General features: G+C 41.8%; 1 protein-coding gene across 3 annotated transcripts; it reads right to left on the bottom strand.

Annotated features, from left to right (window-relative positions):
* Positions 1 to 7,798: 7,798 nt before the first annotated feature.
* galnt13 (polypeptide N-acetylgalactosaminyltransferase 13) lies at positions 7,799 to 46,365 on the bottom strand (the record flags this gene model as incomplete). Of its 3 annotated transcripts, XM_080457230.1 has the most annotated exons (12): positions 14,651 to 14,836; positions 18,029 to 18,058; positions 19,488 to 19,622; positions 20,123 to 20,221; positions 21,500 to 21,639; positions 26,311 to 26,491; positions 26,805 to 26,922; positions 28,565 to 28,735; positions 30,932 to 31,139; positions 32,534 to 32,700; positions 36,064 to 36,232; positions 46,224 to 46,365. In XM_080457230.1, the coding sequence occupies 12 exons, from the start codon at positions 46,363 to 46,365 to the stop codon at positions 14,651 to 14,653; spliced, it is 1,746 nt and encodes a 581-aa protein (XP_080313356.1). The 3 variants fall into 3 exon arrangements, with proteins under 3 accessions (XP_080313358.1, XP_080313356.1, XP_080313357.1); XM_080457232.1 differs by lacking the exons at positions 14,651 to 14,836; positions 18,029 to 18,058 and adding an exon at positions 7,799 to 7,939; XM_080457231.1 differs by lacking the exon at positions 18,029 to 18,058.
* Positions 46,366 to 52,921: the final 6,556 nt, after the last annotated feature.

Raw genomic sequence — 52,921 nt, 5'->3', positions numbered from 1 at the left:
GTGAGCTCCCAGATTGGCTATTTTTGGTGCGTGACACCGTTACTATGACAAAGGGCTTGAGTCTGACATAGCCTACTGTACAAATACACATCTAAAAACAGAGCAGAAGGTATTGGCAAACTTGTAACCGTTTCCACGATGGTTGCATAACAGTGCAGGTCTGTGCTGGCGATTGTGTCAGTGCACTCTTAATGTGCTTCCAATTGCTGTCTGTGAAGCTCTATAATTCAATCCCCTCAAGGGGGGAGGGCAGGAAAAGATTTGCCCATCAATCACCAGGTCTTCATCATAGGGAAACACCAGCCACTGCTGCAGGACTGTACACTTTTATAATGAGGACAGGGGGACACAGGTCCACTATGTGCTCCTTCTGCCCCTCATTAGGAGGAAGGAACTACTTTGTGGAGCAACAGCTATTAGTGTGAGCTGTTGAACACCCAGCCAGTACCTTGAGCTAGAATTTTTTTAATTGCCATATTCTCTGCTATATACATCTAAGCCAAAGCCCCTGCTCTTGTCAGTGTCTGTGTACATACAGTATATATATAAAAAAAAGTAATTACATAAATTCAAAATGGTCTGGTCTGTCCATAGCCTATTCATTTGTTTCAGCGTGTTGTTACTGTCTTACGGAATTTTAGGTGATACCCCTATTTGTGGCAAACCTGATAATAATAATAGTTAATTGAAAACTCACAGATACCCGTTCCCAGTTTGAAGCATGGTTTATGAAAAATGCATGCACACAATGTAATATTATTACAGTGCCCTTTTGACACATTTCAGAATTCATGGACTCTCTTCACCGTGGATTAACTCCACAGGATAACTCAGTCACAGGAAGACAATTATACATGTTGGAGAGGAGTGTGCTATTTATGGCATGCTCCCAGCAAGATAACAGAGAAATGGAAAAGTATCTTTATTTGAATAGTGTCAGCAATCACACAGCCGCAGAATCACCCCTCCATACAATTTGTAATGTTACTCATCTTATTGGCTTTGTTGTTCAAAACTGAATAGGAAAGAAAGTGGTCAAGGCTTGGGTTCACACACACTGAGATGCAGCTGATGTGTAACTTTGTGAGAAGTTACACATCAGAGAAATTATGAGAAAAAAAAGTCCTTGTCCCTTTAATGCCCATATATGGAGAGTCCCTTTTATGCCCATATATGGAGATCCCTGATGTCATCAGTAGCCTATATGCCCTTATATGGGCATGTCCCCTTTTGTGCCCATATATGGAGCTGACTGATTTGTTTGCTGATGCCATGACGACACATGGCATCGGCCTGGCCAGACTAATATCACTGCGTAGATATTAGTCTGGAATCTCTGTGTGGAACCTGCATTTCCAAGGGGCAGATTAAAAAAATGCCTCTGGTGATTTTGATTTATTGCTCTTTTCTGCTATAATGCCATCCTCGTCTAACATTATTACAAAATCTTAGGAAGGGGCATGTAGCAGGCACTACCAGCTCCTGCCAATGTACACAATCCCATTAGACCCTGATGAGAAACAATTTGATGTTCTTGTGTAACCTGCTTTTTTAAAAATAGCACGGGCAACACCTGATGGTGGGGAGCTGGAATTGATTTATTAATCTAATCAGACCAGTGTAGAAGAGATGCATTTATCCGGCACTCTGTATCAGCTAGCATGACACTTGAGGTCACTCTCTGAGGGAATCAGCCAATCACTCCAGCCGATCTCCTTTAATTTTCCATCTCCCCATAATCTCCACAATCAGGGATACAGCATGAGCAAGACTGCTGCTTTCATGTGAGGCTTGATGGATTTGTTCATCCTCTCACCATCTCGCTACTTCCACATTCAAAATTCCACGTAATCTTGTTTTGCTGGCACAGTATTGATTTTTGAATCCTTAAACCAACAATCTTCTGCTCACTTGAGATGGGTGCTCCACCATTTCCCCCTGGTAAAAATGAGGTCTTAACGTCATCTGAACCATGGATGAAGGAATAAGAGGTCCTCCTCCATCCTTGACCATGTAATGTGAAACCATGTGGCGGAGGGGCACAGCAGCATCACTAAGTGATTCCCTGAACACAACTGGGTCAAATGATGGAGACCCTGAGGAATAGATGAAACTGTCAGCATCTTGTGGTAATCAAAGGACATTGCAGCTGCCCACGAACCGGGACTGCCTGGGACAGGCGCACGGAAACTTGGGCCATACTATTGGTTGTATTGGCTATGGGCAAAATAATGTCTGTTAGTTAGGATAGTTATAATAATGGCAACAGCTTCACAGGGGGGGGGGTTGTACACATGTAGGTAAAATAATAAATGTTTGTATAGGATAAACGAAGGGAAAAAGCAGTACAATCCTCACGTGCAGTACAAGGATAGACAAGGTTGCCGCTGCGGTCAAAAATAGCATCACAACTGGGTTATTTTCTGGAGCAGTTCCTAGTGATTGGTGATTGATTACAACACAATTACTGTTGAAAGCCAGAGAGCCCCTCCTCCTAATCACTGCTTTGGTCGCTAAAAGGGTATTATCACATAGGAGAAGCTTGTTAGGGCTACTTCCTCCCTTCCAGTCAATAAAATAAATTCTCCAGAGGATGTAAACATCAGAGGAACCTCAGTGGAATCCTAGTCTGGGTCTGTAAATCTAGATGTGTGTGTGTGCGTGCGTGCGTGCGCGTGTGCGCGCCTCCCATATGGCAAAAGAACTGACCCCCATCGAGACTCCTAGCCTCAAACCATGTCTAATTAAAGCTGCTTTTCAATGCAGGTGCTTTGGAACCCCAGGTCCCCTCAACAATTAAGGGCAGCCTTTCTCCTCTGGTCTTGAGTAGGAAGAAAAGGCCCCATCTACTGTGTTGATTATCCCCTTCTCTGCACCCACTCTCCCTCTGCCTATTATTGGATTTGGAGACTAGATGGAATCCCATATATCGAGCAGGGAAGACACGGAAGGCAGCCTCGCACACAATCAAATACACTAGAGACGCAGACAAATGGAATGAAGAACAAAAGTGTGGAGAATACTATTTGACAGCGTTAAGAAGCTGCTCTTGTTGTAGATATGCAGTAAGGGTCAGATGATAAGGGCAATCAGTTATTTTTGGTGAGCAACATGGCCGTATGACTTAGACCATAGTACGGTGGAGTTGTGCACCAAATAGCTGATCTACAAGATCACAACACATTAAGTTTGTAGATCTGCTATTTTCGGTCCGTATAAATCGGCTATAATTATACATTTGGTTTAGCACTGTCCCCAATTAAAACCATACCCAACATTTTTATACTACATCTACTACTCCAGTTTTTCAGCTGATCCGTCACATTTTTTGCCTGAAAATGCAGTTATTTTTTGCGTGCGGCATCGTATTTCTGCTTGAAAATGCAGTTATTTTCAGTGAGCGGCATCGTATTATTATAATATTAGGCTTCAGTGTGAGCCACGGAGCCCACACTGCACACCGCTGCTGACTGTGTGATGGAAGTGAAAGAGTTAACTATCTGGCAGTCTCCATGGTGAGAGAAGCTCAGATCATGTTCTACCTCTGAGAGCCACAGTGAGCCATGTCAGATAAGGCTTCCATTAGGCGTATTATTTTAAACCATCTCACCCACTAATGGACTACCCTTGCTGGGCCACTGCCTGGCTATCTTATCCCCATGGGTCCATTCCGCCGTGATCGGTTCTGCCTCATACAGGTGTGAGACCGCCTGATTGGCCCAGTCCTACAGGGCCCCTGCAGAGGCTGTGGTGAGGTGCTGATGTGTTGTGCCATTAATGGAAGCCCCATGAGAGGCCATTAATAACTCCAGAGTGGTTACCTCCGAGAGGTTTACAAATATGTATTGAAAGGACATCCCTCCCTCCCAAGCGAGGAATTAGGGAAAAAAGTGTGACTGTTTACAGCAGTGGAGTGACGTACTGTGGATTTGTAAAACACTGTGTTTTATATCCCATTTCTCAATTTGCCCAGAGTAATAGTGACTAAATCTTGATCAAGCCAATAAATTGTGCTTGTAATAATTGCAATCTAGTATCCAGCTTCAACTATACAATTTCCAACCCTTAATCTCCCTTGCAAGCTGACAATATTCCATCCAGGTACATAATACTGTATGTAAGGATCTGTTATTTCCTGAGAGGGTTAATCAGTAGGGTCAAATCTTTCACATGGTTGCAAAATAACGAGCCTTATAATCACTATATATCACAACAGGTAAAAACGGTTGTTGCTGAACAGAGTGGCAGGGTCATTAACGGTCACCAGGAAAACGAGGTTGTAAATGACCACTTTTAAAAGCCCACACACTCTCCTCCTCCAACCCAGAGAAGACGGGTAATGCAATACATGGGGGTCTTAAAAGTTTCAAGAACAAGGTTTATTAAACAACTGATTTATTGGTGTTCACAGCTTCACCAGTTAAGATAAACCCAGCAGTCAAATGAATTTCAATTCAAGGCTCAGGTTTGTTTTTTCCTAGTTTTTTTGTTCTTTTTTTTCCCCTTTTTTCTTTTTTACAAAAAAAGGAAATATACAAACATGTAACATCACGTGACGACCAGTACACTGAAACACAAACTACATTCCTATCATAGTACCATGCACTTAAAGATAATGGAAAACAATAAATGTGTACGTAATATGAAAGAGTTGATTGGATTTCAGTCTGAATGCCAAGCAGACAGCTGGCAAGGATTCAGTATTCAAGCAGCATTGATAGTGTTCCACTATTTGATGTTCCTTCATGTGTAATTGCCTAATGCTTAATTTGTGCTCCATCGTACGACGACATAGCTGCGTGCCAAGAATAGCAGATCTACATGCTCACAGAGCGTGTCGTAATGCAACGCGTTGTGAATTTGTAGATCGGCAATTTTCAGCATCGCACGACAAAGTATACTGTAAATTGGGCTTAAGGTAGGTCTGTCAGTGGCTTCCATGGGACTCATAATGATTTTCCGAGCACATTGCACTGTAAAAAGCCCAGGAATTGTATAATTATATTTCATAATAAAATAACACAATACCTCATGTCATGATCCGTTACCATTCAATTTTCCTTTTCTGAGAAGGAGCATTCAAGTTGTACAGAGTCTTAGAAAAATAATTGGTTCTGTATGTACAATAACAAGGGTGGTAGAAACATGTTAACAGTATTATGTACAATAATGTTTCCTAAATTCCTGCCTGATCTAGGTCAGCGATCTACTTGACAATCTAAGTACCTGTCACATTTGCTTGGGAATGTACTGTAGGATTGCATGTTCGGTCAGGCATAAACTATCGCATTGATTCCCAACCTATGGGCAGGGGCCTACTGGTGGACTGCGAGGGTATTGCAAGTGGCCGCCCATATAACTTGGCAAAACACAAAGATTTTAATCCATTAAGACCCGGAACGCATCTGTGTCATTTTAAGATTTCTTTGGCTATTCAAAAATAGCAGATATACAAGCTCATAGCGCGGCACCGAGTGCACCACTATGAGCTTGTAGATCTGCTATTTTAGAAAAATCTTGAACATTATTTTGTGCAAATATTTGTATATATATATATTTCTTTTTAAAGGAAACATTTTTGACTCAAATGTTTAGGGATCCTTGACATGAAAAAGTTTGAGAACCACTGATATAGAAACATACGGTTTTCAGAAAACCGTTTTAGAAGACAATTGTAGGTGCGTTCCCGGATTGAATGGGTTAATGATAATGTAACATTCATATTAAAAAAAAAGTAAAAAATATTACTTCCTGGCTTAAATGCTAAGTGGTCAGATGGGTGGGCCGTGGACACTGATCCAGTAAAGGTTGGGAACCACTGAACTAATGATCCCCTAATCTATTAAATATTAATATACTATTGCAATTAAATTAAATTAAAACAGGCTAAACATTCAACATTTTAATGAAAGAATGATTCAATATTCAAAAAACTTGATAAACGAATACACCAACCAACATTCTAAAGGCACACGCAACTATTCAGTTCCTAGACATAATTTTTGCTCAGTAATATTGTAAAGAAATGGGAAATGTCCTAATATTAAATAATATTAAAACTGAAATATGACCTGATCAAAACAATGAGAGTTCTTAGAGGGAATTGATGATACCATATGGATTAGAAAGCGCCACAGTGCAGTACAAATTATTTCAGAACACATGTTCATGTAGGGCAAGCAATTACATTCAGAAATGAATCCTATCTGCATACATCAGAAAGAGCTATCGTACTTCCAAGCCATGCTCTTTTCCTTCCCTCAATTCCTCAAACAAATTGCAATAATCTTTTACTTTAAGGCATTGATCGCATTCTATCAATCCAAGGGACACTTCCAAGGAAATGTGGCCATGAATTTTCAAAGCTGCATAATACTCCTTTCCAACAACATGAACCTTGTAAGATTCCTCGTGGTGTTATTTTAAAAAGAACAGGGATATTAAAGCAGCATTAATTTCCCCCACGTGAATTGTGTACAGATGATGGGATATTCAGCTTTGTTATTTAGATTTCTACACATCATTCAAAGCAACATCACTCATCCCAACATCTGTTAATAATGTCCTTACAGGGATATACCTAAAGACTAATGTACAGTACTGTATCTATATACAGAGCACAACGCAGGTCATTTGCAGGCAACACCTACAGTATGGACAGATGCATATGGTGACGCTCTGTGTTAGAGATGCTTTGTGACCATAATCAGCCTTTACTTGACCTGGACGAGGAGAGTGATGAAATCACAGAGATGTTGATATGGTGGTGATTTCCGATATCCAACACCTTGAGCAAATAGCTGATATCCCCTAGGGCTGATATGACAGTGGCTGACCAATCGATCTGAACAAAATGCCACTGCACGCTGAGCTATGGAATTGAGGTACTCAATGAATCCAACATGGCCACTGCGGTGGCTGCGTTGGCCCAATGCTATTTTCTCATCTTTGTGACTAAATAAGGCTATGGGTATGTGATGAACAAAATGATCACATTAGTGTTTCCCTTCGGTAACCAACACCCAGTTGATGATCTATATGTTATGCATTGTATTTTAAGTCCTGGGACTCAGAAGTGGCCTGCACATGTGGTGATAAAGCAACAATACTGTATGCAAACTGCCGTATAAAGACAAAAAGAAGTAGAAGGCCTGCACAGCTCAGTAGATGCATCTGTTGAAAGTTGGCTCACAGCTGCACGTACTGTATGGTAGACAGTGTGAGTCCTCCAGTATCAGATCATCCCGTACACAACTACTCAGCAGGCCCTGAAAATCATTCTCCCTGTCTGGTAAGTTGAGGCGGGCACTTTATCCAGTGTAGCCTGTGATATGGACCGAATGAGAGGTACAGTCGTTATTGTGCAGATAGTACGTCTCATGGTGAGCCTTGAGGGAAAGTCCTCTGGACGCTCAGGAACACAGGCGGCTATGGCCCAGATACCTGGTGCATACAGTATCCTGGGGCCAGGCAGTCACAGCAGAAGGCATGGGATGTCTGTGAAGGTGCAGCGAGCCAGCAGGGGTGGAGTTAAGGGCGGGCTGGTGAGGCAAGGCCTCGGGGGTAATTCAGACCACTGGGATTTTTCACCGCAACGTTCTAATGCTTAATTTATGCTCCGTCGTTACTACAGTGTCGCGTGCCAAGAATAGCTGATCTGCAAGCTCAGATAGCGTCGCACCTGCATCGTGAGCTTGCAGATCGGCTATTTTTGGTGCACAACATCGTCACACGACAAAGTATAAATTGTGCTTAAAACGGCTTTGTCTTGTTGCAAGTCTCTGGTCTGAACTAGGCCTTAAACATTCAGAGTCATGTTGCGGAGCAGCCACTGCTGTGAGCGGCTCCCTGTGCAGTCTTTCAATGTGGGAACCATCTTGTCCTCCTCTGAGGGCATGTCCAGACACTGGTTACTGTTCACGTGCAGCAGGGTCAGTCGCTGCAGAGACGGAGGGGGACAAGAAACAACAACACACATACAGATGCACACAGACACGTGCAAGTGTACATACACACAGCGCACACATAAGACATGGATGTACCAAACGCTCAGACACACACACACACACACACACACACACACACACACACACACACACACACACACACACACACACACACACACACACACACAGATTAATTAGTTTCATAGCACATGTACAGTAAGTTGTCTGCGTTACACCTGTTAAAGCCTTGTTCTACTTATTAGTTGTTATTAAGCAGATTACTGTACATCTTGTGTCTCTGATTTCTTGATCAGGTTTGACTGTTCATGGTCATAATTAGTGACTGAAGTCAAGTGGAGGATTTTACTTTTAAATATGTCTGATCTGGTATTTCATCCTCTATATTTTTGCTGTGTAGGCTGTGTACTTGCGATAATGTGACTGCAAACCCATCACTTGACCCATATTTTCTATTCCATTCCCTCTCATTCTTCCACTCCTTTTTCTTTCTTTTCCATTCTCTTCAGTGCTAACAACGAAACCTGGAATGCCATAAAATGCCATGTACATTATCAAATGCACCTGTAGTGATGAGTTTCATTTAATTACAGTGAGATAATATGAATCTCAGCGTCTGACTACCATCACAAGCAAAGCAGTACGTATGACACTCACTGAGAGAGAGGGAGGGGGGGAGACTCAATGGCCTTAATTAACCATTTATGTCCATTTCCTCTGCGATAACATACGGTACTTCTGCAATTTTGTACCTCAATGGCTTCAGCAGCCGCCGTAGCAGTAATGATCACAGTATTTTCTACCGAGATGTGACGTTTCACTTATTTTTTACATTTTGTATTAAAAAATTATCCCACAATCCCATTTTTTTTTCACCCAGTGCCAATTGTCTAAGTAATCCTGGGCGCTACACTCCCTCTACCAGCCTAGGGAGAGCCCACAGCCGAGCTCATGTCTACCTTCAATGCATGAGAGCTAACAAGCCTTCACATCACCCGACAGGGGGGAGCTTCCCCGATTGGACGTAGCGCGTGGAAGGAACACGTTATTCCAACCAGTTCCTTTCCCCTCCATCAGGCGCCGCGGCTGACCAGGGGGAGGCAGTATAGAGACCAAGATTACTGCATGTTTTTGTGAGGGTACCTACCCTAGGGGACATGGGGAGAACATGCAAACCCCACACAGAAAGGCCCTTTCACCAACCCCACCTAGGGTATGGGCACTGATGACGTGGAAGAGAGGACACGCCCCCAGCGCCCACAGCATCCCCGGCGGGAATTGAACCCAGGACCTTCTAGCTGTGAGGCGACAGCACTACCGATTGCGCCACCGTGCCCCCGGTTTCACTTCTGATAAGCCCTTGACATGACTAAACGTGAGGTATAGTCCATGCTATACAGACACAAATGCTATAATTGTGTTCTGTTGAAGATGCTAATGAGCTACTGTAGAACAGAGGGCTGGAAAAGTATGGTTTTCTTAAGAGAACAAAGACAAAATGAAAAAAAAGAGAAAATGGCCTCACTCTTAGCTTCAAAAGGACCTGCTGCTGAAGTGTTTCAAGTGTTAAAGAGGTTAACATCTTTGCGCACAATATGAGAGATGATTGTTGGTCATTAAACTCAGCAGCCATACAGTACCAAACTAAATATAGGAAGGAAACATTACCAAAAAAAGCGAAGTAATCAGGGATAATGATCTGTATTCTCAGGCGGAGACCACTTCTTCTTATTTCTTACAGTGAGACAGTGTGGAGTAATCCTTGATCCTTCATTAAAAACTTGATTGTGATTTGAATGTTGACAGAGGATTTCCAATATAATGAGATGCCATACCATATTTGAGCTTGAGCTTCACTCAGAGCTTTGAAATACAAATCTCTGACGATCATTCTGCCTGGATACACATACTCTCTCGCTCTCTCGTGCGTGTGTGAGCACAATCCGCACATACACACAACTGACTTGCAGGGCACTTTGTTCAAACAAAGCGACATCACAGAGAGCAGGTGGCATACACTGTTAAACACCTGCCATTACAGTGAAATAAGAGCTGACTGTAAGGCAGAAATATATGAAATATAGAACTGAAAATGTCTTATTCAAAGTATTGTCCTGATGGAATCACTGCCCCATGAGCCTCAGTCTTCTTGCACTTTTGGAATAAATACAATCAATAAAATAAAAATAAAAAATCCCAGCATAACAAATCATAATGACAACGCTATTACAGACTTATTGATGTCTCATTTAAACATCAGCCTTATCAGAACTAAAGGCACGCCGTGATCAGTAATGCACTAATGAAGATATCCTTTTTGCTCTCATTCAAGGATCCAACCTACTCTGGTTGCATAACTGACAGGGGAGAGACTACAACAGAGGGAGGACGAACAGCCATTCCATATTTAATGAAAATATTAGAAATGTGGGGCCCTTGTCTTTTGCTCATAATTATTTCATGGCTCCTCTGAGGCAGTAAAAACTCCCATCTCAGCCTCCCAGCAAACCAACCAGTGTTGCAGGAGCAAGTGGCTGCTGTGTGTGCACAGCTGAGACCAGCTAATTAAATGAGGACAGTTTCTAACCATCAGCCCTGGATGAGGAATAAAGTCCTCCCCCCTCCCCTTTGTCACCAAGGAGCACATTGGACTTGCTGACAGCTACTGAATCCCTGTTTAATGTGCACTTCTTTAATGACACTGGTGGACTCTCCAGGACCAAGAAATCTTATGTCAGGAGATCAGATTACTCTAGTAAGTACTAGTAATTTGAACTTAAGTAAAAATAGCAATACCACAATGTAGAAATACTCTGTGACAAGTAAAAGTCCTGTATTCAATATTTTACTTGAATAAAAGTACAAAATTATTGTCATCCAAATGGAGTACTAGAATATCCCATTTCACAAAGTGGTTCGATTATAACAGCTCTATAAGCTCACAACTCGTGATGTGATGCATTGTGAGCTTGTTGATTGGCTATTTTTGAATACGCAAAGTATAAAATAGGGCTTAATTGGTTCAAGTATATGTTTTGTAATAATAATCTAAATATGTAAAGCAACTAGTACTGTAGCTAAAGTTTTCAAATAATTGTAGAGTAAAAAGTACAATATTTGCCTCTGAGATGTAGTAGAGTAGAAGTATAAAGTATTGAAAATGGAAATACTCAAGTAAAGTAAAAGTACCTCAAAATTGTCAGGGCGACATGCCACAGAACACATCTCTGCTGAAGCATACATTTGACAAGCCTAATTTGTGCTTCATCACCTGACCGCATTGCTCGCAAAAAATAACATATTTTCACAGGAGCTACATTCTCTGTCTGAGCCTGGCTGTGTCACAAGGACTTGTGAGAGTTAGCAGCAAATCAGGTCATCTAACAGCAGGTCACTTCGCCACAGCAAACTTTGACACGGAACACCAGCCCCAGGAGTCATTTACCCAATTTACAGTGCCTGGTGACGAAACTGTGGCATGATACAGTAAAACACTCTAGCCTTTTAAGAGGGACACTGAGACGCAGGCTGCAGTGCTTTAAGGAACAAGCCTGGCTATGCACAAAATGACAGGCACTTTAACTGAGCAGATACATTATCATTACCATTATGTTGAAAGTTTTCAATCATCACTTTTCGTCTGTTACTCTTCACCTTATTTTATCTACTGAAATTATGGCTTAAGTATATAAAATTAGCTTGCTTCTAAAGTCATTATTTTCTCATTTTCCAATACAATTTAATCTGTCCTTATCTGTAGATGTAAACTTCCATCTATTTGGAAATGTTACTCCCCTTCACAAATCAGGAGACTCACTACTAGATAATAATAACAATAATAGACCAATTTAGATTATTGGCACCACAGCTATAATATTTGAGATGTTAATTTTTAATCATAGTTGTATTGGGAGGTCGGGTTCAATCCTGGGCCAAGTCATACCAAAGACTATAAGAATAGTACCGAATGCCTCCCTGCCTGGCACTCAGGATTAAGGGTTGGATTGTGGGTAGGTCCATGTGTGTAATGTCCTGACCTATGGGCCAAAAGTACTACTTTTGATTTGGTTGACCATTCTTCTTCTTGATAAACTATGCTATTGGTGTTTCACTACAGCGGTTATTTGTGGTTTAATTCTTACCTTTATAATCAGTGTTGGGTAAGTTGCATTCAAAATTGAATATATTTACACATTACTATTGTAATTACCATCATTATAAAAAAATATTAAAAAGTTGCATTAAAATGTTACTGTCTGTGTAGACTAGAGTATATTACTTATCACACTATTTTTGCATTACTTTCACCAAAATAATTAAGTATGACTAGGCATTCTAAAGTGGAAGAGGATAAGGTCACAACTTAAGGTTTAAATGTTTGTTAACTTCCATATTTTGTGCCTGAGGACCACCTTGACAATTAGATGGAGTATCTCTAGGGCTTTGTCGTCTTAATTAGATTTTGAAATAAATAAATAAATCATAATCATTTAATGGCTCAAAATGCAGAGCTAAAGAGCTTTCCTTAAAAAAACATGTGAATAGACAGGTAGAGTGAGAGTGGTAGAGTAGGGTGATAATTGAAATTCACTGCTCTGACAATAGGGACACAGCACACAGTGTACACAGCTGCTCCACGGCTATAGTAGTGTTCAAATGCAGCGCTCACTTCCCGAGAGGACAGGACCATGAAAGCTGTGCTCACAATGGAGGATCACTTCAAAAGAACTTGTAAACAATGGCTAGTCCCATTTCAATCTGCCCGGTGCATAAATGATCAGCTAAAAATAAACATGTCCTCCGCCTCTCCAGGCGCCATTTCACCAAGTGCTGGCACTGGCAGTCCGAGGGACAGCCTGTGAATTTTCACATCAAAATAAAATATTTATGTTGGAAAATAAATGTCAAATGAGATCTAATTCAGTGTGAAGGCTAGCTAAAGGTCTTGCAGATAGCATCTTGTACACAGCTCCATTCTGATGGGATGTCTGTCATTGCCTTACGTTGTTTGTCTCCCTCTCTTTATTCATTCATTCCCAAAGGTCACCGGTAATAGCTACTAATGGCCCAGAAAACTATTTTCATTTTCCAACTAGTACCTGGAAGCTCAATGTCATGACGACAAGCTTAGCACATGTATATATACTGTACAGGTATCTCTCCTAGCCAGTGGTGGAAAGTAACTACATGTACCCAAGTACTGTACTTAAGTAAATGTTGAGGTATTTGTACTTTACTTGAGTATTTCAAATTTCCAATACTTTTACTTCTACTCCACAACACAACAAGTATTTGAAAACTTTAGTTACTTGTTGCTTTGCAGATATACATTATTATATTATAAAACATACATTAACCACTTTATCCCAATTCTATACCTAGGCTATTTGAAAATAGCCGATCTACAGTACAAGATCGGCTATTTTCAAACATTTTATTACTTTTACTTTTGGTACTTTAAGTATATTTTGATGCCAATACTTTTGTACTTTTACTCAAGTAACATTTTGAACACGGGCCTTTTACTAGTAACAGAGTATTTTATACTGTGGCATTGGTACTTTTACTTAAGTAAATATCTGAGTACTTCTTCCACCACTGCTCCTAGCAGAGATTATGAAAATGAAATATATAAATAAATAAAATACTTTCTTCTAAACTAACTTCAAAGTAAAACCCGTAGTGTTCATTTTACTTTGAGTGTAACCCTTACAGGTCAATGTTTACACTCTCAGAGTTAAATTAACCACTTGAACTCTGTATACTTTGTCGTAAGAAGAATAGCAAAAATAGCCAATCTACAAGCTCGTTGTGAGATTGTAGATCTGCTATTTTAACAAGGTATGAAATGTCATGCCTACATGCCCGAAATGGGGAAGCCAGGTTGAAAGCAGTTGACATTCTGTATTTTTTACAGTGTGATTATTGGAGCAATCATGAAAAAAAGTATTTCACGAACAAAAATCCCGCACACGGCTCTTGAGAGAGTAAGAGTGTCTTGATGAAGGTCCAAAGGGACCGAAACGTCTGTCAATTTGAATAAAAAACTGATGCTGCTGAGCAAAAGCAGTGTGCGGGATTTTTGTTCATGAAACACTTCTTTCATGATTGCTTCAGTTGTCACTGTCCAACGCACTTGCATCTGAACAAAGTGGATGCGTGAATATTTCCTTTGCACATTGTGATTATTAAAGTGCACAGCAAGAACAAAGCAAATCTAATTCCGGCTCACAGTCAGTAAAACACACCTCTAGTCTAGACCACTACAAAGGGTTCAGGAGTTAAAGGGATAGTTCACCCCCAAAATGCCTTTTTGTCTATCTTTTAGTCACCGCATGGAGACTTGAATTCATGGTTATATTCTTTTGTTTTTGTCGCATTCCTAAGCCAATAATGTGATGACCGGCAGTGGTTCCGGTAGGAGACACAAAGAGTCTCCTTTGTGTCTCCTACCGGAACCGCTGCCTACCGGTCTGCTGGTTATCAAATTACTTAGGAATGCGACAAAAACAAAACATATCCATGAATTCGATTAGTCACATCCATGGGGTGAAAAATTTTTTTGGGGGTGAACTATCCCTTTAAACTGAGACCCAGACTACACTACAGGCTAGTTGTACTGACCTTCTCCTATCCAAGACCCTAGACCCCCACTGGCCCAGACCTGGAGGGTGGGGGGGGGGCGGCTACAAAAAATAATCATTAGGGTTGTTGAAGAGGCGTCTAAACACCTCCAGCCGGGTGTGGTTGCGGAGGATCCAGGTCTGCACAGGGCTGTTGTTACAGGTGTCCACAGTGGGGCCATAGGTGCCATCCTCCAGGTGGCTGATGGTCAGACAGGACTGGGTGGTGACGTGGAAGAATGTGTGCTTCTGCAGGTATAGCCATGGCAGTGGCCCGGGAGGAAATTGGGAAGACGGTGAGAGGTGCCAATATCATCTGACAGGTCATCACTTAATGCTCAGCCTGGCCAAGACTAATATGATTCTTCATTTCATGAAATATTTTATATATTTTTAGTCTGTGAAATATAATAGTTTTGGAAAAAACAAATGTATTGATTTATTTATTTATTAAACCTCCAATAATCTGGGATTATTGGGTTAGGATTTGTCTGCTAGTTCCTAATGTAGCTAAGTAATCTGTAGCCCAGAAGCCTGATATGTCCCAGGACACAGGGGGGGGGGATTTCCCTTTGGATGAGAGGTATGTCGCATTGTGATGCGTTGTGAGCTTGTATATAGTCTGTTTTTGCAGAATGTTTGCCTATTTTTTGCCAAATGTTCGTCTATTATGACATTTCCAGAATAGGGACGCTAGGGTTCATGTGGTGAATTATAGAACTTAACAAGCATGTGTATTGCAAGACCAAAGAAGTACAGTAGCCTACATTTTAATAATCAGATTATGGGTCTGTCACAAACCTTGCCTAAAATTCACACAGAGAAAATTAATTGAACATGTCGGTGTCTGAGTTTAGAGAGAAATGATCTGACAGCCGTCATTCATTGTACTGGTGTTTTGGTATATTATTTTTGCTGGTGAGAACACAAGGAGCACAGCTCATCGCTGGCTCAAACCATAGCTGAGTAGGCGGAAAGAAGGGGGGCCTGTCTGTCTGTCTGTCTGTCTGTCTGTCTGTCACAATGGCAGATCAGAAAAGCAGGAATATGGAAAAGTCAGGCATTTCTGTGAAGCCGAAACTGATGACCAGATGAAATGTTAATGGGATTGTAGCCACCAAGGGTTCAGAGATATCTGTTCTTGTCTGTCAAACTGGAGCTAAGAATAACCGTGTCCATTGACAGCGTTGAAAAGCCCCCAATGCTGTTTATGACAGGCACAAGCCTTCTTCGTTCATGAATTATTCAGATTTTTATATTAAGGATGTACCCAGAGAACAAAGCGTAATGACTTGGGCTCTCTCCTAGGGTTTCTGCAGGGCTTGATGGAAGGGCCCCCAGATTATTCTCTTATCCTCTTCTACTGTACAGCACTTGTCAGCAGATGAGGACATCTCTATCATTGATAGATGACATGCCATCTTATTCTAACACTGTACCCTACCAGTGAGAGAGTAAATCCTTATTATGAGAAACTTTAATAATCCAGAATATATTGTGAAGTTAGGGGTTTCTTATGTCATCAACATCTCTTCCTTAAAAGGCAACTTCACCAATATTTATAGATAAAGCCTCACTATGTAACTTATTTTAATGAATACGGTTTAATTTTGTCCAATCTGTACAATATAACTTATACAATTGGGTATGTATTTTGTCTCCGTGCTCTTCTATTGAGACATTTAGATCGTGTCAAAGGTCATGTCTCACCTAGACACAGGATCTGACATGAATTTTGACCTGATGTTCACGATTCAATGTATCCCCTGAGTAAGCAGGCAGGCTCTATTAGCTCAATGGTAAAAATGTCAGCACTTGCGCAGGAAACCGGGTTCAAATCCGGGGTAGAAGAGGAAAGTTACATAGTGCTGCTTTAATCCAATCGTTCTATTGTGAGGAGGACATGTGAAAATCTGACATAACACTTCCCAAAGTGCTCTATGTGTTAAGAGCTCTTGGCACTGAAAGATAGCTGGCAGCCTACTGTACGTGAAACTCGACCAAAATGCTGAATAGGATTTTGAATAGGATTTACATTAAATATCCCTAAAGTTGCCCTTTAAGGTGGTCAAATGCTGAAAGACAAGTGTTACAACTTGCATAACAAGGAATATCAAATAACATGTTTGTCTTCATTTGACTATTACACCTAGGGTATGGGTGGTGTCCATGTTAAAGAATAGATGACAGGTGACGCCATAGATATAGAAACCTAGATACCTCATTGGCCTCTGCAGTTCGTTGGAGCGACCTGTATCGTGGCCGCCATTTTAGAGGAGGCACGCTGCACTCAAAGTGACTATTGGCCAATCACAGCGAGTTGACCAATGGCCAATCAAAGCGCGTCTAACTGACTAGTTGCTGCGCAGCTGCCTCTTAAAGGGCTAAGGGCTGGGTTACGAAAAGACCAGCCCCCACCTGCCTCTGATTGGCCTACCGAACGCCCCCTTCTGTGACACAACGCGTAAGCTTGCCTTCTCTAAAATGGCGCCCGAGATACAGATGCCTCAGAGCCGGCGTCTACCTTTATATGTCTATGGGTGCCACCCCAGCCGGTAGGAGTACGTGCATTGACCAATATCACCCTCCCCACCCAGCTTCCCTCCTCCCAACACGGGCCAATTGTGTTCGTATAGACGCCCGACAAAGCCGGATGCACCACGGTGGATTTGAAACCCACAACCTCCGTGGTGGTGGGCAGGGACTTTACCACTGCGCCACCCGAGCGTCTAGTTAGTTAGTTTGTTGAAGTTGAGTTGAGCCCTGTCAGGAACGCCCAAGTGAGGCACCAGCCGAGCGAGTGCCTGCGCCGAGTGGTGTGATTGCCGTGCTGTCGACTCAGCACTGTCCGGGTTGCTGATAGGGTGGGAATCAGTTCTAATCTATTTTGAAACTACACATAGTACTTGTCAATTAAAGTAAATGAGACTACACCTAGGGTTAGTTAGTTTCTACACGGACCGTGTTGAGTCAACAAGGTCCATATATATAAATTGTATTCTTGATTCAACAAACGTCGACATTCAACATATCCGTTATTTGCCGAAACACAATATGCCAACGTTTTCCTCTGGTGATTGGGTTGGTCGAGCAAATGTTTATTTGGTGCATCAGATTGGGACTCTGATGCTGTTTCTATACATACTTTACAGTGTACATATGTATTGTACATATTTTATACAGTATCTAATGGTGGGTCCGGGTGCAATAGCATCATTGGCTACAGACACCTGTGTGCTTGTCTCTGCCGTGGTGCTATGTACTGTAAACCCGGATTTAAATGATCTGCTGTAATGTCCATTTACACTTCACAATTCACACAGTCTCTACAGACCACAATCAAAAGCAATGACAATCTAAATATTGTTGTAGGATATCACTACATATTATGTACTGAAAACAAAAGGACAACACTCAAAGGCAAACGCTTGGACAGCTTACCTTAAAATCATATTCACACTTGCCAACATACTATATAAGAGGAAAAAACTGGCAACATATGGCTTATTATAACTAGAGCTGTTCGGTGCATTATGCAGCTCAAGTGCTATGCTAGGTCTCTGAAGTAAATAGCAAATACTGGTGCACAGCACCATCTGGTGGCTAGAAGAAGTACATGTTCCACTTTGCTGTTATGGGACTGTGGAATGTGCATTTCTGAGTCTGCAGTCTCTTTCGAGTACAATAAAAAGTCCAATCAGTAATATTTCACAATCTGAGCCTAGCTATTATTTGCGAGAGTTCATGTCGGACACATTCTCCTGCTGCCTTTTAGCCCAAATGTCTGGCTATTATAATACCTTGTGCTGTTTGCATTTCTATCTAATAAAGTATTCAGTCAAAGTATTCAATCAAACCAGTGGTGAACAAAGTACTGAACCCCAGTACTTGAGTCAAAGTATAGATACTCCTGGACAAATATTGCTTAAACATGTATGTTCTGTATACAAAATTAGACATATTCCAAAACAAATTAAATGAATGAAGTTCGGGCCTCTACGCAGCCCTCTCATTTAGAGTTCGGGCTGCTAGGTGGCCCCCACACCTATGTCGCACCGTCGATCCACTGTTGTGTCTGATGTCAGTGCAGGTTGAAAACCTCCATGTATGTGGATGTATGTGCATTGCATGTATGTGTGCATGTATGTGCATTTGACACATGTATGTGCATTTGACACGATTTCTGTTGTGTCTGAGATCAGAGAACAGGGAAAACTGTTGCGCCCTTCTTTGTCCTTTGGTCAAGGTTGACTGCAGGTGCGGCCTCATAGCACTGCCGAAGGTCCTACGACTGAAACGTTAGCTTTTTTTAAAATCACTATGAGCACCGAGCACACCATGAGCATTTAAAATAAAGAAAGTATATTTCTTAAGTCTGTCTAAGGAGTTTCCCTTAATTTGTATGCAGTGAGCGAGTCTCTTTCTGACAGTTTTCCTTCGTATCTGACATCAGTGCATGTTGAAAATCATATCTCCATATATGTGCAGTTGGTTTATGTTGTGTGTGACATCAGTGCATGTTGATCTCCATATCATGATCATTTGACTATCTGTGCATTTGACGGGGACTATATGTGCATTTGACTCCATTTAATGTGCATTTGACTGGGGGGCCCCAACAGGGCCACGGTGGTCCACGGACCGACCCACCCATTCTGCAATTTTTATATAGGATTTGAAATAGGAATTAAGTGGTTCATTCATAACATAATTCTCTCCTTCCTAGTAATGTAGTGGAGTCAAAAGTACAATAATTTGTCTTTGAAACGTAGTGGAGTGAAAGTCATATACTGTAGTATCCAAAAATACAAATACTCAAGTAAATCTATACTCAAGTAAATATAATTTGTTACTGTCCACCACTGCCTGTTAACAGCGCTGTGTGAAGCACAGATCTTACCTCGGTATCATATTCAAACATCTGATTGCCCTTCATGTGATGACACTTGAGCATGACCACAGGGCCGTTGAGACGCGAGACATCCAGACACAGGTCATCTGTTCTGATCTCCTTATCTGCCGTATACGAGAACACCTGGGGAACCACGGTTATTATAATTTTGAATCTTTAATTATTTTTCATTTTTCATTATTATTTCGTTTTGACTTTTTGTTTTCAATTTCGGTTTAGTTTTGATTAGTTTTTAAAGCAGGTTTTCTAGATTAGTTTAGTTTTTGTTTTGTGAAAAGAATTTCGCATATCCAGTGAAGAGCGCATACGGAAACGGTCTGTGTAGGTGCATGTATGTGTGTGCGCAAATTACTGGATATAGTAGGCGGGCTCTTGACAGGATATGACCACTGAACAGTAAATAGAAACTTGGCTTTCCACATGTAGTGCAGAAAGCCTGCTGTTCCTTTTTAGGGAAAAAAATTGTAAATGGTTGTTTTGGATAAAGTGCATTAAATGAAATAGTCTTTATGTATTGCTGCTATTGTGAAAAATGTCACGATGCAGGTATTGCATGTAGTGATATTCCTGTGTTATCCTGGATCAAATGCAACGCTAAGTGAACATTTCGTTCAGATCCTCACCTGGTTTCCCCCCATGCCATGGCAGTTGAAGAAGCCGACTTTCTCATTCTCCTTTCTTCCCATGTTGTCCACGCATTGATTGGTCTCTACATTCCTGATCTACGGGTAGTAAAACAGGCACTGTTATAAGTTCCTCATAAACATCAACTTTTCAAATCCACAAGACGGCATACTCTATCCAGGAAATGACAATCTAAAGCACCTGTTTCCTGCTGTTCCTTTTTTAGTTTCCACAATCATTTTGGCACAGATGTCAAGTCTAATTACATCTTTACCATTCAGTGAAAGGTGTAATCTAAACTCATTAATTATATTGCTGCAGGAAGTGGCACTAATATTACTCATAATCATGGCACATTTACAGATGAAAAGGATAAATGATAGGACAACACAGTTTTCCACCACCACCGCCATAAAAAAATTCTTTACGACTTTATAATTCATTGTGCTATCTAATAAACTAGCACATTGCGCTAGCTCTAATATTGAACTGCCTTTATATGTTGCATAAGCGGCTTATTATGCCTATGATGCAAGGACAGTGGCATTCATAATTGGGTAATATAAAACCAAACGGCTCCCGCTGTTAAAAGAGATCCATATGTTATGGAGGGAGAGAATCATTCGTACGAGGACGACGGGAGCTGAGCGGAATGCCGCAGTGGCTGAGAGAAACAGAGACCGAGACAGCTTCGTACTGCAGCACACAGCTGAGGAATCCTGGAGTCTCAGCAGTATTAAAGTTTGAGGATTACAACCTCATCTCACCATCAACTCCTTACTGCCACTCACATTACTTTTAGATGGCCTCCATTTATCATAGGTGCGCGCGCGCACACACGCGCATGCGTGCGCACACACACACTCTCACACACACACACACACACACACACACACACACACACACACACACACACACACAGACAGAGTAGACACATTCTTCTATTAGTAAGCTGTGTGTCAGCAATTGCTTTCCCCCCACTCTGCTCGCAGATCTAATATCACCTGCACTCTGTACGTACTGTAATAAAATAAATTGTGTGTAAAGACGGGGTTTGAAGCAAATACATAAACTCAAGGGTACTGCAATATAGAGCAGATCTACAAGCTCACAACACATTCACGATGCAACGCGTTGTGAGCTTGTAGATAGTCGATTTTTGCGATTTTTGTGTAACACAAGGATTGTGTAGAACAAGGATTTAGAAAAGAAATGTTAATGTTGATTTATTGATAGATGCACACACACACACGTCACGTATATATTAACACTGTGACACTGCCTCCAGAAAACACAGCTCTAGATGAAAGCCAGGCTCTGCCTGGAGTGGCTGGCTGCCGTGTTGTTGGGGATCAGAGTATAAGAAGAGTTCATACCTCACCAAGAGAGTAGTATCTCCTGGGGATCTGCGAGTCTGGGTAGATATTCTCCAGATACCAGGAGAACGGTTTGCACTTCAAGGCTTCGCGCAGGGCTTTACGAGAAGACACATCTCCATAGTCCACCCGCACCACTCCTACAATACACAGTCAAATCTTAAGAACGACAAGTGTACAGTGTACAAATCTTTGATGTATGGTGGAAACCTTGAATGACCAAAATTGTAACTTTTTTTAATTACTATTTAAAAAAGTTATATGAAATAGTGAAAATAGCCGATCTACAAGCTCACAACGCGTCGTATTGTTGTGAGCTTGTAGATCTTCTATTTTCACTACTTTTGTGCCATACTTGTATGATAAAGTAGGGCATTAATTTGTGAAAATATATAGGGATTATGAAGATACAAGGTTTCTGTGCGACAGCAACAAAATGTAACTTTACGGGTCCATTTGGTTCCATTTGTACATTCTGTTACAAACGGGTAAGGTAAATCAACACTAAAGACTTTAAATGATAGCGTTATTAAACTGCAGCTGCCAGGAGACAGGATTTCCATGTTGTGTTTAGACAATGGACATCGTTTAGAACGAAGTAAGATTGTCCAGTCCGGTCCTAATTTCTTGCACCGCCAAAGCTGACCACAAGAGGGACCTTCTGCATCATCAGATCTCGTGAAGCGCCCTACTGTACTTTATCTGAAAACTATTTGGGTGGTCAAGGTTTACAACTACATGTTTGAGCAGACTGAGTTCAGGTAATAAACATAGACATACATTAGATACCTAGATGAGGTATTGCTAAAGGAGAGGGTCAGTATTTCATATGAATAAAAGGCTATCATAGTTGTGTATTATAATGCAATTTACTTTAGGCAAAAATCCATGAGGTATCAACTCGAGGTGCAATTCATCGAAAAGGGATTTGTCAGCAACTGGGTAGAGACGCTCTCACTAACACATCAGGCAGATGGCTTCTCCATAGTGTCTCTGGAGGAATCATATAATGCATGTAGATAAATCCAGGGGGTAATTTATCACGAAAGAGCACAATTGTGATGATTGACGATAGAGAGCAGTTTCAGCCAAACTATAAGACTGACAGTACACTCATCAACCACAGACCTGAGACAATGCAAAGAACACCTGTTGTGATCTCAACGTCTTCCAGCGCTTTCATCTGGGGCATTAGTCATCGAAACTTAGATTAGGTGTAAGCAGAAAATCTCTCTCTCGCTTCCTCAACCCCACTTTGCCTTCTCTCAGTAGGGTCTGAGCCTCAGATGTTTCAGATGATGAATGGCCTCTTTGATCGTGAAATCGCCAGCGCAGAATAGGGACTGGGAGGGAGATAGACTTTTAAAATAGCATCACTGGATGCCACTCCTGTGCTCTGCCTGATAGCCACGCTGTCGTCCTCTGTGCCAATATGGGGGGCCAAGCCGAGCATCAGCACGGCCCGTATCATTTCTCCTAATATCCTGGAGGATCGGGGTAGTCGATGTGGGGCCATGGTCCACAGAAAGCCTCATCTATCACTGCCTCGGCACCTGCCCACAGAGAATTCCACCTGGCTGCCGCTCCGAGGAAGACTTTAGTGGTAAAAGGAAGAGTCACTGTCATGCCGTAAGATCATGAACGATCCCTTATCGTAGGTTGCCTGGCATCTTCCACATGTAGCCAGATACATTGTAAAATCATGACTGTTATTTTAAAGCTGCAATCCGGATTTTTTTTTAATGAATAAAATAATATTTTAACCAATCTGTATGGTAGGGTATGTTAATACAATACGTATAACTAGCACTATCCCTCCTCTTCCAATGAGAAATGTAGCCCATGGTGTCGGGTAGGCAGTGGTGTAACGTAGTAAAAGCGGGCCCTGATGCAGGCTATTTAGGACGGGCCCCCTGCCGTCCATGTGTCTGTGATTGGGACACTGGGACAGGTTCGGGAAAGTTGATTAAGCATTAGTGGAGATCTTTTACAATCTCCTCATAGAGCTTTTCAGTTCAACTGGTAACGTTTAACGTACATGTGTCCATCTTTATTATTAGCGTTGTGTTTCACCTAAATGCGACGTGACCTCGCAGTCGCAGTGTGGATAGGATGGCTGTTGTGAAGAGTCTAGGCAGCCTAACCGAGTTGGATGTTTCATCTTCAAATGTGTGTGCATTGTTGTTAATTTGTGGAAGGACAACTTGGCACCTTTACTCCATCTTGCTTGCGTATCGCCCTCTCGTTTGAAAGTGTCTAACTCGTCGAACACTTGTTTTGAGTGTTCAAAGCTCAACTTTAATACCGGCGCTCTGCCATTTCGACTGCAGTGCCAACGACTTAACACCAATAACAACTCTCTCCCTCCGATCGTCCCTTCACAATAAAGTGTCTCCCCTTGACCTCCCAATGCATCACATTGTACTTCGGTTATTATTAACAGGAAATAGTTGTAACTTAACAGCGTGTGTATTTGTGAGAGAGAAAAATGCGAGTGAGAGAGAGCGAGCGAGAGCAAGAGAGCCTCTTTGAGAGCGAACAAATGTATGGTTTAATTTCGTTAGATTTATACCAGGCGGCAAGGAAGCTCCACTGGATTTGAAGCTGATAAGGAAGTGTTTTTCATCCCTGCAGTTCTCATTAATGGGCTGACCTAGAAGATGTCGCTGTTCCCCCCCTGCTGGCTGCAGGAGAACTACCACGCCATTGATTACAATGGAGATTTGACCGGACTTTACACTTGATTTTATTACCTTAGTAAACATTGTCATAAATACTTAATGCGTTCAGTCGCTAGTTTAAAGTCTTCCTTCAATTATTATGATAAGCATTTTTGTAAATTATGGTCCCATTAATTTTTTAATTGATGTTAAAGTAGGGTATGCTTCTAGGGCTTCTACTGGCTCTACTGACTGAAGACCCGCCCTCGCTGCCCTTCCAGCCAATTGCATTTGTTCCTGGTTGCTTTTCGGGACCGTAAATTCCAAGATGGTGGATTTGATTTGAACACACACATGGATAATGTAACAGTGAGGATTTTACTACTGTATATACTCAACCCGATCGCCAGAGGAAACGTTCTCTTTGAACGTTTTTCAAATTCCGTGCATAGACAACTGGAAAACCCGAAAATCTGTGCATAGCCGCCTCGCATCTCCCCCATTGTGACTAAACCATTTCGGAGGCGCGCAGTCTCAAGGGAATTGTCGCCACGTAAGGGGCCACCGAGCGAGCTAAAGCGAGCGAGTTGCCATCCCGAACGTTGCGACATTCCCTTGTGCCTACTCAGCGCCGTTTGAGTTATGTACCGATAGGCACAGAATCGTAAATTTTGTTGTGGGGACTGCTCTGCTTCCGGGTTTTTCCAGGTTGCGACTGGTTACGCCCACCGTGGGACTCGCCGTACATATGCACGGAATTTCTGGGTTTCTAGGCGACTATGCACGGAATGACATGCACTGGATCCGTGCAATGTATACTAATTCTCTGGCGATCAGGCTGATATACTACATCTCATCTCGCACCATGTCCCGCCTTGTCTTGTGATTGGCTGGAAAAGTGCATCTAGCCAATCACAAGACGAGGAAGGCGGGGCATGGAGCGCGGAAGAGAAGAGAACTTTTTTTAAATAATGATTAAACAAATAATAACAATGCTGATTAGCGCCGATCAACACACGTTTCCGTGGGACCCTAATGCAGCTCAGAGTATCTTTTAAATCTCTCTGCAAAACCTGATGTTATATTTGTCCGAGACCAGAGAGTGGTACCAGCGAGTGAATAGGAGAAGATATTGACTTTCAAGGGACCCTGGATACCGCCTTCCCAAATACAAAAAAGGTATACAGGGTTCCGAAAGGGGCTACTCTGACACTGTGTAATGATTTTGTTTCTTTTTTTTTTTTTTTTATACATTTTTATCCCACGATTTTGCAACCCCATTTTTTTCACCCAGTGCCAATTGTCTAAGTAATCCTAGGCGCTACACTCCCTCTCTCAGCCTAGGGAGAGCTCATGCCTCCTTCAATTCATGAGAGCTAACAAGCCTTCTTATCAGTTGGACATAGCGCGTGGAAGGAACACGTTATTCGAACCAGTTCCTTTCCCCTCCATCAGGCGCCCCGGCTGACCAGGGGGAGGCAGTTTAGAGACCAGGATTACTTCATGTTTTTGTGAGGGTACCTACCCTAGGGGACACGGGTAGAACATGGAAACTCCACACAGAAAGGCCCTTTAGCCAACCCCATGATTTCGTTTCTGACGAGCTCCGTTTTCTCAGTGAAATGTGACCAAAGCAACCCATTTCTGATGGATCTCAAGTTTAGAAACTTATTCTTGTACTGTGTTTTCCATTAATAAAAGATCAAGTCAGGGAAAGAAAGTGTGGCTGTACAGTGAGATATAGAGGGTGGGGTGTTGAAAGCACCACTGAATACTAATGTAAGACGGAGAAGACGAAAAAGAAAGTTGAAGTCATTAATGAGCTAGAGGCACACAGTGCAAAGGACTCAAAAGAGTAATGAATTAAATGAAGCAAGGATTTTCGTTTTTCATTACAGTCTGTTGGATGTTAGCTAATGCATAACTAACACAGGACAGGAGGCTAGTATTGTCATGGGAAAAGATGTGTTCATATCAACAGCGATGCATACTGAATAATACATCTATTAAATTCCCCTAAGTTGAATACAGGTTCTTTGTGGGATTGTCTGGCTTCCTGCGTGTGACAGGCAGCACAGCACTATTCTCCCAACAAATTTGCCCTAAGATATACGAACATTTAGCAAGTGTAGTTTGATCAAAGCGTTGTACCTGGTGATATGATATAGAAGAAATCTTTGAAGTCATCCATCCAGACCTCTGCCAGACGCCTATTGTTCTTGTTGATGACTTGGCCCGTTCCTCCAGGGAAACTATATGGGGTGGCCTTCCGGAACACATGGCCCACATGGGAGCATGTGACAATCTCCAATGAGCCGCCGCACTGCCAGATCTACAGACAAATTAACCACTTAAGCACTATATACACCGTTGTAGGACGGATAGCAAAAATAGTCCATCTATAAGCTCACAACACGTCGCAATGAGATATGTTGTGATACGCTTGTAGGGCTGCCATTTATGCAATTTTTAAAAATGATGAATGATTTTCTTTTCATATATTTTAAACTTTTCAGAACATTTGTGAAAAAAAATCACCTATAATGGCATGTCCAAAATAGGAATAGCAGAGTTAATGGGATTAGGGACAAGACAAGACACTGACATAGCAAGGTGGAAATTTCTCGCCATTTTCTGTCACTTACTCTGAAAGACATCTCCAAGTTTTCCCCACCCCAGATATCCATCCCTGGATCATAGGTTCCGATTTCTTCAAAATATGTCCTGTCTATAGAGAACAAACCCCCAGCCATGGTAGGGGTCCTGCAGAACAGACAAAGCACATTAAAAGACTGGTTTCACAAACGCCTTTTGCAATACAGTATCATATTTCCTCGTAATGATTATAGAAATCAGTTTAATGTACTCCTGAGGAGCGCTATTCAGGATATAATAAGCCTTAAAGTATGTTGGATGCTTTGAAACAATGCCATCATCTTTTCATTAATTATATTTTCAGCCTACACTTGTTTATTTAATTTATTGGGCTTTTATTGGATAGTACAGTTGAGATAGACAGGAAACAGAGACGGGGAATGACATGCAACAAAGGTCATCAGGCTCGGGGATCGAACCCTCGACTCGGTGTCATGCTGCATTAGAGCCTATGTGGTATGCGCCTTAACCACTAGGCCATCGGCGCCTAGCCTGGCATGGCCAGACTAATATCACTGCGTAGATACTAGTCTGGAATCTCTGTGTGGAACCTGCATTTCCGAGGGGCAAATTCAAAAAATGGCTCTGGTGATAAAACCTGCCCCATATTTGCATACTGGGCCCTGATTGGTCCCTCACAACTTCGGAGGGAGAGAAATGAAATCTCTATTGAGAGGGGCCAGACCTAATCTGCCACGGGCAATTTGTTTTGCAATGGCAGATTCGTCTGGAACCAGGCTAATCAGCGCCCCCACTTGTTTATTTTTTTGCGCATAGTGGTGAATTTGAAGGTGTGTATTGTTGGTTCCAATGGAGTACAGTGTTACAGGCAGAAAGGATACCAAAATAATAAACACAGCCTCGCGGATACAGGTTGGTACCTAGACCGAATGACAGAGTTGGGGCTGTAGATTGGTGCCTCGGTGCACTGCACATGTCTTTAAAAACATTAAACCCCCTTTTGATTATGCCTTTTTATGTCTTTTGTAAAGCACTTTGTGTACCGTATAAAACGCGCTATACAAAAAGGCGTGTGTTATATTTTCTACTAAGTTCTCCTTTAGGACGCATTGCATACAAAATGACAAATTTACATCAAGCTTTTTACGACACCTGAAAAAGAGGTTTAAATAACATTAGCAAGGGTAAGAGCATCGCAGAGAAATCTCTCTAGTTTCTATTTTTAGCCTACTGTATATACCACAATGAAACCACAACAATGTGGATGATGATATTTAGACTCTGACTCACTGGCTTGCTGCTACTGTAGATTGGTGGGGTATATTGAGAGGAAACGCTTCTATTTCTATCTGCAGGTGAAAATGGAAGCTTTCATGGTCATCAGAGGAGAGTTTGAGCAGGAATCTAAAGCCTGATTTATACGAATTTGCTCGCCAGTGTCATGCACCGGAAATAGCCGATCTACAAGCTCAGCGAGCGTCGAGCTGCGAGACATTGTGAGCTTGTAGATCAGCTATTTTCGGTGCGCAACAAGATGCACAACGATGTATTGATCATGTGTAAACCAGCCATGTATGTGCTGCAGCCTCCCACCATTACAATCAACTTATCTCTCAGCTTAGATGATTAACATCGATTTGGACTTTAAATGCGTGTTGGTTTTTCCTGACGTGAGTGTACCTCACTTGATTGGTATCAGGGTATTATGCCACAGTCAGGTCAGTCACAAAGATCCCTGGAAAATGCTTTGGAAATGGCTTCATAGGATGGCACATTTTCTTAAGTGTACCTGACAGGAAGTGTTCTGTCTCCCTTGCGTCGATCCATCTCCCTCTGGGGAACGGGGTACCAGCGGAAATTCAGCTTCCAGTTGAATCCGCCATAGGTCATGTCAGAGCCTGCCATGTATTCAAACGTCTCGTCGCTTATGACATCAATAATAGGGCACACCACTGCTTTCCTGCGGACATTCATAACAGTTAAAAAAGAAATGTTTTGACAGCTTATGAAAAAGGATTTACGTTACTGTAAATGTCAAGCGTATTATACAACTAAACCCGCCATTATCATTGAATGAAATTGGGAGGAAAAAAAAACATACACATTTTTAAAGTTATTAATGTCTCCTTTCACATCCATTTTCCCCAGACTGTAGCCAGCAGCCTCTATTCATTCTCAGACTCTGAATAAACCTTTTGTATAACTAATGGTTTTGTAAGTGTTCTTTCCTTAGGTGAGAGGAGAAATTACCTGCCAACTGCTGACCACACATATTGCTTTATGCTGTAGCTGCATAATTCACTGCTTTAGTACCAACTCAATACACAGAGAAAGGCATCTGCTTGTCATTTCTCCAGACATGACTGCTAAGGAGAATATCCACTTAGCAAAATCTCGCTGTTGCATTATTGATTCAGCGCAAGTTGAGTTAAAGCTTAAATACAGTAGCCATCTTAGAAAAGGCTGCTTGATGAAGTAAGGTACAAATAATTAATTTACAAATAATACCATACCATCACTATTATTGATCTTATGCATATGTTACAAATTATTATAATGCAAGATATTACAACCTGTTACTGAAAAGTCTTTGTGGCAAACATAGCAACACTTTTAAGTAGGGGCCAGTGTCCCCCAAACACATGACCTTTTATAGAGACAAAATATGGTGGCAATTGGGTGTACGCATTATTTCTTATTACATAATCAAAATAGTTTTGTGTAATCGTAGAATAGTTTCCATTCATCTGAAAAACAAATGGATGAAATGAACAGAAATTTCCATCATTATTTCCACATCGTTGTCCACGCTCTTTTAAACAGCCCTATAATGGGCATTTATGGCAAAAGAAATCATACATTCCTCAAAACTTGTAGACATTTTTGAAAATAGATTCACAAGCTCACAAGCTCACAACATGTCAAGATGTGATGCGTTGTGGACTAGCAGGTCGGTTATTTTCACAATGTTTTAAGATTTTTTGAAAGTATACAATGATATGGCCATAGTACATGATTTATGCACTCAGCAGCACATACTATACGTTTCCTGCACACAGAATCTAATCAGTTTGTGCACATCTATGCTCATGGACATACTTACACACATCGATACATGTGCAGGAGCATAAAAGTGTAATGGCCCTATAATATAATAGTCTGTGTAATATGATACTAATTTCTGCCAAGCACCTGAGGCAAATGAATGTCTGACCCCAGATAAGAGATGGGGCATGGTTGGAAGAATTATCATCATCATTATAGCATCACACTTTAACACAAGAACCTTCCTCCTGCAAAGCACAGATATGAAACAAGACTGAAGTGATATCCCAAATGCTCAACAGAAAAAATACAGTGCACAATATAAGACCTGTCACTTATAATGGACATAGCTGGTATTATGGCTAGAGTCAAAACAAGCCATCAGATTTCGCACTCTACTGGGAAAGCATTAGCTTTGAAAAGGCAGATGTCACAGCTACGATCACACATCCACTTATTTTGTACTCTGGAATGGAGCTGGCATCTCTGCAATTTGCGTCACGTCTAGCACAGCTCACCCAAACAAAAAGCTAATTTGGGCTAGCTGTTCCTCCGAGGCAGCAACAGCAGCTACAACAGAATGAATAATCACTCCGATCAGCAGTACTGCACTGCAAACAGAAAAAGTAACTGAGTGTTAATTCAACTCAGTCAGAAGGCGCAAAAAATCACTCGAGATGTTGTGTGTCCTGGTTAGCCATGTCAAAATAAAACATCTCATTGTTTGTGTAACCCACAAGTGCTGCTGGCCTCTCTACACACCCTGGAACTTTGCATTGTGTTTGTAATGTGTTTGATGGGGTGTTTTGTGAAGAGGAGACCGGGCATCTATGTTGACAATAACCTCAGTGTTCAATCTCATTCTCAACAGATCATGAAACTTGGTCATCCAATATGGATTTTCCAAGGCCAATACGATTCTGTTATTTTGAAGAACAGAAAGACAGAAAAGCTGATATCAACAGATTTGTTTCTCTTTCTCAAAGATTATATAATATATCTAAAATTAATGTAGTGAAATCTATATCCTAAAAGACATCTCCATTCTACTGACAGTACACGTGCCTTTCATTCCAGGCAGGCATGTAATATGTAGTATTTCAGTTCCCACCTGTCATCTTTGATACGGGCCAGCATAGGTTCAAGCCAGCCCGCGGTGCACTCACAGTGGGCATCCAGGAAGGTGATGACCTGTCCTTTGGTGGCAGCTGCCCCCCTCAGTCTGGCTCTGATTAGACCCGAGCGCTGTTCCATCCTCAGAACTCTCACTGGCACCTCAAGTGTCCGCACGTAGTCATCTAGCTTCTTCTTCAGGAAGTCTGCAGGGACAACACGTTTGTGTGCATCACTGCATGCTTGGCTCCAAAGACAAATTTGTTCAGACAGAGTTGTTCCTTTCGCTTGTCATTCGCGATGTCAAACCTACATTCTGGTGTGGGTTTCTCTTTGTGCTGCTGTACATTCATACAATATACAATTAGAGGTTGAGATTAAGACTGTGGCTACCCATTCAGCTATTGCTGCCCTTTTGCAGAAGTAACCTCTCAGAACAGTAGTTGCAGTAACCTTTGTTTACACCTCAGAAACACATTGACCACTTTAAACCAGTGCTTTGCGTTTTATTACTGGTGATGATTATCTCACCCATCACTGTATTTTATATGATAAAGTGGGTTGGTCATCTCTCGCAGTTCGTAGAGAGCAACATTGTATGTTATTTATTTATAAGGCCTTGTGTGGTAAACTTCCTTTATACCTAACCTCGCTCTTGGAACCAAAGGTTACTGGTCACTCAACACGTTCACAAACACACATTAGATATACCAGTCCACATAAGAGCAGTGAACTTGGAAAAACTGCATTCATGTATTATGCTCCGCACAAATGGAACAAACTTCAGGACTCTCTGAAACTGGTGCGATTGGTCTCAATAGAGACATTCAGGGTGCTTCTTGAGGACACACTACATAGTGACTGTACCTGTTTCATGTAACACTGTTTATTTGCATCTGATTTTAAATCTCTGTGTTGTTATCCATGTCCTCACAGTAATGTCTGATTCACCGCCTTTTGCGATTATTTTAACGTGGTTTTATGCTTCTGCTTTTCTTTTTTGCTTTATTGTCAAAGTTGTGACATTGTAATGTGATTCAAATGTTTGTTATCAGGGCGTCCTTGAAAAAGAGAGCTTGCTCTCAATGGGTTTCCCTGAATAAATAAAGGAAAAAGAAAAGAAGAAAAGAAACCCTATGCTTAGCTGACCGGATATCTTTGCAGAAAATAGCCGATATTCGCCAAATGTTTCCCCAGAATATGGAATGGTCAGGTGGGTGATGCTACTGTAGGTTTCAAGTGGAAGAAAAACCTTCAGAATTTCATTAGTGCCAAGGAACAGCAACAATCATACTATAAATAATCTAGTAAAACATGTGTTGAAAACAAATGATACAAGCAAATGACGATTGATAGCTATTTTTTCAACCTCCGCAAATATGGGAAAATAATGCAAATAAGCTCTCGGGCTTTATAGTGTTTATCCTATTGACCCTTGTCCAACAATATGATGCCTGCAAAGGCTGCATACACTGTAGGTACTGTATATAAATTAATTAATTAATATGTATATAAATAAGTGTGTGCGTGTGTAATATATTTGAATGTTATTACAACATTTCAATCAAACAACTATTTATAGTGCAGACTACCAAGTTACCTCTCTCGCTGGCATCATCCACCAGCAGGATTTCCACCAGCAGATGTCTGGGGGAACGCGTGATGACACTGTGAACTGTGCGGAGCAGGGTGCTCCATGCCTCATTGTGGAACACAATCACAATGCTGGTGTTTGGGAGGTCGTCCGGGTGCACCTTGGCCTTACATCTAATCAACAAAGGGAAAAGGACTGGGTTGAATGCAGTGCAGTGAAGTACAGGTGAGCTGCATTAAGGTAATGGAAACGGGTTGGAGAGTAGAATCTCTGGGTACATCTCGGTTGAACGTGATGCTATACTGTACCTAATTATTTTTCGCCTATACTGACATGCCCAAAACAGGGACGCCAGGATTAATGTGCTTAAGTGAATAGGATAATATCGGAGAGTAGAATCATGGTTCATCTCGATTGTACAAGCGATGATTTGGATCTGGAGATCCACATGAGAATGGCGTGGCTTAGTGTGGATCTCGGACTCCTGTGGCCAACCTGTAACGTCAGTCATTTATGAATTTGGGCAAAGTTTCAGCCTGATACGAGCCCCATTGATTTCCATTATAAAACATATACTGTCCAAGCGGTGCCACGCAAGTCGAGAATGATGCAAGTTGGGACATGCCCACCCGTTTGTGTAATACTCCCTATACAGTCATTGTACATGTTGTCTTACATGTTGGAGTCTCAGGCTTATCTCACATTTTCTCACACGCCACCACTTATATTGGCAAAACGGTACAAACATGATGCAAAACTCAGCCGGGTTAGCCAATCAGGGAATCCGATGCCCACATAACAACCACATTGGCGCAGCGGCGTGAATCTCTGTCAATTAGTTAAGCCGACGGGTTGGTTTGCCCACATCTCTCCCAACCACACAGAGATTCGGTGCGTCCTCTGCAGACCCAAGAACAGATACAGACATTTGCGTTTTTTCGGTTCGGTTCGTTGTGCACGAGCCAAGTGCCTTTAATTATTTCGGGGGAATGACCCATCACGTTTATGCAATGTCAATGTACTTTGTTTATTGTGTCTGGGTAGCTCAGTCAGTGGGCTCTTGACTATGAACCACAAGGTTATGGGTTTGAATCCTGGCATTCGGCAACTCAGCATATGTATGAGCAATCCATTTCCTATTGCATTGTAACAGGGATAGACTCCTGTGTTCTCGGCTGATACTGACAATAAGCCTCCAATCTAGTTACTTTTTTCCTTTAAATGGCTATCAGGCCTGAACAGACCATGTGTGGTTTGAAGTGGGATAGCTCCAAGAGTGTTAAAGTATTAAAAAGAAATTACAACAGCGATTCAAGTCCTAAGATAGCTCTACATTTTTACATTGAAATGGAGTCTGTAAGTACACACACACACACACACACACACACACACACACACACACACACACACACACACACACACACACACACACACACACACACACACACACACACACACACACACACACACACACACACACACACACACACACACACACACACACACACACACACACATATATGAACATGAACATACTGTACACATTCAAAATAGCCAATCTACAAGCTCAATGGAGCCTGGAGGCAACCCATAGCCACCCCCATACTACCATCAGCTATGCAGGCAGGTGTGTAACTGATGACAATTAGGAGAACGTAAACAGGTGTTCAAAGCTGAGACACAAAGACAAACACTGCCTGAGACTGAAATGTTCCACTTTGTTCTACTATTTTCTAAATCGCTGCTTGCAGCGAGCCCACGCAGTTTCACCAGGAACTGCATTTGTTGTTGGAAATGTGGTGTAAAATACTGTATGTGAAAAGGTTGATAGTCACGTCAGCATGTCCTTAGCTGAACTGGGGTGGGTGTCTATCAAAGGCAATGACTGAGGTCAGGGGACTGTGACGGTGCTATAGTGAAGCGATGTTAAATAAAGAATGAAGCTGCATGGGAGTCGGAGAGGTGCCTGTGTGGTGTCAGAGGGGGAGTGGGAGGTGGCAGAGGGTGGCAAAATTCAGCCAAGCAGGCAGCGTATACTAGATCCATTCACAGTGACAGGACAGAATGACACAACTAGGCCAAGAGGATGGCCTAGTTGACAATGTCTTATTCCCCATCCAGAGGCAGTGGTTGCTGGCTATTCCACACACGCACACTGGACAGTTTTCTCCATGCGACTGGTGACATTTCACAAAGCCAGGCTGTGTAGTGTAATATCCCTCTTGGAATGTTTCCACCGAGCCAGTAGAAGAAAAGATGGGGTACCTTATGGTATTGTGTTGCAAATTAATTCTCTCTCAAATGTAGTGTAATATTTTGACTGTATGGGCAAAATATGATCACCATTTTTACGTTTGAGAATTTAAATAGCATCATTCAGTGAAATTGTTTCGGGAAAGGGCAGCTGTGAGGGTGGTGCGCAATAAAGTTATTCCTGACGTACATCATTTCCCTCAAAGCTCAGCTGGCTGGCAGAGACCTCGGACTAGGCTTAATGAAAGCGCTGTTGAGAATTCATGTTCGATTGGAATACATAAACATGAATCACTTTGGTCATTTCTCCAGGAGAGGAGAATGCCTGTGCATATCAGCTGCCGGAGATGAATGTGCTCATGTTTCACGCAAATTGCTCTTTGGGCTTTCATTATATGGCTCAAGTGGATCTTAGACGCCTGTAAACAAAGCTTCCCTCCCATCGAGCTGTCAGACGTTATGTATACACTTGAGGGATCTGATGCATCCAGCGTCAAAACCAGTACCCGTAATTAATGATTATTCGTGTTGTTGTTTTTTTCCATTGTCAACATCAGACAAAACCAGTTTCGAAAACATCTGAGTCTGATTCTGGTTACACGTATAGAGATCTGTGCGTAGATGGCTGCTCACAAATTGATGATGATTACAATAAGAATGGTTAATTTGTAGTAACAGCCGCCTTCTGCACTGTCTGCATCCCTGCTGAGACAGTAGAAAGGAATCCTTGCTGCCATGCTGAGCTGCCGAATAAACTAGATGGAGTTCTGGAGCATTTTTGAGTGAACCCAGAGCCCAAAGTCTCTCAACACATAAAAGCGCTAAAGCGGGAAAGTCTAGAAACATAAAAGTAGTGAGAAAGCATAAAAGCATCATGTGAAATATGAGCTCTTTGATAAAGGCACCACAGCATCCACTGACGCATGATGGCGGGCTATCAAAGCATAGGATATGGAAGATTTGTGTGTGTGTGTGTGTGTGTGTGTGTGTGTGTGTGTGTGTGTGTGTGTGTGTGTGTGTGTGTGTGTGTGTGTGTGTGTGTGTGTGTGTGTGTGTGTGTGTGTGTGTGTGTGTGTGTGTGTGTGTGTGTGTGTGTGTATATACGTGCATGGAAATGCTGCTAAGTTTATGCCTGATTTATATGTAGTTGCGCACCAAAAATAGCCTATCAATAAGCTCACAACTCGTCGTAGCATGATGTGTTGTGAGCTTGTAGACTGGCTATTTTCGGTGATTAACACCTGCACGCAACTACCAGTAAGTATAACTCTGGCTTAACTCACCCATCCAGCCTGACGTCTGGCAGACTCCTGTTGAGTGCAATCATGTCACTGGCCATCAGGTTGAATTGGTTAATCTTAAAGAGCTCTTTCATTTTCTCCTGGTCATCCTTGGGTATGTTCACTGACTTGCCCATCTCTCCTGGGCCCTCATGGCTTCGCGATATCACAGCTATAACACAAGGCGGGGGAAAGACGAGAATATTACATACTGTACAGTACATGAAGCCAACTCACTCTCCTTCTTCTTGGTGCCGGAGGTCAGAATTGCAGATCACACTACTGTATGTGTTGGCTCAGGCTGCTGTTCTGAGAGAGAGTTCTATATAATGTATAAAGAGGCCGGTGGAAGTGGGATGAACTCCAAATGAAAGGGAGAGTATGGCTTTACCACAGAGAAACCGGTCATTGTACAGTTGTGAGATGTGAGTTAACGTTTACTCATCATCTGCCACGGGACATTACAGGAACAGGGTCTTTAACTGAGGCGAGATGCTGAAGATGGTCTGAGACTTATAGACATCACACAACCAATCATGAATCGATCTACCACAAACATTTCAGACATTCTCCACGGCCAGGGAGATTTGTGAGAAAAAAGAACATTACCACAGACTCATGAAGCCCTTCGCACGAAAGATAATATTTAAATGTTTGAATGCAGAGAACCAGAGATTTTAGGTAAACATACTGTGGGCCCTATTCTTGCCGGTGCCTTACCCGTTGGCATTATCCGCTGCCCGTAAATTACGCACCAGGGAGCTGGCACTGACCCTAAACGGTATCTTGCGGCCGCTATACCTCGCTATTCATTATGCCGACTTCGTTATTTGCGCCTGGAGGTGTGCCCGTGGGCGTGTTGTTGCGCTTTCCCTAAAATTGCTATATTGCCCACACACGTTTGGGAAAGCGCATAGCGGAATCTAAAACCACCCGTGCCAAATTCGTTTGGTTGAGCGTGCCTGCAATGGACATGTCGGGAGTCGAGCTGGGCGCACAACAATACAACATTCAGAGGTCTCCTTCTCTCCTAATTCTCCACGTATCTCTGTGATTCTAATTTTCCTAAAATCAGCAGAAGTGAGAGTGTCAATTCCTGGTGTCAATTGTGTTTGTATAAGATGATACTATTCAAAGTAGACAATGATTTGTGCTGCGCTTCGCGCAATGCCATTCGTTCCCTTCAGTTTCATTAATCCATTGCCCAGGAAATAATGAACGGAATACAGTAATGTAAAATTCTCTATAATCAGCAACATGTGGGTGATAATTATGTCGATCCAATGTTTTTATTCAAAGGCAATCAAAGGCTACAGCGTATGAAGCAAACGTCGGGTATATTGTCCAATGTTAAAGCGCCCCAGTGCGGCTGCAGAGTTCGTTTGATTAATCCAGAACACAAGCAGATTGCTGTAATTTAAAGTTCTCTATAACCAGCAATGTGTGAGTGATTATTCTGTGAATCAAATATAATTGTTATTCCAAGGCAACGTCGCTCTTCCATGGCCATGGCACATTGGGCAGAGAGGGAGAGGGCGTAAGATTGCACTGGGGATAATGGCTTGCGCAGTCTACTCTTAAAGGCAATTGCATCTGGCACAGTGATTGGTTTTATTATTGAAACGCCCAAACCACACCAATGCATAATGTAACGGGTAGTGCAGGTGTTTTAGGGATAAGGCTGATGTCCGAAAATAGCAACTTTTGCACGGGAACCCCTTTGCGCAATGCTAAATCCCCAAATAGTGGCTATAGGATCTTCGGTCAAAAATAGGGCTGTGAATGTGCAGCATCCTTTCTCCAGTTCTTGGCTAATCTGCTACCTTCCACCTAGGGGTCCACAGTTAATTTAACTAATCGATTTAGTGTATATATATATGTATATATATATATATATATATATATATATATATATATATATATATATATATATATATATATATATATATATATATATATATATATATAATATTTGCTACTTTATTATTCAATTAATCAATAGAATGATCCCTATATTTTTTTCGATAGTTGCAGATCTACTCTCATCTACTAGGGATGCACCAAAGGTAAATAACCTCTCACATATGTATAACAGTACCCTCTCTCTCTCTCTTCAATAATCTCTCAGAGTAAAGGCAGTTATTTTCATGAGAGGGGGGCACACAATTCACGCTGGCTGCATGGCCTCAGGTTAAGAGGATTCCCTCTAGCCCCTTCCTGGAGATGGGCCGGTGTATGTCGGATTGTTAGCCTCGACTGATCCGGCTCTTTTCTCTATGGTGCCGCTGACACTCTCCATTAGGACATAGGCTTAAACCTGATGTGCTTGGCTACAGAGCTGAGTGGAATTATTGACCAAACTGTCCATCAAACACATGCTCTTACTAGACTCGCCAATCCATCATTCTATAGGCACAGATCATCAGAGATCAGCTGTTTACAGGGAAATGCCTACATTTGATGTAATTGCCTGTAGAAGGTTTTATGACAGGAGAAGAGAAGAGCTACAGTGTAAATCTAAAATATAGTAAAGCGTCAAAACCAGCTTGAATGGTCCTACAGTATATTGCTTATCATCATCACCAGCATAAGTCGAACATCTTCCATGGCTGCTGTTGTCCACTATGGGCAATGGACTGAAACAGAATAGCATTTCTACACTTTTAAACTGCCAGAATTGCATATGGTGACTTTATGGATGCATTTGGTGGCACTAGGTTTATCATCACCTGGTCGAAAACAGACTTTTAAAGAATGTGAATCTGAGGCAGGCAAGCGGTGGTCAGTTATTTCCAGTTTGATCAACATTAAGTTAATGGTCATCACTCCTGTCTATATGTTCATATACTGTTCTAGGCTTCTAGGCACAAAACACACCATGATACAATACCATGAGAAAATAAATACATTTCCTTGACATATTAAGGTAAAGCTGTGTCACTTTGTATTTCATAATGGAGAATGCAGGAACACAGAAGTATTACCACCCATACTGTAGATATTTTTATTTAATTGATCAGTGTGGCATAGGCCCATTTAACCACATGGTCTGGACTAGGGACCCCCAGAAGCAATGATTTGAGTTACAAATATTCGCTTTTAAAAATATATATTCAAAGATATGCACACATTTTCATGATTTTTCAAAAATAGCAGATCTACAAGCACCATACAATACACCAACCTGCTAATCAGGAGAGGTTCAGTGCTCAAGGACACTTGACACAAAGCTAGGAAGAGACGGAGATCAAACCGGGAACCTTACTTTTCCCAAACGGCCACTCTACTTATTGAGCCACTGCCACTCACATCTAAGTTGTAACTGGTCGGCGTGAGCATGTCCTCACAAGTGTAATGAAGGATGAGTCCCAAGGCCTTCAAATAACAAGGCAGTGGGCACCGTCATTCCCAGCAAACCGTTATGGGGCTGGTCGATACCTTGCTAGACTAATGCTAATGGAAAAATAGCCTGAAAAGTCACCTTCTGAGTCACCTGTATGTGACATGCGACCTTGTAGATCGGCTATTTTCTCAACCAAAGAGGTTTGGTGTAGAGGGAAAAGAGAGCAATTGAAGTAATGAGGGTTAAAGTGGTTAAATATCTGAAAATACACATGAACATGAATCCAAGATATTAATTTAAAAGATAAAGTGTAAACAAATGAACAAAAAAACATTAATTTACACAACACTGATGATAGTGCTGTCAAACAAGTCTATGAGGCTATCTATGAAATCTATGAAAAAGTTTAATCTGCAGCATAATTGTATACAACTAGGTGGTCCATGCGCACCGCTAGCCGTGCACGGGGCTCTAGCGAGGGCGCGCTTATTTTGGGGTACCAAAATCGTGGGATAAAAATTTCCCCAAAAAAATACATGGGGGACCCCCTGGGAGTGTTGGGACCCCCGCGAAACATCGCGGACCCCTTCGGCTGGGTTTTTTTTTTTCATGAAGGTGGTTGCTTGTTTCTGGCGCACATCTGGCAACACTGACCTGTCTGCTTGTCTTTTCCCAACGTGGCAAGCCAGATGCCGACTCGTGTGTTGTTGTTGTGGGGAGATTACAAAAGCGGCTGCGTGGTGTTGGTTGTCTTTGGGATGAACATGGCACGTGAATGACGGACATATTACCGTGAGTGTGGTGTGATAGAGACATGACTAAAGTGAAAGCAACGGCGCGGGTTGAAACGAAGTGGTCGCGTGTGTTGTTGTTGTGGGGAGATTTCAATAGCGGCTGCGTCGTGTAGGTTTCGGTTTCGCTCGGCGGTGCTCACGCTAAAGGGAACAAAATGGTGTACCCGAAATGTTGTCAGTTTGTGCTGTTCGCAATTAATTATGCTCCGAGGAGGTAAATGTGTGGTGATCAATGAAAAGTCACCTGTCAATTAATCGCGCACGTTGTGGCTTGTGTGGTTAGTGACAGTGATATGTTGTGGTTGTGTTAATGGAAGGGAAACAATGATAACGGAAGTGAATGAGTGAATGATGACGGAAGACGGGACTTATCTGCAATGTATTATAGGATATGTAGTGGGGGTCCCTTACTAAACCATATATTTTATAAGTGTTTTGTATCTGGGTCAAAAAATCCAAATGTGGGATACTTGAAGGATTTTCTTGCCTCCAAGCAAAGGACATCCTGACAAGGTACTGTAGGAAGCGGTTTTATTTCAACACATTTAAAGTGTCTTGTAAATGTTATTCATTATTTAGTTGATCTTCTGCTGTGAGTGGTAGTTTCCACACTCTTGCTTGAACAGGTAGTTTTTGTGTGTGTGTGTGTGTGTGTGTGTGTGTGTGTGTGTGTGTGTGTGTGTGTGTGTGTGTGTGTGTGTGTGTGTGTGTGTGTGTGTGTGTGTGTGTGTGTGTGTGTGTGTGTGTGTGTGTGTGTGTGTGTGTGTGTGTGTGTGTGTGTGTGTGTGTGTGTGCTATATATAGCCTATAGTATATAATTATATATATATATATAGAGAGAGAGAGAGACATTACTGTGTATACACTATAGAGTAGTCTATATAATATATATGTATTTTAGATGTGAATAGCACAAACTCACCACTTCACAGTGACCGCATGGTCTTTTTTTAACTGCCACTATCAAATTAACCTTATTTGAAGTAAGATGAATGGTCAAGGCTGTAACCTCAGGCCCGAAATCTAAACTGATTTCCCCACAGCAACGCATGTTAGGCTACCCTTGGAAAAGGAACTTCCCAGCCCAACACACCCTTACTGACCTCGTGACAAAGAGCATTCATTATAAATGATGACCACAATCATAAGGGAAGAAAACAGTGGCTTTGTCCTGAGGGCAACCAACATAATTCATTGGCCCTATGGCTGCTGCTTGATCTTGGGCCATTACAGCAAAAAGCTTCCCTCCGACACGCAGAGGTATGACTCTGTAGAGATATGATCACTTCCAGGCGTAGTATTGAACAAAGATGGACATCATCAACCGTTTCTTTGTGTTTCCATGTCATATGCGTGGCACATTTAAAGGTGTCTGGAACTGTGAGTTTGTTATTATGAATTGAGATTTTTAGCAACGCATTTCTTTAAAACCACTTAAGCCCTACTTTATACTTCATCATACAATTAATACCAGTGTCACGTCACATGAAAATAGCCATTCTGACACATTGAGAGCTTGTAGATCTGCTATTTTTGAATAAAATAACATAAACAAAGCTATAATGACATGCCCAAAATAGGAAGGCCAGGTTTAAAGTGGTTAAAATCTAAACTGGAACAACAGCAAAAATGTAGTTCAAATAAGTTCATTCCAAGTGTAAAACTTCTGGCTCTCGATGTGCAGGCAGCTCACGTTGTGTTATCCAATTCTCATAGGATGGCCTCTAGCATCTCCAGGCTATTTTCATGCTAGATTTACTTTACAGAAGAAAATCTTTGCAAGGAGTTTTAGGTTCCTCCATAGACTGGATCAGCTCCCTGTTCTTTCATCCTCTCTTATAACCTCTTCCTCCTCCCAGTCTGACCCAGCTGGCATGACATACAAGTATCAAATAAACTTGTACTCGTCCCCACATCACTCGAGCCCAGGCTCCAACGCCCTCCAGAATTGCATCATGCCGCTCCTCTCCCCTTGGTGCTAAATGCAAACAGTATTAGCATGAAATAGGGCAAAGCTAACAACAAACAAAAACTAAAAGCGGGGTACAAACAAAATTTAAAACAAAATTTGCCAGTGGAGGATGATGATTTACAGTAGATGGACCAGTTGTGAAGTATAGTGTTGCGGAGGGAAGGCAAGCTTCGTGTGGGGAACAACTCGCCTCAGTACTGCATCTAAATAATTCATACGCTTGAGGTTTTTTGGGGAGGTTCTTTTCTGTATTCTGAGAATAACAAGAGAAAGTATGGATCGGATTCTTTGACACACCCCAGATATTGAATTTACAAGAGTGGCTTGACTATGATCTTTTCACCTCAGCTCCCTTTGCCATCTCAATAGTGACGTAAACCCTTTAGTATCACATTTAAATCAATAGCTAACGTTTAGGCTACACTGCAACTACCTTTTCTACGACTGAAGGGAAACAGAAATACTGTATCTGCACTTTTATGAGGAAAAGATTAATTCCAGGATACGGTCTCGCACACGATGGATATGGCAATTAAAGACAGTTCTTTCCTTTAGCATTACACAATATAATCCCCCATTTCTATACGTGTATAGTAGCTAAAGGCAAGCTGAAATTATAACACATTTGAACTGTCTGTTTCACTAGGCCCTGGCCTCAGATAATACAGCTGGTGGCTTTAGTTATAGAAACTAAATTTGACATCATTAGTCCATACCCGGTGATGTGCGCAGTCAAAAGTATTTGCAGACTTGGGGTTATATACACAGTAGCCTATATGCTTAGTTAAACTTTGGGAGACGAAGTTTGCTGCGGTCTTGCATGTTAAATGGCATTGATTGAGCACAGCTGGTGAGACAGACAGTCTGGGGCTATGGGAGAGAGAGTTGTTAAGAGATCAACTTGGGATGGGCACATTATCAATTGAAATAAATCTACGAAGCATTCGGAACCCTTGTTGGGGTTCACTGCGCTAAGCTAGGGTGAGCATATTCTGAATCCCCAAAAAGAGGACACTTACAGGTCTGTAACTCTGAGAGTGAACTAATGGAACCAAATGGATCCTTACAGGTCTGTAACTTTGAGAATGTACAAATGGAACCAAATGGACCCGTAGAGATCTGTAACTCTGAGAGTGTAGCCTACTAATGGAACCAAATGGACCCTTACAGGTCTGTAACTCTGAGGGTGTAGCCGGCCGGCTTGTGTCGTCTCTCAACGAGAAAATAATTGAAATAACGTACTTTCTGACATGTGGTGAGATCGCACATAATAAGCACTGTCTGCGTCCGTTGTATCAATGCCTGAGTAAACGATCTACACGCTCATCACTCTAATATTAGCACCGAGAGCTTCTTCAGCCCGTAGCAAAGTCTACCGACTGGCCACTGGTTGGGGCCGTGCATCCCATAGCCCGGGGGAGCGTAACCTGAACAACAGACCATGTGGGCGCTAACGCTGTTAGCACCTATTTTTAACTCTATGGTTAGCACCATAGATATATATAAAGGCTAGATGACTCACCCGCGCTGCTGGCCAATGGAGTACGACGTTGCCACATGGCGGCCATCTTGGGACGGTCATTCATAACATTATGTCTATGGTGCATATACTTTGAAATAACCATAGCGTGCTCAATTTTCATCCGATTTTCAAACGGTTTGGTGTGTTGTAAACACCAAAGATGTATTTATGATACTGCATATTTAATGTTATTTAAAAAAAAAAACATGATTATAATTATAAGTATGCAGTATCATAACTACATCTTTGGTGTTTACAAAACACCAAACCGTTTGAAAATCGGATGAAAATTGAGCACGCTATGGTTATTTCAAAGTACATGCACCATAGACATAATGTTATGAATGACTGTTGCAAGATGGCCGCGGTTGAGCTACGCTTGCGACGCCCCCTTGAGCCATCTAGCCTTTATATATATCTATGGTTAGCAGTGCACCATAGAGTTAAGGTTAGCACTAAAAGCTAACAGAGTACATCCCATAGCCTGGGGGACCATGACAACAGAACCCGTGGCCGCGCATGCTGCGCACGTGGCCGTGCATGCGCAGTAACGGCGAAAACTGCGGTCGTAGAGTTAGACAGAGATTACAAAAAAGGCTAATTAACAGCTTGAATTTGGGAAAAGTGAAAAACAGGCTTCCTCATGGTATGCATATGCTAATGGTCAATGGCCATGTGCAAGTTCAGAGCAATTGCTTGAGCCATTGAGGAGAACCAAGCAAGACAGACTGACTGACTGACTGACTGACTGACTGACTGACTTACATTCCTAAAATGATATGAAAGATATTATCAACACATGAAGCTATCATCCTAAATAAGAGTCAAGGAACGATTCACTGCCAACAAGTAAATCCCAGCACCATAGTGCATTTGATTCATGCCATGTTGATCACTGCTTGATGACTGCTTTTTCAATGGCAAAACTGGCAACATTCCAGCAATGAGGGTAATGTGGTTTCGCACCTGGTGAGTGTAATATGAGATATGACCGGCCCCTGTGACAGAAAACACTTTGTCTGACAGACGGCAATACTACCAGAGCAGTGGAATTAACTACATCATGTAAAACCACTAAATGGTTTCTGAAACAAAATCCTGTTCTATATGTGTAGAAAGCACAAGCACACCTTCACAGTGTAAACTGTAATTTGATCATCTCAATGAATATACAGCAGTGTATGTGGTCACCGTAGCTTATATGACAATATAGGCATAATATTTATGCTGTAGTCCAGACCATGTGGTTAAATGGGCCTATGCCACACTGATCAATTAAATCAATTTTTCTACACCATGGGTGGTAATACTTCTGTGTTACTTAATTCTACCGTACATTATAAAATACAACGTGACACAGCTTTACCTTAGTGCGTCAAGGAAATGTATTTTCTCATGGTATTGTATCATGGTGTGTTTTGTGTTGCACGGAAAAGCCTAGAACAGTATATGAACATGTAGACAGGAGTGATGACCATAAACTTTATGTTGATCAAACTGGAAATAACTGACCACCGCTTGCCTGCCTCAGATTCACATTCTATAAAAGTCTGTTATCGATCAGGTGATGATAAACCTGATGCCACTGACTCCTCGCCTAAATTGAAAGAAATGGAGCATAAATTGATGGCAATCCATAAAGTCATACTGTTACCATATGCAATTCTGGTAGTTTAAGAGTTGCTTGACACTGTGGTCTCTCAGCACAGGAACCCGGTGTTTTAATGGATAAAACATGCAGAAATGAAATTAAACAATGAAACTCAATAATATAATACATTACATTTATAATGGGTTTACAAACTGCAATTGTTTAGCCTTAAGAGACACAATAGACTGAATGGACAATATTTTGTATTGCATTCAATACATAATCATGCAGGTGTTAATTGATTCCATGGCCTGAAAATGTAAAAAGCAAAAAAGTTAATGGCTGAATGATTGTCAGCAGACTGAACCTGAACAGAATGTCTAATTGAGACTCATTGGACTCATTTTGAGTTAATTCCCTCAAAGCAATCACAGCATTGCACTATTGCCTGAACACACAGTTCATGAATTCAAGTAATTGGCACATTTAAACTTGTCTTAAAGCGTGGGTAACGCAAGACTTTTGTAATGCTAATTACTCTTTTTCAGCAGCAGTAGAGTTTTGTGTGTCTCCGGGAAGTTTCTGCCCCAACCTAACCTCGAAAGCAGCCTATCAAGCTTCTTGGAAACCTGCTTGAAAGGTTTCATGAAAGGAAATTGAGCGCTAAAGAAGGTAAGGACACTGCTATACAGTTTCAGGTTGATTGACACATTTGTTCCCGATAGGCAGAGGAAAGCACCTGGATCTGTCACAAAACCTTAGAGATGCATCCAAAGCTGCAGTACAGTCATCATAGAACGGCTAATGCCAGTCTCAAGAGAAAGAGAAATGAATCTCTCCCACCTGAGCCTCGGACACTGATTGATGGATCCCTATTTAGGCCCCATGGGTCTCTGGGTCTCCAGGCCAGAGGTGAAATAGGCTCGCTGAGGAGCACTCACCTCTGAGGGCGGGGAGCAGCGAGCGGTCCTTCCTGTCGTCACATTTGTTGCACTCGCTGAAGTAGAGCAGCAGGAACACATCCACGAGAACCCACACTAACGAGGTGGTCAGAACCACCTTGCAGTAGACAAACCTCCGCATCACCTCTCTGGGACGTCAGCCAATCTAGGTGGTCCGACAGAGAGAGGGCGGACAGACAGACAGACGGGCAGGGCAAGCGGTTAAAGTGCTCAGGAGCGTATCGACCACCGATGGGGGTTTTGGATTGAGATGAGAGGGTGAGGAGACAGGGGAGAGACTGAAGGTGGACGTCGAATGGGCGTCATCCCACTGTGGAGGGGGAGAGAGAGAAAGAGAGAGGGTAAAAATAAGGCAAAATAAAAAATGTAATTATTACATTTTACATGAAAATACCATGGCGTAGTCATGATGACCTTAACTTGCATGGGGGAACATGACAATTAAAGGACCACTTTACCCATTTTCAACCTAGCTTCATATAAATGGTTCTCACTAACGTTCATTATAAGATGGCACCATTTCTGTCTATTCACTTTGTGTCTCTGATGAGCACTGTGGACAGTTCAGAAACCTGATTACCAGAGACATAATTTTTTATTAATGCAAGAGCAATGTCTTCTATAAAGAAAACATCGCATGGATGAACCTGGGACGTATCATCAGTGTTGTAGCCTGGGGTCATAGGGTGTTTCGGGTCTCGCAACAACATACACCCTCGCCCAGGTGACCCAGCCGGGGTTGATCAAGCCCCGACTTACGTCCCAGTAGCTACCCACGGTCAGTCCTATAGGGAAAGACAGGGCCACTCAGTCCGCTTCTCCGGAACTACTCTGCCGGGACTCGGGGAGGCTCTGGCACGTGGAGGGACTAGGATCTGTGGGTTGTCTCCTGGCCGTCTCCTGGTTGTCTCCTTCTGTTTCTATGCTCTTGCATTAATAAAAAATACAAATAAAAGACACGGTTGAATTCTTTTTTTAAATGACCAAGCCTATAAGCCTACCTACCGATGATGTCACCGGTAGGCAGGTTTCTGAACTGTTCACAGAACTCCTCTGAGACACAGACCAAATACAGACATGGTGCCTTCTTATAATGATCACAGTAGAAAACAAAAACGAGCACTCTCAGTCTGTATATAATGCAGTTTGCCGGGTGCACGGCTCACAAGGATTCACAGTAAGAAGTCCTTCTGGTACTTTTAATTAATATGCACACGGACAGTCACAGCAAACACGGACGCGTTTCAGCGTCAAGCCTTCCTCAGCGTGTATCACTGTCCGTGTGCATATTAATTAAAAGTACCAGAAGGACTTCGGAGTGCTGTCTATTACTTTCTTACTGCCTTCTTATAATGAGCATTAGTGAGGAGTCGGACCAATTATATGAAGATATGTTAAAAATTGGTGAAGTGGTCCTTTAAGTCTGACAATAACAACTTTTAAATGGATCAATATTATTGTCCCCTCGTTAAAGTGACTAGTAATCAACTTCCTGAGTGTTCCCACATTCAAGGATTACTTCCTATTTCTTCCTTTTAACTACATTAACCATAGGGTCCCACTTATGGGCATGTCATAACAGAGGAACATTCAGCAGAAATACGCAAACATTCGGCGGAAATAGCAGATGTACGACGGGTCGTGAGCTTGTAAATCGTCTATTTTCGCCGAAGAGATTTGCTGTAGAGGGGGAAAAGGAGGACACCAAGTATAGACCCCTGGGGGAACCCGGTCAACGAAGTACACAGGGTTTAAGTTGTTAACGGGAAAGGAGAAAGCTAATTCCCCTTTGGAGGGTTCTGTCGCTTCATCGGTTGTGTTACCAAGATCAGGGAGACAGATTTCCTACTAAAGAGACTGTTTGTGGGGAATAGAGGCCTCAGTGGAATGAAATGTATGCCACAGTCTAGATGAAAAACAAAATGATTTGCTATTGAACATGACTTTCACTTACGCCTAAATTATAGACTGGTGAAGGAACATCTAGCCTACTTCTACAAGCGAAGCTGATATGAATATAGAAACCAAATGTAACAAAGAAATACTTCTTTTATTTGAGGAGAGAGAAACAGATTCAAGCATATAAAGTAGCAGCACGTAAACACAGGCAGCAGTGCATTACAAATGCATATCCAATTGACATACACTGTCAAATCTTGAGTGTTCATTTCACTGAGAGTTTACAAATGTAACCAAATGAACCTGTAAGGGCTATTTGGTTACATTTACACACGCTAAGGGATAAATGAACACTGAGGATTTGACTGTGTATAGGCCACAACATAAAGTGCATAGAACAGTACATTGAAGATACAGTATGCTGATTTGAATATCAAAGGATATCAGAGGAAAGTAAATTCATTCAGATTCATTCTGTCAGGCTAATAGACTCCATTCAGAACCCTTTCAACTTTCTGATGTCTAAGATGCATATTTTGAAAAGACTGTTTTCAATCGATATTCATATTTCCATACAAACATTGTCATTATAACTCCTGCTGTGTGGGTGTGCGTGCATGTATGCATGCAAGATCTGTTTGTTCCTTTGCGTGGATGCATATACACACCTCATGCATCTGTGGCTGTGTGTACGTGCGTGTGCGCGCGTGTGTGTGTGTGTGCGTGCGTGCGTGCGTGATAGCTTCTCATAGGCCTTTACTTCCGTATCAACGCACGCTACCTTGAGCATCTCCTGAGGGGAATTTGACTAATTTCCATATCTTACTCCTGCAGCGTACTACTGTCGGCTTTGCACTCCACAAACACACACGCCATGGTCTCTGTCTGAATGTCCATCACAAGAGCTGTCACCATGGCCCTGGGCTAACCAAAATCTCATTTCAAAAACAAGACTGTGTCTGTCCGTCCGTATCAAGAGCTCAGAGTACAGAGGAAAGATCACAGACATACAGATAAGTGATTAAAAAATGTCTATTCCATTCTCAACAAAATAAGTGGATGCTTTAAAGGGCTCGTAACTCCACACTTTCTTAAGTATCACAGTCTAATCAACAAAATAGTTTAATTAAGATTAGAGCCAAAAATGGGCATTATAAATTAAACACAGTGCACCCTGCAAATCTAGGTAGAGCGAGAAAATGAAAAGAATAACTCTGGTCTGAAATGATGATGAGAGATGAATGTATAAAGCACTTACACTCTCATCATACTGAGTTTTATGGTAATTCCACCTCAGCAATCTGACCATGTCTGTCTGGATCTTGGACCATCTGCTTGGCCTATCAGTGGCAGAGTGGTCTGGTGCCACCGACAACACTACGGGCAGCTCACATGTGCTGCACTCATAGCCTCCTCTGAAGTAGCCTGGGTCATTAGTCCAACCATCTGCACAAATGAATATTTCCTGTCCGCTGGGCAGTGTGCTACAATGAGGTCTCACCACTCATTATCAGCCACATATCCCACTGAAAACATCAACATGCCTTAAAGGGATACTTCACTCTCGGGCCGGGGACACATTTAAAAAAAATATTAAAAATAAATGAAAAAAGTTATGGAAAATTCATGGCCCCCTCACACATTAGTAGGACACTCTAATGCGTGAGGGGGCCATGAATTTTCCATAACTTTTTTCATTTATTTTTAATATTTTTTTTAAATGTGTCCCCGGCCCGAGAGTGAAGTATCCCTTTAACACCCAGACGTTATTGAATTTGACCACGTGCCACCCTCTGCTCTGTGTGTGTGTGTGTGTGTGTGTGTGTGTGTGTGTGTGTGTGTGTGTGTGTGTGTGTGTGTGTGTGTGTGTGTGTGTGTGTGTGTGTGTGTGTGTGTGTGTGTGTGTGTGTGTGTGTGTGTGTGTGTGTGTGTGTGTGTGTGTGCGTGCGTGCGTGCGTGCGTGCGTGCGTGCGTGGGGGGGTGGGGGGGGGGGGGGGTGGGGGTGTGTGTGTGTGTGTGCGTGCATGCTAGTTGGTGCTAGGCATTTATATATGTATTGATGATTTAACAAGGGTACAGCAAGATGAATACCAGACTGTGCTAATAATAGTAATTACTATCCCTGAGTAATCTACATGATGCATAACTAGATCCATCAATTGCCAGGCCTAATGAGAGAGGTGTTTGAAATGTATGTGCTCTCCACTGATTAGATTAGAATAGTATACAGCACATCTTTGATGTGCTGTGCATGCATGCAAGTTTGTCCAGCAATGGCTTATTTCAAATTCATGCAGTAACACATTCACACATGGGACAACCTTGGTTGGTCAATGAACAAGTTTCACATGGAGGAGACTGAAGTTTGAGTGCCTTGCTAAAAGGCGCCTCAGTGGTACACTTTAGGCATGTGTTGGAGGTTGGGGGGGGGGGGGTGTAATTCTCTTTTTGATGACCCAAAACACCAGGGATTCAAACCAGCAACCTTTCAGACACATATACTTCCTTCCCTAGTTTTACAGGTACCGCCACCAGCAGGAACAGCAGGTGATTATCAGACTGGAGGGATAATCCTTAAGCCCAAACTGCTCTGAACACCACACACCACTACAACAGCAAAGGTAGAGGCGTGTTCATATGAGTGTGCTCTTGAACATCACCATTGAACTCACACCATGTTTCCCAATAGATAATAGGATATTGTGTAAATTGGACACCATGTACAACATAATTCTCATTGCTAAGTGTAAAATTGAAAATATATATATTTTTCAATATAAATGCAAACATCCATTTATACTTAATGTATAATGTTGATGCATGTTGATTTTATCATGTGCTGTGCTATCAGCTGTGGGATGGGAGTGAGATAACATGTATGGTACTCACCTGTTGTACACATAGCCTACACTGGATAAAAGGCTAACTTGAAACTAACTATTGTATCATCATCATCATCATCATCATCATCACCATCACCACCACCACCACCATCATCATCATTATCAATATTATCATCATTATCATCATCACTGTCAAACATATACTTAGCCTATAAATGTGTCGTATAGGCTATGAATTCAAGCATTGTTTTGATGAAGCCAAAATAACAACATGCTACTTACAGAAATCACTGGTGCAGTGAATGAACCTAAGGCTGTTCCAGTCTTGCTTTCCAGCAACGTGTTGAATAGGCATAACAAAACATAACCTAATAAGACGATAATTATTACATGAAACTGAATAAATAAGCGTATAGCAACCACGCAGTTAATTCACTCGCCAGATAGTCCATAATCTTGGTAGTCCACAGTAGTCAATTGATGATAGTCCAGTTCGATTATAGCTTGCATGATGAAACCTATTTATACACTCCTTTAATGTAATTTGTCCCTAGTTATTTTGCAGTCGCCCGGTCACGTGCAATACAATCTCAACGAGTCATTTTGCACACGGTCCAGTTCTATATGCAGTCAGTCAGTGCAAAATAAGATATGTCTAAGGTATCTATGCACCTGTTCTCCGACAGAATCATCTATGTTAGCTATAACGGACAGGCGAAGATATGCTTCTAGCAGTGTTGCCAGGTGTTGCGAGAGAAACAAGCAACCAGGTCTATGAAAACAAGTCCAAAAGAAGCGAGAACTTAAACACAACGTACAGCGGCTATTTGAAATAAAATAGCCGATGCTATTTCAAAAAAGAAATGCCTGGAACAAAATATTTCCAGATGGGGGCCGGGTCCACAGACAAATACATATTAATTAATTAATTAATTAATCAAAACATAAGGAAACAAGCCCAAATAAGCAACTACACTTCAGGAAAAAAAACGCAATACGCAACTACCAATATTTACAAACAACTTTACAGAAAAAGAAACCCAAAGTCGCTTATAATAAGCGGACATGGCAACTCTGGCTTCTAGCACAATCTAACCTCAGCACCGAACCTAGAAGCGTTGAGTGGAGAGCAGTGTTGCCAGATTTAGCGAGACAACAACTCAAAACAAGCAGCCAGGTCTATGAAAACAAGCCCAAAAGCAGAAAGCTGTGAGCTTGTAGATCTGCTATTTAAGAAAATATATAATAATGTAGGGGAAAATTTGTAATTTTTTATCATTTTTTGACATTTTTAACAACACAAATCTTGTATGGGGGTGGGGGGCGGGGTCCCTGGCACAACATATTTTCAGATGGGGGGTTCGTGGGCAAATATATATTAATTTAGGCGGCCCTTGACTTGATATCAACATGTTTGAGAACCACTGGTTTAAACATTAGGAAACATGACCAAATAGTTCTACTTTAGAAACAAGCCCAAAAAAAACAACCAGCAACTACCAATATTTACAAGCATTAGCAACTTTACAGAAAAACAAGCCCAAAGTCGCTTATAATAAGCGGACATGGCAACCCTGGTGGAAAGGAGAAAATACCTCCTCTGTCATTGGTTGTAAAACGGTGTCGATCATAAGATCCTCTTGTAGCGAAGCGTCATGGGGAATTGGGGATAAGTAATAATGTTGAGGTGTTTTTACTTTACTGGAGTGTTTCCAATTTCCAATAGTTTTACTTGGGTTCTACTCCACTACATCTCGGAGGCAAATATTGTACTTTTACTCTACTACAATTATTTGAAAACTTTAGTTATAGTTACTTTGTAGATTTTGATTATTATTACAAAACATACATTAACCACTTCAGCCCTATACATTTTTCAAATGATTTTTATACTTTTTTACATTTTCACATTTTACATTTTACATTTTTTTCGTA

This window comes from Gymnoscopelus braueri (assembly GCF_963280865.1).
Source record: "Gymnoscopelus braueri genome assembly, chromosome: 18".
NCBI classification, from domain to species: domain Eukaryota; kingdom Metazoa; phylum Chordata; class Actinopteri; order Myctophiformes; family Myctophidae; genus Gymnoscopelus; species Gymnoscopelus braueri.
This window is presented reverse-complemented; position numbering and strand designations above follow the sequence as displayed.